The sequence below is a fragment of the Schistocerca gregaria genome, chromosome X, assembly GCF_023897955.1.
Source record: "Schistocerca gregaria isolate iqSchGreg1 chromosome X, iqSchGreg1.2, whole genome shotgun sequence".
NCBI classification, from domain to species: Eukaryota; Metazoa; Arthropoda; class Insecta; order Orthoptera; family Acrididae; genus Schistocerca; species Schistocerca gregaria.
In genome coordinates, this window is record NC_064931.1 from 465,803,316 (window position 1) to 465,875,404 (window position 72,089).

A 72,089-nucleotide genomic window follows, 5' to 3' on the forward strand; every position below is an offset into this window, starting at 1 on the left:
CATCACGCTATCTGGACATTCTTCGTGAATTTGTGGCGGTACAAACTTAGACGACACTGCGAACACCTCGTGGTTTATGCAAGATGGTGCCTGGCCACATCGCACGGCCGACGTCTTTAATTTCCTGAATGAATATTTCGATGATCGTGTGAATGCTTTGGGCTATCCGAAACATACAGGAGGCGGCGTGGATTGGCCTCCCTATTCGCCAGACATGAACCCCTGTGACTTCTTTCTGTGGGGACACTTGAAAGACCAGGTGTACCGCCAGAATCCAGAAACAATTGAACAGCTGAAGCAGTACATCTCATCTGCATGTGAAGCCATTCCGCCAGACACGTTGTCAAAGGTTTCGGGTAATTTCATTCAGAGACTACGCCATATTATTGCTACGCATGGTGGATATGTGGAAAATATCGTACTATAGAGTTTACCAGACCGCAGCGCCATCTGTTGTTGAGAATTATAACTACTGTAATTTCGAAAGTTTGTCTGCCTGAAAATGTACTGTTGTCCCAAGCATGTTGCAACAAACGGTGTATTTCTATAGCTGCTCGTTTAGTTTGTATTGCCGTTTCAAATATACCGGTCATTTTTGAAACACCCTGTAAAAACTGTGGGTCTTGACTTATTCAAGTTCCATCTCCTTAATTTGCTACCATTTACTGTCTCTTTAGTTGTAAACTGCAGATCATAACCAATAAATTATTGTAGGTTTGCGGCTGCACCGGGAAATGTCTTATAATTTAAAATCTGGTTTCGAAAACTCTGTTCCAAGTATATATTATTCTTTCGTGATTCTTAAGCAAGGTGCTGGCGATGATTACATTATGCTCTGTGGGAAATTCTATCGGGTGGCTTCCACTTTCACCCCTTTCCCCTAGCCTTTGTGTTCTGAGTGTTTTCGTGTACCTGTTACCATATCACATTTTAAATTTTTGTCTCGCTTAACTATCTGAATAATATCTTTCATCGTGCAGCACTCGTAAGTAAGGAAATGAAATGAGTCACATGTAAGCGCAAGCAGTGACATGAGTCAATATTACCTTTAGTGAAATAGAATACGAACATTGGCGAGGAACTCATAAATTACAGCTCAACCAGCCACAGCTGTAAAGAGATGTAGAAAATGAGTTGTAGCATGGTAATAAAGCGTTTCCAGACCCATGTCCGTATATTAATTTGTATCATATTAAAGTGTCTCAAATTCCAGAATGAGATTTTCACTCTGCAGCGGAGTGTGCGCTGATATGAAACTTCCTGGCAGATTAAAACTGTGTCCCGGACCGAGACTCGAACTCGGGACCTTTGCCTTCAGTTGGTAGAGCACTTTCCCTCGAAAGGCAAAGGTCCCGAGTTCGAGTTCGCTCCGACACACAGTTTTAATCTGCCAGGAAATGTCTCAAACTATCAAAGGGCAACAGTGTGAAACATTGTCGACTCTTTACTTGTTTATAAGTGTAAAATTGACAGGAAGATTGACGTTAATTCAAATAAAACCTGCAATATGCAAAATTGCACATGTAAATTATTCCTGCATTGTACACCAAGAAAAAAAAAACAGCCAAAAACTCACTTCTGCAACATAATATGTACCAACCTTCCTGTCACTGTAATCAGAGGAATAACAGGAGTGCTTTACTTAGTTATAACACAGGACTACCTTCTGATGTTGCATACTTGGAGTCCAGCCAAACATATTTGACCAGTTAACCTACATGCCACTACATGTGATGCTGCTGCTCTTAAGCTGCACTCCCATACATGTAACACCATTGAATTTGCTTGAATGTAACAAAATACTCCGGAAGCAGTCGGTGCACCATTAAAGAAAGAAGAAACTAGCTTGCTAATATCGAACATCCTATGATGGCCCTTTGTCTACGAATTAAGTTTGTATGCATGCGTTACACATTCTTGCTAAGCTGACCATAGCAGTCATCAGAATTCAGAGAGCTTGCGCTACTGGAACTAATTCCTAGCTTCAAGAATATTCCAACCTACGGAATTAGCTATTCGCGAGTAACATCACAATCGAACTTTCGGCTCCGCTACATGGTATTTAGACAAGAACCGCCAGAATAGCTTTGGATCTGTTGACAATAGATCACACAATTCTACAAGCCACAAAATAGGCTAATGCCACAGTCGCTAATAGATGACCGACAGCGACAATCTATCGTAAAATTATGCCAGTAAGCAACTATTAAATTTATTCGCAATCACCAGTAAACAGCTACATAATCATCTTCGTCCACTTTAATAACATTTGCTTCGATAACGATGTTTTACATGCCATAAGGTTTGTTCAAGTAACCTCTCTTCGTCTAAATCTGCAAGAATTATCAACATAAAAAATATACTCTTCGCACCAATCAAAAGCACTGCCTTCGCGTATGTATGTATTGAGACTTAAAGAACGTCAAATGAAAAATAAAAAAGCTTCTGATATATAGCTAAGGTGGTCTTCCATCCGCCGGCCGGTGTGGCCGAGCGGTTCTGGAACCGTGCGACAGCTACGGTCGCAGTTCGAATCCTGCCTCGGGCATTGATGTGAGTGATGTCGTTAGGTTAGTTAGGTTTAGTCGTTCTAAGTTCTAGGGGACTGATGACCTCAGATGTTAAGTCCCTTAGTGCTGAGAGCCATTTTTTTCTTCCATCCAATATAGGTCCGACCCCAGCCAAACGCTAACGCGTTCTCCTCTGCAGAATGGCCTGTCACTCTTACTATTGTGACAGTAGACAAACCACTTTCCTCATAATTTTGGCTGTTTTTGGCTGTTTTTCCTGTTTGACAAGAAGTACTTTCTTATTTGCAAGGCGTTAGACGATTAAGTGATACATTGAGGGAAGATTTATTATTTTATTCGCTACTGTCGCGTTTTCCCTGGTAAATTGCAAAGTACAGTACAACAAAAATCTACCGTACTGCATCACAAATAAACAAGTATAGGCTTCCGAAATGCATCAGTAGCAGAAAATTACCTACGTGTTCTTTAATAAATAAAGTCTGTAAACAAAACAAAGAAGGGTAAAGAGGAAGGAAACCTATAACTAGGACAACTGTGGCTTCGTTACAGGGAAGACAATTATTTTATAACTTCCAAGTTTACAATAGATTACACTTTAAAAAGGTGTTCGAAAACAGAGTACCCTAGCGGAGCGATGTATTAAGATTTAAGTTAGTGTGAGCGTGGTGTTATAGTCGGCGCACAAACGATGGGACACAGCATCTCCGAGGTAGCGACGAAGTGGGGATTTTCCCATACGACCATATCACGAGTGTACCTTGAATATTAGGAATCCAGTAAAACATCAAATCTCCGACATCGCTGCGGCCGGAAAAAGATCCAGCAAGAACGGGACCAACAGCGACTGCAGAGAATCGTTCAGCGTGACGGAAGTGTAACCCTTGCGCAAATTGCTGCATATTTTAATGCTGGGGCATCAACAAATGTCAGCGTGGGAATCATTGAACGAAACATCTTCGATATTGGCTTTCTGAGTCGAAGGCCCACTCGTGTACCATTGATGAGTGCACGACAGAAAGCTTTACGCCTCTCCTGGGCCCGTCAACGCTAACATTGGACTGTTAGTGACTGGAAACATGTTGCCTGGTCGGACGAGTCTCGTTTTAAATTGTATCGAGTGAATGGACTTGTACTCGTATGGAGACAACCGCATTAATCCATGCACCTGCATGTCGGCAGGGGCTGTTCAAGCTGATGGAGGGCTCTGTAATGGTGTGAGGCGTGTGCAGTTGGAGTGATATGTGGCCCTTAATACGTCTAGATACGGCTCTGAGTGGTGACACGTACGTAGGCATCCTGTTTGGTCACCTGCATCCATTCATGTCCATTGTGATTTATGACAGACTGAGGAAATTCCATCAGGACAACCCCACACGTCCAGAATTGCTACGAAGTGGCTCCAAGTTTAAGTTTAAAGGCTACCGCTGACCACCAAAGTCCCGAGACTTTAACATTACTAACCATGTCTGGGATTCCTTGCAACATGCTGTTCAGAAGAGATCGTCAACCCCTCGTACTCTTACGGATTTATATACAGCCCTGATGATTCATAGTGTCAGTTCCCCCCAACACTACTTCAGACATTAGTCGAGTCCATGCCACGTCATGTTGCGGCACTTCTGCGTGTTCGCGGGGAACCTACACGATATTAGGCAGGCGTGCAAGTTTCCTTGGCTCTTCAGTATATTTATGTCAAAAATGTTCAGATGTGTGTGATTTACTAAGAGACCAAACTGCTGAGATCATCAGTCCCTAAACTTACACACTACTTACAGTAACTTATGCTAAGAACAACGCACACACACATGCCCGAGGGAGGACTGGAACCTCCGGCGAGAGGGGCCGCGCAATCGTGACATATATTTATGTCACATGTTCAATATTTGTCACCCACTTTTGGGGTATTTCCCCACATTTGCGGCCCTACCAAATTACTTGCCTCAGTGGCATCTATGTCGCTCCGGGATTTTTTAAACGTTAATAAAAATCACCTTGTACTGTACACTGTCTGCCCGCTCCTACAAAAAGTTTCACATATGTGTTTATCAGATTTCGTATGTTCCCTGTTGTCACGTATTATTCAAGCGACTGTGTCACCCGTACAAGAGAACACTAGACTCCAATGTATTATCGCTTGTCTAAGACAATATTTTCCTCTCTTAAACGATTTTTGATAACAGAAGTGTCCACACTAGGTAGGTTCAAATGGCTCTAAGTACTATGGGACTTAACATCTGAAGTCATCAGTCCCCTAGACTTAGAACTACTTAAACCTAACTAACCTAAGGACATCACACAAAGCCGAACCCGAGGCTGGATTCGACCCTGCGACCGCAGCAGCAGCGCGGTTCCGGACTGAAGCTCCTAGAAGCACTCGGTCACAGCGGCCGCTCACGCTAGGTAGTGACAACCTAAATATTTTGCGAAGCCTCTATTAAGATCAGGCGCTTCAGTGTTGAAATAGTGCAGATCGCTAGAGTAATATTGGATGGTGCATTCTGTTTTGAATTCATTCATTGTGACTGTCAGTGGTTGACTTTATTCGGGTGACACTCATAATTCTCGTTATGTGTCCACTGTGTATACAGGAAGGTTTAATGCTCTAATGACATCTCCCGTTATACGCCGGAACTTCAGAAACAAAGTTACACATTATTATGGTATGCCAAGAAACTTTTGTCGAATGCTACACTACAATTCAAAGTGATTCAGATACATTTATTTACTAGAGACAGAATCATATACAGGAAATATGTATAAAAACGACTTCATTCATTGTTTTTTCGTGTTCTATTGAAGTACACGATTCTATGGGCCCTTTGTGTCCATCGTTGGGTGCAAATCATCTTAATACATAATTTACTTCTGCTCTTGAGTGAGGTGAGGTGTATGATCCAATGGGGAGAAGATTAAATGTTAGGTTTTGTATTTCGTGAATCAGCTGCCCGTATTATGTTGAGGAACATTGGAAAAAGCGGTGAAAAACTTGCCACAAAATCAGGGAAATATATTTCAGCCTTTTAATAGCACCAGACTTTGATTTATCCTTCCTGTCATCGCACATCACGTCACTCAAGGCGCACATTTATTTATACTCTTCAAAAATATTTGACGGGTGTAGTTTCATATTTTATGATTAAAATGATTATAATGTAGTGTCATATAACAGAGTAACTAAATTTTTAAAAAATGTGTTAAAATAACTATGGCTAGCGAAATCTGTATGTTCATTTAGCATGGAATAAGGCTTTTTGATTTTATGGACGTATATTTCCAGTTGGATTCATTTTGTAGTACTACCAAATTCTTTTCTATATTGTTGATAATGTGTATCGTTTCCAGCATATGATGCACAATAGCTGATTTTTTAAAGTGGTGAAACCTGCAAGCATTTATGAATTCTTGGAAACGGGACTTCAAATTTTTGCCTGATTTCCCTATATAGTCAGCAGGATAACTGGAGTATGATATTTTACGCGCTCCACTGCTGTCGAATTATGGGTATCTGTTTTTATGTTGTGGACAAGCATGTGCACTACCTTATTATTAGTGGAGAATGCAATTATCACATTGTTTTTTTTTAACAGATCAGCAATTTTTCTGATATGGGGTCTACATATGGGATGATGACAAACATGTTCTCTTCCTTCTTACTGAGGTAATTTCTTGCCCTCTTCTTGTGTATTCGTGTGTCTAAATTATCAGTTGTTTTAGCTGTTTAGCTTTTGTTTACGGAAATAGTTTTTAATGTTTCCAATTCTGTCCTAATGCTGTTTTCTTTAAAGTCAAGTATGTGTGATCTGTATAACATGACCTAAATGCAGCATACATGTGTGTGGTGGGATAGCATGATTAGTTGTCTGTTGTTATGTCTGTTTATGTGTGTTTCCTGTGTACGCTAAACTTATGTTTTTGTTGGAGGTTAGTGATTCTAAGATCCAGGAAATGTATGCTTTTGATGTCCTCATGTTCGACATTTTCTATTTTTATGGAAAGAACTGAATAATGCAGGAAGTTTTTCAATTACCTCTTTTGCGCTACCATATAGCAGCAATGTATCATCAACACATCTCCAGTAATACAGCATTTTACTTTTGAGTCTGTTGTTTTCTTTAATAAACTATATTTCAGGTGACTGAAAAACATATGTGACAAGGGACTTGATGTACCACTGCATTTGGCCAGAGCCTAATTCTTTTGGTAAACTTTCCCATTTCCCATTAAAGATAAAGTAATTATGTGACAGGACTAGTTGTAACATGTCAATGTGTGGTGCCGGGCGAAAAACACTTGAGACTTTCGCGTCAGTCTGTAGTGGGTCCTAGCAATCCTAGTTTTACTTCTGGAGGAGATCGAGTGGATACTACTGCCCACACAAAATATTAGATCACTTTATTAAAACCTGAGCTATCTGAAATATTTAACCTGGAAACAATTCATATCCGCATAAACGACATGTACATTTGCTACTGTTGCTGGATATTATAATTTATCACTTTATACAGAACAAAATGAGAGTCTCATCTCAATGTTCAGTTTTTTGTCTGTAAACTTCGAAATACAGTACATGCTTCTCATACAACTCGCGCTTCTGGATATGAAGTAAGACGATGCTGTCATCGTAGGCAATGGCTAGAGAGTGGGACTTGCGGCGTTGCGCTCTGACGTAAATAATCTTCTGTGTCGTGAGGTACCAACTTTCACATTGGACCTCGTTCTCCGGACGACAACTCACAGGGTCTTCTGATATTTCTGAAATTGACTACTTTTCATGTTTTACTAAGGTTTTCAGGATTATAAATAAATGACTGCTGGCTTTAAAAGGTTAAAAATGTTATTCTTTGATTGTTCGGTAAGTCTTTCACTATTTTTTCTACTGTTTCTCGCCATATTTTCCGCAATTGGTGCACGAAGTACAAATCAAAACATGTAACCTTCTCATAGCGGGAACACACATTTCTTCCATCAAGAGAAGAAGTAAATTATGTATTAAGACGATCTGCAACTGATGATGAACGCATCGACTCAGAAATGCATCGCGTAATTCAATAAAACACCAGTCGTTCTATTCCTTGACGATATAAATCCTCTGCTTGGTCACAGAGCCTTCCTTTCAGCTTACTAAAAATGGAAATCGCTTGCTGCAGGATCTGGAATGTGAATAGGATACTTCCAAACCTGCCACCGAAAACTCTGAAACCATGATTGTGTTACGCGCGCTGTGTGAGGTGTTGCAGTGTTGTGCAGAAGAACGTCTTCGCGTAACCTTTGACGCCTCTTGTTCTTTATGGCGTTGCACATCGATCTCATTGTTGCACAACACGAATCTGCATGAATGACAGTTCCCCTTTGCCATCAACTCTTTGTACACAATTCTGTCATAGCCGCGGAAAATGGTGGCCATGACGTTCCCTGTTGATGGGGCAACTTTGCATTTCTTCTTTGGAGACGAGGAGATGTGTCTTCAAAAAATGTGATCAAATGTGTGTGAAATCTTATGGGATTTAACTGGTAAGGTCATCAGTTCCTAACCTTACACACTACTTAACCTAAATTATCCTAAGGACAAACACACACACACACACACGCACCCATGCCCGAGGGAGGACTCGAACCTCCGTCGGGACCAGCCGCACAGTCCATGACTGCAGCGCCTCAGACCGCACGGCTAATCCGGCGCGGCGATGTGTCTTCATTCCATAGACGCTCTCGATGTTGTGGGTGTGAAATAACTGATCCATATCTCGTCGTCCGTAATACGGCTTAGGAAATCATTGCCCTCCACAAAGTAACACTGAAGGAAGACCAGAAACGACGCCATTAACTTTGCGTCTTTGTGAACAGTTGACAGTGGTCGCGGAACCCATGATGAGCAAAACGTGCGATACAGCAGACGATCTCGGACGGTGGAATGAGCCCTACATATTGAGATGCGCATCAGCTGAGCAATGTCTGCGATAGTCACTATGCGATTGCTGCGAATCAGTTATCGATTGTCTGTCTGGACGTCGTCATTTGTGGTGGTTGTGAATGACCTTCCTCTCCGATCAGCATTACCACGCCTGTACGGCCTTGGTTGAATTGTTGGTACCAACTCGACATTGCATTTGGCCCAAACACCTCCAGAATTTCACGGTAAGTCAATGTGTAATTTAGACGTTTTGCCCACAAGAATCGTACTGTCCAGTGTACTTCAACTTCTGAGTACGTTTGCAGTTGCCGCGTCATATGAGTGGCACGCTGTAATCCACTTGTTGTCCCTGCCGTGGGACAACTCCCAGTGCAAAAAATCCGGAACGTGCACTGTGTTCTGACAACACACTCTCTTGTTGCACAATGGCCTTAGTATGGGACGACATGAAGTCCCTATGTAAATAATGTGGGCGCCTGTGACAGAAACATCTGTGGAAATGCAGAACATACGTATCAGCTGCAATCACTCTATCCAGCAGTTCTCGTTCTGAAGGAAGCTACGTCCACAACACTGTATGTTTCACATATTCTCGAAATTGTGAATACTAAACTACGCACCTTCAAGTTTGAACTCAAAGTATTTAATTCTTTGTGACATACATATTCAATCCTACAAGCTTCCATACGTGACCGTCCGCCCTGAGCTAGATACGTAAGTTGCAAACGTTCGTCGTAAGTGGGAAGGAGAGGAAAGGCTAGACAAGTAGCACTGATGGTTGCGCGGACGTCCACCCCTAGCGCCACAGTGCGGAAGAAACTGCAACTGTTGATTACAGCCACTGAGTCAGTCCGCTGGAGGCTGTCAAGCAGGCAAGACGTTCGCTACTGCGCTCCGTCCTCCACGCCATCATGAAGTTCTTGTTCGCTCTTCTGGTTCTGCTGCTTATTGTTGGTGAGTGTCGTGATAGAAAATACTAAAAAGCAAATTTTTGTTTTCTTGTACATTAATTATTTCGTTCATCTGTGATATAACTACGCCTGTTGGAATACTGTACGAAGATTCTTGTATATCGTTCATTTCTCTTAATGTAATTGGGAGATTCGGCAAACATATGAAACACCTGCAGGGGACATAGAAACCGATGTAATTCATTTACAAAACACAGTCACATGATACATATTATTTGATTTATTTTTCCTGGTTTCGCTTGTCAGAGACTAACATCTTCTGACATTCGTTGCCCAAGTAGCAGAACGTAAGTAGTTAAAAGCACCATTTGGCACTGTTATAAACACAAAGACTTTTTGTTGACTTTGTGTTGACCATGGCGCCACTATGGCAATGACCATCGGAGAGTACTGGATCCTGATGAGGGAACCCAATCAAAACAAATTAAATAATACACGACTGCTGTCTGTATTCGATATAGTAATTGGAAAAGTTACTTAATATATTCATCTTCTTGTTTGGCGATTTACGATCCAATGGTCCCGCAGAGTTGAAGATATCTTTTACAGACATAATGTTATCAAATTTAGATGGCCGCCGTAGAAGTTCAGTGGTTTTTATTGTGATGGATTAATTTCGGCTAGATTCCCATCTTACGACCATCTCCGAAAGTTACATTACATACAGGGTGGTCCATTGATCCTGACCGGGCCAAGTATCTCACGAAATAAGAGTCAAACGAAAAAACTACAAAGAACGAAACTTGTCTATGTTGAAGGGGGAAACAAGATAGCGCTATGGTTGTTCCGCTAGATGGCGCTGCCATAGGTCAAACGGATATCAACTGCGGTTTTTAAAAAATAGAAACCCCCACTTTTTATTACATATTCGTGTAGTACGTAAAGAAATCCAAATGTTTTAGTTGGACCACTTTTTTCGCATTGTGATAGATGGCATTGTAATTGTCTCAAACATATGGCTCACAATTTTAGACGAACAGTTTGTAACAGGTAGGTTTTTCAATTAAAATACAGAACGTAGGTACGTTTGAACATTTCAATTCGGTTGTTCAAATGTGATACATGCACCTTTGTAAACTTATCATTACTCACAACGGATTCTGTTATAGCGTGATTACCTGTAAATACCTCATTAATGCAATAAATGCTCAAAATGATGTCAGCCAACCTCAATGCATTTGGCAATACGTGTAACGACATTCCTCTCAACAGCGAGTAGTTCGCCTTCCGTTATGTTCGCACATGCATTGACACTGCGCTGATGCATGTTGTCAGGCGTTGTCGGTGGATCACGATAGCAAATATCCTTCAACTTTCCCCACAGAAAGAAATCCGGGGACGTCAGATCCGGTGAAGGAGCTTCGACGACCAATCCACCTCTCATGAAATATGCTATTCAATCCCACTCCAACCGCACGCGAGCTATGTGCCGGATATCCATCATGTTGGAACTACATCGCCATTCTGTCATGCAGTGAAACATCTTGTAGTAACATCGGTAGAACATTACGTAGGAAATCAGCATACATTGCACCATTTAGATTGCCATCGATAAAATGGGGGCCAATTATCCTTCCTCCCATAATGCCGCACCATACATTAACCCGCCAAGATCGATGATGTTCCACTTGTCGCAGCCATCGTGGATTTTCCGTTGCCCAATAGTGCATATTATGCCGGTTTACGTTACCGCTGTTGGTGAATGACGCTTCGTCGCTAAATAGAACGCGTGCAAAAAATCTGTCATCGGTCCGTAATTTAGCTTGTGCCCAGTGGCAGATCTGTACACAACGTTCAAAGTCGTCACCATGCAATTCCTGGTGCATAGAAATATGGTACGGGTGAAATCGATGTTGATGTAGCATTCTTAACACCGACGCAATGAGATTCGCGATTCTCGCGCAATTTGCCTGCTACTGGTGTGCGCATTAGCCGCGACAGCAGTTAAAACACCTACTTGGGCATCTTGCAGGTCGTGGTTGACGTTTCACATGTGGCTGAACACTTCCTGTTTCCTTAAATAATTTAACTATCCGGCGAACGATCCGGACACTTGGATGATGCCATCCAGGATACCGAGCAGCATACATAGCACACGCCCGTTGGGCATTTTGATCACATCAGCACGATATCGACCTTTTTCGCAATTGGTAAACGGTCCTTCTTAACACGGGTAATGTATCACGAAGCAAATACCGTCCACACTGGCGGAATATTACGTGATATCACTTACTTATACGTTTGTGACTATTACAGCGCCATCTATCACAAAGCGAAAAAAGTGGTATACATTCATATTTCTGTACGTACTCCACGAATATGTATTAAAAATGGGGTTTCCTATTACGACCTCTAGCGGGTCAACCATAGCGCCATCTGATTTCCCCCTTCAAGCTACACAAGTTTCGTTCTTTGTAGTTTTTTCGTTTGATGCTTATTTCGTGATATATTTGGCCCGGTCACTATCAATGGATCACCCGGTATATATATATGTTACAATGTTGGTTATCGTATCTTCATACATACAAATTTTGTAATCCCGTCAACATATCATTAGTGGTCGCTGCCACTCTGCACGCTGTTACAACGCATTGTAGAGTTATGTCTCTTACGTTATAAGCTGTTCTGTGGTTTGCTGCTGTTGTTAATCATTCTTTCTAGTATTGTTTTATAATTTGAAGTTTTATCGATAGATTGACAGTAGTGACATTTGGCCAAAGATGCTATATGGTTACATTTTCTTTGGTGTGTTGATGTTATCCTCTTGGGCAGCATCGATCGATGCTGAAGAGATACACACGCTTACAATACAACGCCACTATAAAATTTTAAATGAACAAAGCGATTTTGAACACAAACATTTGAAATAAAATTTTATTTACATTCTAACCAATGATAACCAATGACAACTAACCACAGACACATCTATTTCAATGATCTATGCCCAAATCATAACATCAACACTCAATAGCAGCTGTAACCATATACCATATTAGGCCAACTGTCATAACTGTCAATCTGTCAGATGTGACGATAAAACGTCAAATTGTAAAAATTACGAGAAAAAAACGATTAACAACAGCAGCAAACCACAAAACAGCTTACAATGTAAGAGCCTTAAATCTACACCATGTTGAAGATACGATAACCAACATCAAAAGAAAAAAAAGAAAGATATTATCTAATTTTCGCAGATGATCTGAAGGTGACAATCCAGCCGAAATGGATCCATCACAATAAAAACCACTAAACGTCTATAGCAGCAATTTATATTTCATTATATAATTTCTTGTTTACCTTTTCCCGTTTCTCCCAAGTGGTCTGCATTGTTACTCCGCTGCTCCCTGGAAAGAATTTGTGTATCCCATTTATCGGCGTCTACGGTAAGTCTCATTTCCAAGAGTGAGAACGTTTTCTAAGTGTTTTCGTAGTATGTGTATGAGGCGTGGAGGGGGAGGGGGAGAGAGGAGGAACTCAGTATTTATTTAGTTGATGTAGGATACCGCCTAAACACCACATGAAGTGTGGCAGCCGCACCAGTCCTAATATGTTATACGGGTTCAATCTGGGGTCTTCGCCTCCCCGCAACAGCGGAAGCGACGTGATAACACAACGGACTAACTGAATCGCTGAAAATTATTCTGGATTGATGACTGTAAGTACACTACTGACACCAATGACTTCTCTCACCAACAAAGTGTAGTGTTGCACTAGATTTTAGTAGCTCATACTATTGTTCAGAAAAAAGTTTCTGCACCATTTAAACTTTTAGTTCATTATGGCAGTTTAGGCTGATGGATAAACTCTAGCAGCCATAGATGGGATCATTAATACCGTTCTAATACGTGAACGTGACAGTGTGTTTGTGTAGGAAGTGGAGGGATTACATATGACAACTGCGGTTTTTTTCTTCTTAATAGGTTCTTAAAAACTACTTTTATGGTCTGTCCTCTGTAGCTGAGTGGTCAGAGCGGCTGATTGCTATACGGAGGGCCCTGGTTCGATTTCCGATACTGCCAGGGATTTTTCCTTTGTAAGAGCCCTGGAACTGGGTGTACACATCCTCGTGAGGCCAATTGAGGAGCTACTTAACCTAGCATTAGTGGCTCCAGGTTATGAAAACTGCTAACGTTTGGGAGAGCAGTGTAGCGACTGCACGCCCCTCCATACCCCATCCACTGACGTCTTCGGCAGAGGATGACATGGCGTCGGGCGGTAACAACGGGTCCGCCAAAGAACTGTGGACGGATTTTACGTCTGTGGCCTCCTGCACTAGCTATGGGACAAAGTTAGCTTGCATAAATAGGAAATGGGCATAGACATTGCAGAAACTGCACTGACAGCTACCCTGGGAATAACATCATAAAAGCCTAATTAAAACAATCTGACAGAAGTCTTCCAGAGCGGGGTCTACAAATATTCTAAGGCCGCCTATACACAGCACCTGAACATAGCGGCGATACGATATTACGCTGATTCATCCAGATATGCATCCATGAACAGAATGGCAAGAAACTTTAATATACTTTTTTTGCAACATGCTCCAAACAATATTTGTAATACTACACGTATGTGGTGTGTGTGTGTGTGTGTGTGTGTGTGTGTGTGTGTGTGTGTGTGTGTGTGTATGTGTGTGTGTGTGTGTGTGTGTGTGTGTGTGTGTGGATGTGTGGATATGTTTGTAGTGTAGTGCAATGTTTGTATTTTATGATGATGACGATGATGTGGATGATGATGATGATGATGATGATGATGATGATAGAAGATGGCACCCCATGCCGGCACGTGGTCTACTCCTCCTGTACAGCACGAAGTGGCCGCCAAGCTTAACATCCCCATCCGACGGACGGATAACCAACAACATTGTCGTATGCCCACACTTCGTGAGAGAGGAACCGTAAGCCTCCAAGTTGATATATTCTAAAATAAAGTTCCTCTCTGCCACACACTTTACAATGCTCGATAGACTTTGTAAATGGAGGTTTAGGCAAGTGCGACTTGAGGGTACTCTTGTGAATTGGGCATATCGAAGTTACTCTGCAGGATGTTTGTCTTATCTTGAGACTACTAAATATCTCGAAAACTACTCATCGTACGAAAAAAATATTTCACATAAAATGCTGATATTAGCAAAGGAGATATCGGTCTATGCTACAGCTGGCTACCTCCTTCAGCCGGCTGCTGTGGCCGAGCGGTTCTAGGGGCATTAGTAGGGAGCCGCGATTCTGCTACGGTCGCAGGTTCGAATCCTGCCTCGGGCATGGAAGTGTGTGTGATGTACTTACGTTGTTTAGGTTTAAGTAGTTCTAAGTCTAGGGGACTGATGACCTCAGATGTTAAGTCCCATAGTGCTTAGATCCATTTGAACCATTTGAATTTAGCCACCTAACCATACATCCTGTATGGGCAAATGGTTCAAATGGCTGTGAGCACTATGGGACTTAACATCTATGGTCATCAATCCCCTAGAACTTAGACCTACTTAAATCTAACTACCCTAAGGACATCACACAACACCCAGTCATCACGAGGCAGAGAAAATCCCTGACCCCGCCGGGAATCGAACCAGGGATCCCGGGCGCGGGAAAGCTAGCTTACGACCACGAGCTGCGGACTGTATGGGCAAGGTCAGCTTTATGTTTTCATTTGGAAACCCCCCATTTTTACTGCATATTTGTATTCTACCCCAAAAAAATACATACGCTTCACTTACACCATTTTTTCCCATTCATGGCAGATGGCGCTGTAATCAAAAATGGTTCAAATGGATCTGAGCACTATGGGACTTAACATCTTAGGTCATCAGTCCCCTAGAACTTAGAACTATTTAAACCTAACTAACCTACGGACACCACACAACACCCAGCCATCACGAGGCAGAGAAAATCACTGACCCCGCCGTGAATCGAACCCGGGAACCCGGGCGTGAGAAGTGAGAACGCTACCGCACTACCACGAGATGCGGGCTGGCGCTGTAATCCACAAATATCAGTTGTGGCTGTTTTTGCAATTAAGGACCGAGACATTTGATTCTATGTTTCATTTAAGATGTAAATGTAAACCTTTGTGTTCTAACGGATGATATTGAGTGTTGAAAATGTGATTGTACACAACAAAAAATTAGGGCAGACAGTGACACTTCTTGCAAATAAGCTACTTGTTTGCTAACGTAGTTTTCTGTTCCGTACGGGTTGATTGTGATGAATCCCCAAACCATTGGAATGCTTGATTTATATGGCCGCCCTCGAACCCTGCCTTCAGGGTGACATTCGACGTGACTCTCGAGCTACCTGCAGAACAAAAACCACAGCTACACAGGTAAAATGTCCATGAAGTGGTTGTGACAGGTGCACCTGCCATTGATACCATCCGAAATCAAGCACCCCTATCTTGAGAGGCTAGGGGACTCACCGAAATCAAGCACCCCAATGATGACAGGCACAGAGACTCATGGATATCGAGCATCCCGATGAGAACAGAAAACTATTACATCCACAAAGTTGTTTCTGGATCACACTAAACGTAGCTTCTGACCAGACATTGAAACAGCTAACCATATGGTACTGTAAAATGAAATTTGTAATACTGAAGTAAAGTTTGAACATAAGTATCAACCGTCAGAACACAAATGTTTACATTTATAAAAATGGTTCAAATGGCTCTGAGCACTATGCGACTTAACTTCTGAGGTCATCAGTCGCCTAGAACTTAGAACTAATTAAATATAACTAACCTAAGGACATCACACACATCAATGCCCGAGGCAGGATTCGAACCTGCGACCGTAGCGGTCACTCGGCTCCAGAATGCAGCGCCTAGAACCGCACGGCCACTCCGGCCGGCTTACATTTATATTGTAAATGAAATATAGAATCAAATGCATCAGTTCTTGCTGATTTGTTGATTACAACGCCATCTGCCACGAAAGGGAAACGATGGTTCGAGTAAATCGTACGTACATTTCGGCGTACAATCCGAATATGCAATAAATATGGTGGGTTCTCATTTGAAAATACAAAACTGACCCCGCCCGTGCTGGAGGGCTGCTAAGGTTGTGACCAGTTGGATCACAGACAGATGTCTCCTTCATTAATATTAACTTTCACACAGAATTTTTTTTTTCGAACAATGTGTCGTTTTCGAGATGTTTAGATATCTCGAGTTGCACAACAGCCTGTATAAAGACAACTAGTTCTTTTTCGTAGAGGGAACTACTCGTAAATTGATCTCGTACCATTAGATTTCAGTTCGAAGTAGGCAGCTCACACTACAATTAGGGAATTGAAAAGAAAATGTGTACGTGGGCAGGTGTGACAAGTTGAAATAGGTAAACACAGCGGCTCGGAGAATATGACGAAAAATGCCAGAAAAATTCCTGATTGCGCATACGGTGCACAACTTTCGAAAGGATGGAAACTGCCAATTTGAGCGGAATTCGAGTATCTGTTCCAAGAAAGAAAAAGCAACATGTTCACAATAAGTATTCCACTGACGACAAGCATAAAGGCAATACTACGAAGAATATTAGGTGGTACGAACTGCTTGGAAATTTCTCAGGTTTTGTCGCTCACTTCTCGATTTGTGGGCACGGAGAGAACTTCTGATTGTGAGGAAAATTATTCAGTCCAAAGGACTCCAGCTTATCTTGTCAGATAATACGTGAGCATTTAAAAATATGGTTTAATTGTTTACGTGTGTGTGATTATCTGCATATATATATATATATATATATATATATATATATATATATATATATATATATATATATATATATACTCTGCAAGTTAGCGTACACTGCATGGCGGAGGGTACATTAACCGTAATCGTCCAGAGTGCGCTGTGCGCTCGGCGTGTGACTCTCTTCAATTCGTTGTCGTCATACTCATTGTTTTTATCGGTGGTGTCCGACGATATATTAACAAATATATGATATTGCAGTGACATATGATGTTTTATCTGCCGGCGCTAAATTTGAACAATGATTTAAAGGCCCTGCTATGTTCCGAGCTTGTAAGCTTGATTTTACTTTTGGTGCTGTGAAAGTAATGGCGGACAAAACTGGGTGACTGTTGCCTTATTTCGTGTTGAGAAATACAATACGGACAGGATAGCTGCATTGAAGCGCATACCACGTCGTAATGTTTTGACATACATGAGTTTGATGTCCTCTAAATCCACATACATGCGCTCAGGAAAATCATGTGCAACTATTTCTATACACCGCTATATGTACGATAACGTCGTATGTACAAATTGAGTCCTGATATATGAGAGTAACCTGCGTCAAAACACGGGGCGATATTCGTCAATTTTCTATTATGAGTTTTTTTTGTTTTTTTTGTTTTTATGAAGAGTCAGGAACTTCCTGGTATATTAAAACAGTTTGCCGGACCGGGTCTCTAACATGGTGGGACCTTTGCCTTTCGCTGGAAAGTGCTCTGCCGATGCAGCTGGAAATTCCTTCTGGATATGAAGAGTCTGTTCTATAATACGACTGGTGTGTGTGTGAAAATATGTGACGGTTAATTCTAGCTTAACAGACCACACTATAAGGAAAGGAAAAGTAAAGTTTCCTTTCTGCTGTAATGCAACAGCCAAAAGTTTCGTTTTATATGCTGTACGACGAACTTGTAAACTGGATAATATTTCGAAACAAGTTTTTTCGTGTTCCTGTGTATTCTAGTTCGATCATTACCGTAATCTGAAAGTGAATCATGTGTCCTGCTGCATAATTCTCATTCACATACATGTCACCCATAAGTATGACTATCGTGCCAAACGGGTATATGGCTTAGTGATAAGGTTAGCAGCAGTACTGATGTCTCTCACCAAGGTCCTCATCTATAGCCAAACATCTCCCCTGGCAGCAGCTTCGCTTCGCTTATGCACGAAGAGACCACCGGTAGGCCGAATGAGGTGTGTCAGTGGTAAAGCTACTGGTCTTTTGTTCAGAGGAGCAAGACGCAAATCGCTGGTCAGTTACCAATATTTTAATTGCTGTGGTTTCTCCATACCCCTTAAGGTGAATGCCGCGGTAGTTCTTCCAAACGGAAATAACCGGTTTATTTCTAGCCCCCTCACATGCTGCCTAGTGCTATGTCTCTTACAACCTCTTCGACTACACGACATAGAGCTACGTCTTACTCTTCTAACTTAGGGAAACAGACAATGAATTGCCAGTTTATCTACGCTCAGCACGCAACATGTATCACTCACTGCTTCGAACACGCTTCGACCGCACGTTATCACATTCTTTCCAACTGGACTAGGCTACTCAGGTCAATATCGACTGAAACTGATAATGATAATACTACTACTAATAATAATGATAATAATAATAATAATAATAATAATAATAATAATCACTGTGATAAGTCATATCTGCTGTAGTTGTTTTTCATCTTTCCTTCAGGCGAAACTAGGCAGATTATCTGTCAATTGACTACATGGAGAGTGGTACGCGGTTGCACAGTATCTGAAATGAGGCAGTAAATTGTTACTTTTAGGTACAGCCGCGTTAGGTTCCCATTGGTTCATACCTAGAGAACATGAATTACTTAGCTGTGGGAACGGAACATGCTCAATAGTCAAGTGTGTAACGGTAGTTCCCCACTTATGGTCACCACATCGACCACAAAACACATCTACATCTACATCTACATTTTTACTCTGCAAGCCATGCAACGGTGTGTGGCGGAGGGCACTTTACGTGCCACTGTCATTACCTCTCTTTTCTGTTCCAGTCGCGTATGGTTCGCGGGAAGAACGACTGTCTGAAAGCCTCCGTGCGCGCTCGAATCTCTCTCATTTTACATTCGTGATCTCCTCGGGAGGTATAAATAGGGGAAAGCAATATATTCGATACCTCATCCAGAAACGCACCCTCTCGAAACCAGGCGAGCAAGCTACACCGCGATGCAGAGCGCCTCTCTTGCAGAGTCTGCCACTTGAGTTTGCTAAACATCTCCGTAACGCTATCACGGTTATCAAATAACCCTGTGGCGGAACGCGCCGCTCTTCTTTGGATCTTCTCTATCCTCTCATTCAACCCGAACTGGTACGGATCCCACACTGACGAGCAATACTTAAGTATAGATCGAACGAGTGTTTTGTAAGCCACCTACTTTGTTGATGGACTACATTTTCTAAGGTCACTCCCAATGAATCTCAACCTGGCACCCGCCTTACCAACAATTAATTGTATATGATCATTCCACTTCAAATCGTTCCGCACGCATACTCCCAGATATTTTACAGAAGTAACTGCTACCAGTGTTTGTTCCGCTTTCCTATAATCATACAATAAAGGACATGGGTCGGATGCCAGTAACCGGCCGATGTGGCCTAGCGGATCTAGGTGCTTTAGCCTGGAACTGCGCCTCCGCTACGGTCGCAGGTTCGAATACTGCCTCTGACATGGATTTGTGTAATGTCCTTAGGTTAGTTGGGTTTAAGTAGTTCTAAATGCTAGGGGACTGATGACCTCAGATGTTAAGTCCCATTCAGTGCTATACTGAATACCATTTGAACCATTTTCGGATGCCAGCACGGTTCCTTTGAAAGAAATATCCTTTAACCATCCTGTCAGATCCTATTTTATCATCGGCTATATTAACATACACATCCGGTGGGACCATTCACCATTCCTTCCCAGTACGACTACAGAATCTTGATCACTGCGCCACTTTAGCCGTGTTCTCCCAGTCTGCCAAATGTCCAACTTTCAGCGATGAAATGTCGCCTTTGTATGCAGATTAGTACGTGGGACGTCTTTTCACAGTGTCTATTACTACATTACGTCATTAAGTTCATCAATACTCAAAGTCATTTTATCTGCATTTTATGTGTCCCCTAACCGTAATGATCTTCATATCACAGAAAGAATTTTCTGTCTCTGCTTCCATCTTTTTAACTTTGCTCAGAGGACTGACATGACCAACACGTATTAATAGACGATAGACGGACGTCAGGCCATTGTGACTTTTTGACGGGTGCACTCTCGGCGATGATAATGAAATACGTTGTGATGTCGCTGATATCCTCACACATCCTGCAGACCCTCGCAGTAACTTGAGCTGACCTGTAGCCGTTACGGATATCCCTCGACGCTATGTTGGCTAATCATCAAGTTTAGTATACTTTTATGAACACTGTCACCAATTATACACTCCTGGAAATTGAAATAAGAACACCGTGAATTCATTGTCCAGGGAAGGGGAAACTTTATTGACACATTCCTGGGGTCAGATACATCACATGATCACACTGACAGAACCACAGGCACATAGACACAGGCAACAGAGCATGCACAATATCGGCACTAGTACAGTGTATATCCACCTTTCGCAGCAATGAAGGCTGCTATTCTCCCATGGAGACGATCGTAGAGATGCTGGATGTAGTCCTGTGGAACGGCTTGCCATGCCATTTCCACCTGGCGCCTCAGTTGGACCAGCGTTCGTGCTGGACGTGCAGACCGCGTGAGACGACGCTTCATCCAGTCCCAAACATGCTCAATGGGGGACAGATCCGGAGATCTTGCTGGCCACAGTAGTTGACTTACAACTTCTAGAGCACGTTGGGTGGCACGGGATACATGCGGACGTGCATTGTCCTATTGGAACAGCAAGTTCCCTTGCCGGTCTAGGAATGGTAGAACAATGGGTTCGATGACGGTTTGGATGTACCGTGCACTATTCAGTGTCCCCTCGACGATCACCAGAGGTGTACGGCCAGTGTAGGAGATCGCTCCCCACACCATGATGCCGGGTGTTGGCCCTGTGTGCCTCGGTCGTATGCAGTCCTGATTGTGGCGCTCACCTGCACGGCACCAAACACGCATACGACCATCATTGGCACCAAGGCAGAAGCGACTCTCATCGCTGAAGACGACACGTCTCCATTCGTCCCTCCATTCACGCCTGTCGCGACACCACTGGAGGCGGGCTGCACGATGTTGGGGCGTGAGCGGAAGACGGCCTAACGGTGTGCGGGACCGTAGCCCAGCTTCATGGAGACGGTTGCGAATGGTCCTCGCCGATACCCCAGTAGCAACAGTGTCCCTAATTTGCTGGGAAGTGGCGGTGCGGTCCCCTACGGCACTGCGTAGGATCCTACGGTCTTGGCGTGCATCCGTGCGTCGCTGCGGTCCGGTCCCAGGTCGACGGGCACGTGCACCGTCCGCCGACCACTGGCGACAACATCGATGTACTGTGGAGACCTCACGCCCCACGTGTTGAGCAATTCGGCGGTACGTCCACCCGGCCTCCCGCATGCCCACTATACGCCCTCGCTCAAAGTCCGTCAACTGCACATACGGTTCACGTCCACGCTCTCGCGGCATGCTACCAGTGTTAAAGACTGCGATGGAGCTCCGTATGCCACGGCAAACTGGCTGACACTGACGGCGGCGGTGCACAAATGCTGCGCAGCTAGCGCCATTCGACGGCCAACACCACGGTTCCTGGTGTGTCCGCTGTGCCGTGCGTGTGATCATTGCTTGTACAGCCCTCTCGCAGTGTCCGGAGCAAGTATGGTGGGTCTGACACACCGGTGGCAATGTGTTCTTTTTTCCATTTCCAGGTGTGTATTCCTCACGTCTGCATCACTTATTTATAGGTGACATAGAATGTCATACATATGGGATGTACGGTACATTTGTCTTTTTCTTCAGATCTGGAAGACTATCTAATGGATTTTCTACATTTTACAGTTTTCCCTTTGTTCCTAATGATTCTGAAAGTGTGTGGAAATCCTCCCATTGTAGACGATATCATTAAAGATATGCAACACTAGATATGTCACTCTGTCCTCTGAGTAGTAAACTGTTATTATTAAACTGTAAACCGACTGAATCCTTTCTAAACGACGACTGTTTATTACTTGAAGACCTACATTTCCAATATGTCGTTCGAGTGATTAAGGAGATGGAGAGAGTATGTGCATTTATGCCAGAAACACTGTCTCTTGTGCAAACAAAATCTCAACCTTAAGCCAAGCTGTCAACGAAAAACCATTAGACGAATCTGACTGGTGAAATCAAGTGCCACTTGACTTCAAAGGGTGCAACATCAGATTTTAGGGAGTTACAAGTTTGCCATACAGTGATATTCCGGCTGTAAAGGAGAGCACAGTGTTGGCTATACTACAAGCTTGATGTTTGAGCACAGCAACGGGTGTGCCCCTTGTTACGTCGACGGTTCGATGCCGTTTGCTGCGGGCTCATGTTGTACCACTCACGCCTTTGGGTTGACTTTCTTCATCCACAAACTACGTATACATTCGACTGCAACGGCCACTTGAACGCCCTCACAGCCGTGCTGAGTTGCAAGATGTACTGTTATCGAGCGAGTCCCGTTTCAGGCCGTCCTGCAGTGAGAGTCACAGTAAAACTGACTTTCGTTTCTGTATCATCATCATTCTTTTACCGTGAACGCTTTTAATCCCTAATTTCAGCTATTTTATTGAAAATGCACGCTCGTCAGTGGAAATACACTGCCCTACAAAACCTTAGGATGAAACAGATAAAGTAATATAACATATTAGCAACTCCCAATCGTACACAGAAATCTGGACGTCATACGGCGTGATGTCAACGTTGATGAGGTTGATGAGGTTGGTCACACAACACGAGGTGGCTGAAGGAATGGGAAAAGACAATGTGTGCGATCATCGAGCAATTACGGTGTACTCTGGAGGTTCTTTTTCTCACATGATGGTCCAGAGACAACGTCTGGATGATTTCAAAAACGGCAAGAATCATCGGGAAACTAGAAGAAGGACGGTATGCGACGAGTGTTGGATGTTTCAAATGCTTGGGGAGAACTGCTGCTCCAAAGTACAACAGGCAAACAGCGACCCACCTCAATAAACGGGTGGAGCTGCGACCACATTTAACAGGGCTGCGAGGCACGCAGTCTTATGCTCAAAAGTGGCACGGCAACTGCATGGGGTGGTCTTTTTCTCGATGACAAGTACATTGTGGTCTGTTGAAACCCGCATATAGGCGACACCGTTTGTGATGGTGCCAAGAGCATAGTGACTGGCCCAATGAGTAGAGAGATCGTATGCTCTACACAGATGAGCTGATTCCGTTGAGTAGCAGTTCTGGACGTACCCTCATATGGAGAGAGGTAGTAAAACGTAATTCACCAAGAAACATTGTCGGAAATTATTTTTTTGTTGTTCCACGTATTATGGTGTAGAAGGGCATAATGTTGTATGACCGTAATGACACCCACGTGTCTGAACATGATGCATTCATCGGTCAACCTTATTGTGACACTGCACTCCTTGCTTGTGCGCGTCTTTTCAGTGGTACATTCCGCCATGACTTCATTTTTATGGACGACAATACGCGAACACATCGAGCAGTGCAAATGGAGAAACTCTGGAACCGAGATTATAACCGGCGAATGGACTGACTTGCACGTTCCCGCGACTTAAATCCCATCGAGCACAAGTAGGGTGCGTTAGGGAGAACTATTGCAGCACGTACACATGCCCCAACGGATATCTAGCAGTTGCGACCGCTCTGGTGAAGATGCTGTGCGTTTCTTTCAGTAACCTTCTGTACAATACAGTAGCAGCTCTTTCTGTGTATGGCCAAGGTTCTCTCGACCCACGTTACTTGGCAGCTATCCATCATACGAAATTTACATTTGTCCTTAGGTTTTGTACAGGAGTGAATTACGACCAGATGTTTAACAGCGTGTTGTTCCTTCTTTGGAGCGCAGTACAGTAGCGATTCTGCATGGCCTGGATTCAACAAGTTCTTGGTAGGTTTCTCGAGGTTTGTGGCCCCACGAGTCTACGCCCAGATCACGTAATTTCCAGAAATTACGCGTCGATTGTTTTTGGGTTCGGAACTAGTGTCCCATGGCGCCCTAGATGAATTCCATCGAGTTCAGACCAGTTCAGTTTGGTGACCATGACATCAACGTGATCCCACTTTCATCCCATCCCCTAAAAAAAACTATAGCACGTTTTTGGCCTTAAAACACGGACAGTTATATTGCTGGAAGATGCCTACACCGCTGCGGACGACATCAAGCACGAAGGGATCCAGATGGTCCGCAATAATATTCATGTAGTCAACAGCTGTTATGATGTTTTCGATTACTATCATAGCTCTCATAGAAGGCCAGGTAAATGTCCTCCATACCACAATGCTAACCCCACCAACCTGCTTCCGTGGGGCGGTGTATGTTTTGAAAAGCCGTTCGCCTTGCTGACGGCTTAGTCCATCACGACCATCGACCTGAAGTAACAAGAAACGTGATTCATCCGACCTGGTGACACGTTTCCGTTGACGTACAGTCCAATAAATTTCAACCACCAACATTCTTCTCCGAACACGAAAATATTTTTTTGATGCCGACCTGCATTTCGAGAAACGCTCATCATAGTAAAAGAAGAGAGATCAGAGATCGCACGGAAAGCTGTATGTGTTCGTTTTTGCCGCGCACTGTTCGACGGTGGAATAATACAGATTATTGTGAAGGTGGTTCGATGAACCATCTGCCAGGCACTAAAGCGTGATTTAGAAAGTAGCCATATACATGCAGAATCTCGTTGACCCTGTGCCCCCTGTAATCGAAATTCATGATGTCGTTGAGTCAACATGGGAACGCGTAGGAATCGTCTGCTGCAGAACCCCATGTTGAACAAAGTGCGCTGAATGATGTGCTCTGATAAACTTGTACCCGTACTATTACTGTACTATGTCGACAGATCTGCCACAGATCGTTGCATATCCTACTTTACAGAGCAGGCAAGATTCCGACATCCGCCTTCTGTGATGAGGGGTAGAGGTCCAAAACTTTGTTGCCTAAAAGTGATTTTCCCGACCGTCAATAATGTTTCGTGTGTTCAAGACGATATCACGCGAACAGACCACCTCATTCGCCGTTTCCGAGATGCTCGTTCCTGGACACCAGGTCATAAGGATTGTTTCCTTCGCCTAAGTCGCTTATGTCAGTGGACCCCCCCTCCCCCCTCCATTTGCGACAAGTACCACAGTTAGAATTGTCTCTACTCCGCTTAGTTAATTATTCAGTTTGATCTTACATCGATCATTTGAACGATTATTTCATCAAAAGGATGTGGAACGAGTCAGTTTATGGGATATATATAACATTAATGAACATATTAGCATTTTTATTCCTACTCAAGAAACTACAATTAAAATTTATTTATTAACTTTTTTAATTTCTAACAGTATTAATCAATCGAATAAAAGGAGCTGTCCATTAGAAACTGTTTCAAATAAGTTTTAAAACTTGCTTCGGTACCTGTCTGACTTTTTATATTATTGAGCAAAGATCAAAAATATTTGTTGGTGCATATTGAACTTCTTTCTGAGAAACTGGCAGCTTTAAAAATGGGAAATAAAGGTCATTTGTCCCTCTAGTGTTGTAGGTATGTACGTCGCTGATCTTCTCAAATTATGACTGATTATTTATGACGAATTTCGTTAGGGAACTACCTTACTGGGGGGAAGTGTGGAAAATATGTCAGGAGGTTGATACGTTTGTTTCCAAGATTAGTAATAGTAGCTGAACTTAATTGTTTGGGAAGCTCTGTAATACGTTTTTCCAGTTAAAATTTTCTTCAGTACGTATACCCATTTGTAGACTTGGAGAAAGCTTCTGACAATGTTGACTGGAATACTCTCTTTCAAATTCTGAAGGTGGCAGGGGTAAAATACAGGGAGCGAAAGGCTATTTGCAATTTGTACAGAAACCAGATGGCAGTCATAAGAGTCGAGGGGCATGAAAGGGAAGCAGTGGTTGGGAAAGGAGTGAGACAGGGTTGTAGCCTCTCCCCGATGTTATTCAATCTGTATATTGAACAAGCAGTAAAGGAAACAAAAGAAAAATTCGGAGTAGCTATTAAAATTCATGGAGAAGAAGTAAAAACTTTGAGGTTCGCCGATGACATTGTAATTCTGTTAGAGACAGCAAAGGACATGGAAGAGCAGTTGAACGGAATGGACAGTGTCTTGAAAGGAGGATATAAGATGAACATCAACAAAAGCAAAACGAGGATAATCGAATGTAGTCAAATTAAATCGGGTGATGCTGAGGGAATTAGATTAGGAAATGAGACACTTAAAGTAGTAAAGGAGTTTTGCTATTTGGGGAGCAAAATAACTGATGTTGGTCGAAGTAGAGAGGATATAAAATGTAGACTGGCAATGGCAAGGAAAGAGTTTCTGATAAGAGAATTTTCTTAACATCGAATATAGATTTATGTATCAGGTAGTCATTTCTGAAAGTATTTGTATGGAGTGTACCCATGTATGGAAGTGAAACATGGACTATAACTAGTATGGACAAGAAGAGAATAGAAGCTTTCGAAATGTGGTGTTACAGAAGAATGCTGAAGATAAGGTGGATAGATCACTTAACTAATGAGGAGGTATTGAATAGGATTGGGGAGAAGAGAAGTTTGTGGCACAACTTGACTAGAAGAAGGGATCGGTTGATAGTACATGTTTTAAGGCATCAAGGGATCATAAATTTAGCATTGGAGGGCAGCGTGGAGGGTCAAAATCGTAGAGGGAGACCAAGAGATGAATACACTAAGCAGATTCAGAAGGATGTAGGTTGCAGTAGGTACTTGGAGATGAAGAAGCTTGCACAGGACAGAGTAGCACGGAGAGCTGCATCAAACCTGTCTCAGGACTGAAGACCACAACAACAAACGTATACCCAAAAATTGGAAGCATTCTACCCTATTCATTCTACCCTATTTACAGACTCCTGCTCATGGGCTACATTAGTTGTTAGTATGTCTCAATTTGTTATACAGAACTGAATGTGATGCGCTCTTTAACAAAAATTATGGTGAGTGCATTTTCAGAGGAACACTTAATAATTTTTTGGAAAACATAATTTACCAGATTTTCTGTTGCTTGCTTTCTAATGAGAATTATTGTAACATTATCATCGTCTGTAAAAGTACTAAATTTTCTTGTTGAGTATTTTGTGGAAGGACATTCACGTATATAAGGAATAGGAGTAGATCCAAAATTTAACTCTGTCTCTACGTTCTCTTGTATTGTCATCGTGGTTCTTGCGCGAAATGTACCTTGAGGATAGCAGAATCGTTCTGCAATCAGCTGCAAATGCCCCTTACGTAAATTTTCTCAATAGTCTTTCGCGAAAAGAACGTAGTTTTCCCTCCAGTGATTACTATCTGAGTTTACGAAGTATCTCCACAATCATTACGTGTTGATCGAACCTACAATTAACAAATCTAGCAGCACGCCACTGAATTCCTGCGATGTCTGTCTTTAATTTGGCCTGCTTGTTATCCCTTATACTCGAGCAGTAATCAAGAATGCTTCGTACCAGTCTTCTACGTGCACTCTCTTCTATAGATGAGCTATATTTTCCTAGAATTGTCCCAAAAACCGAAGTCGACCATTCACCTTCTCTACAACCGACTTTGCGTACTCCATCCATTTCGTATCACTGTCCAACGTTACGCCTGGATGTTTAATCGAGCAGACTGTGTGAAGCAACACAACGATAATAATAATGCATTCGAATATCATAGGATTGTTTTTCCTACTTTCCTTCATTAAATACATTTTTTTTACATTTAGAGCTAACTGCCGTTCATCAGACCAAATAGAAATTCTAAGTCATCCTGTATCTTTGTACAATCAGTCAACGGCAGCACTTTCCCGTTCGCTATAGCGGTATCAGCAAACAGTCGCAGATTGCAGCGCACCCCATTAGTCAGATCGTTTATGGATATGAAGAACAAGAGCTGTCTTATCACACTTCCCTATGGCACTCCTGTCTATACCCTTGTCTCTGATGAACACTCGGCGTGTAGGACAACGTACTAGATTCTGTTACTTAAGAAGTCTTCGAGCCACTCACACGGAACTTATTCCGTATGCTCGGATCTGAGACTCTGTGTCGAACACGCTCCGGAAATCTAGGAATATTGAATCTACCTGTTCCCCTTCATGTATGGTTCGCAGGATATTGTGCGAGAGAACGGCAAGCTGAATTTCGCACGAGCGATGCTTTCTAAATCCGTGCTGTTTTGTGGACAGAAACTAGCCCTCCCCAGTCCGAGCCCGTGTTCCGTCTTTGATGACCTCCTCGTAGATAGAACGTGAAACTCTAATACTTCTTCCTTCTTCCTTCCAGCGAGGCAGTAGTCTGTAATTCATCTACTCGTCCCTGTACATTCCAATGTCCTCACGTACTCGATTGTGCACCAGATTTCTCGCTCTCTTACCTGTACATGGTACTGATATTCAAACGTACTTGGTCGACTTACCAAGACGTTTATTGCAATATATCACTGGATTTCTAGGTAAGGCATCCACTTAGCCACTTTGTTACGGCCGCAGAATCTCTCAAGTTGTTCACGTAGAAATAAGTAATCAACACAGTTAAGGAACAAAGGCATGAGGAATTCCTGATAGGTTTTACATTGAGTACGTTATGGAACTACCTCCCTTCTAACTTTTCAGTTATCTCTAGCAGCACGAAGGGGTCCAGAGAAGGAAAGAAGAGCCAGTTGATAGCATTTATCAAAACCAAAGCTCAAAGGCGCAAAATTATGGATAAGTGCGATTAACATCAGCGCGTCACAGGTTTCAAAACAACAATCATCACGAATGTAGTAATGTTCCTAAAGAAACAAACTTTTCTCTAACAGAAGGCAGTTGAGGCTGTTGTACATTGACGATAGTGTAACTAGGAACTCATGCTGTTTCCTGGTCTGTGTTTCAGTCTAGTGACCTTTTTTTGAATTATCTGAAAAATGCCGTAGTTTTTCGTATGTTCTGTTATTTTGTTATTGTAAAACATGAGACTGTGTTTTGTGCAACATTTGTAAATAGTTTTCGTTCTACATGACATACTACTCAGACGAATTATTTATAGAAGAATAGAATAACTGATAGATGCCGATCTCGTGGAAAATAAATTCGGGTTCTGAACGATTGTGTGAACACACATGACAGTATTGACCCTACGACTTATCTTGGAAGATAGGTTGAAGAAAGACAAACCAACACTTATAGCATTCTCGGATTTAGAGAAATATTTTGGCAATGTTGAATGGAATACACTCTTCGATACTTTGAAGATAGCAGGAATGAAATACAGGTAGCGAAAGATTGAAACTTCCTGGCAGTTTAAAACTGTGTGTCGGACCGAGAGTCGAAATCGGGACCTTTGCCTTTCGCTGACAACTGCTCTACCATCTGAGGTACCCAAGCACGACTCACGGCCTGCCCTCACTGGTTTACTTCTGCCAATACCTCGTCTCCTACCTTCCAAACTTCACAGAAACACTCCCGCGAACCTTGCGGAACTAGCGCTCCTTGAAGATAGGATATTGCGTAGACATGGCTTAGACACAGCCTGGGGGATGTTTCCAGAAGGAGATTTTCAGTCTCCAGTGGAGTGTGCGCTGATAAGGAACTTCCTGGCAGATTAAAACTGTGTGCCAGACCGTGACTCGAACTCGGAACCTGGCAGAATAAAGCTATGAGGAAGGGCCGTGAGTCGTGCTTGGGTAGCTCAGATGTTAGAGCACTTGCCCGCGAAAGGCAAAAGTCCCGAGTTCGTGTCTCGGTCTAGTTATAACGATATGTAAAGATATGGAGTCGAACAGATACATAAAATCAGAGGAAGGAGGTAGGTAGTAATACGCCGTTGACTTTTAGATTATTAAGGGTGAGGTACTAGCTAGGAGCGGAGTAGGATGGGGTAGGAAATAGGCTTTAACTTCTTTACAGTTAATTCGAAGAAAACTTAATCCAAGGTAGCTGGACGCAGTTTTGAATATACAATGGTCACCTGAGTCGATAAGCTCTGATGTAGCGTTGGCAACCGGGAGACTCCGATTTACTGGGAGAAATGTGAGGAAATGTGGATTGCGGATAGAGCTCGTACGAGACAGATTCTGCAGTAGTGCCCTACTGTCTGGAATTCTCATTCTGTTAACATCAAAGAGGAGACCGGAGGATTTCTAAAGGATGCTACTAGATCTGTAACACTGTAATTAACCCGTATTGAGGATTAAAGAGAAGCTCATAAATACTTTGGCAGAAACACTGCGTTCTTTTCGTGAAACGTTGTTGACTATGTTCAGAGAAGAAGTATTGTAGTAAAACTGTAAGCGAGTCTACTGTCTACATCTACAATCCGCAAGCCACCTGATGGTGTGTGGAGGAGGGTACCTTGAGTACCTCTATCGGTTCTCCCTTCTATTCCAGTCTCGTATTGTTCGTGGAAAGAAAGATTGTCGGTATGCCTCTGGGTGGGCTATAATCTCTCTGATTTTCATGATCTCTTCGCGAGATATACGTATGAGGGAGCAATATACTGCTTGACTCCTCGGTGAAGGTATGTTCTCGAAACTTCAACAAAATCCTTACCGAGCTACTGTACGTCTCTCCTGCAGAGTCATCCACTGGAGTTTATGTATCTTCTCCGTAACGCTTTCGGGATTACTAAATGATCCTGTAACGAAGAGTGCTGCTGTCCGTTGGATCTTCTCTATCTCTTCTATCAACCCTCTCTGGTAGGGATCCCACACTGCTGAGCAGTATTCAAGGAGTGGGCGAACAAGCATACTGTAACCTACTTCCTTTGTTTTCGGATTGCATTTCCTTAGGATTCTTACAATGAATCTGAGTCTGACATCTACTTTACTGACGATCAACTTTATGTGATGATTCCATTTTAAATCACTCCTAATGCGTACTCCCAGATAATTTATGGAATTAACTGCTTCCAGTTGCTGACGTGCTATATTGTATCTAAATGATGAGGAATCTTTCTTTCTATGTATTCGTACCACATTACACTTACATACACCCTGTCTGCTTCCTATACATCACGGAACGCCCATATAGAAAGATAAGACAGATTAGAAGGCATTTTGAAGATTTTTTTGTGCTCTGTGGAGTAAAAAACGAGGAACTAAGTACCCCACGCCCTGTACTTTATAGTTGTCTTCAGGGTGTATGTAAATCAAAGAAACAAAAATGTCGTTGTAGTTATTTAATGCATTACTTGTGATGTTTGTTTAGCTTTGACGTCTGGAAATAACAAACCAAAAACACATAATTCAACCCAAACGGATGAGCAAAACATAACTTGTAAAGTAGCAAATTATATTTTGCACATCTGCGGGGTACCCTTAAAAATATTATACGGTGTAATTATAAATAAGGAATCCTGTATTCTGTTTCAGATTGTCAAGGAATGGTGTTACATATTACTTCCAACCACCAGGACATCAGTGAGGATGCAACTGTCGAAGACAACATTGATCGTATAGAAAGGTAAGCTGTACTGCATTTACGCAACATCTCTTTACGCCAAATAGAACAGAAGGCAGAGTGGAAGTAAATACTATCTGTATTCCCTGCTACTCTCAATATGTCAGATGAGAGTAATACAGACTGACAATAATCAGAAGACTACTAAAACTATCAGTGGCCGCGCGTTTTGAGGCACCATGTCGCGGATTGCGCGGCCCCTCCCGCCGGAGGTTCGAGTCCTCCCTCGGGCATGGCTGTGCGTGTTATTATTAGCATAAGTTAGCTTAAGTAGTGTGTAAGTCTAGGGACCGATGGCCTCAGCAGTTTGGTGCCTTAGGATATCACACACATTTGAACATTAGGATTTTCAGTGAAACAGGATGCGATCTAATTCGTTGCGATGCAATAAGTAGAAAGCGTTACTGAGACCATAGTGTTCCATCGTTGACCTTCAAGAAACGATATAGTTATTTGTGGTGTACTTCATGGTCGTCTTTCGTTTGTTTACCATTGTTCCTGCTTCATTCAGTTTGGGCCTACTACAATACGTAACATGTTTTCAGGGAAATCGAAATTGACCCTGAAAAAGAGGTATATACAGGGTCAGTTCTGAAACCTTCAAGAATATTTTTAAAGAATTTATTGCTTTTTAACGCAATCTTCAAAGTATATTCCTTATACACCTATGCATCGCTGCCACAGCTTTCTACAATCCGCAAAGGGTACCTGGAAGGGGTCATTGGGAACCTCCAGGAAACACTTCGAAACCTATTTTATCCCCTCCAACGACCCTTGATTCAGGACTGCACTCAAAAATCCATCTCTCGACACCTGTCACTAATCTGTCAAAAAAATTAGCATCACTTTCTCTCTGTTCCAACAACTTGCTTCTCTTCAGCCCATAGGTTTCCTCCTGTTCGTCACCGTTTTTGCGACCACGTTTGGGGTCACGTTTCTCATCTGAAATTCGTCTCTCAGTTCTCGAGCTTCCCGGAAAATCTTATGCCACACGTAAGTTCTTGTCTGGGACATAACACACCGTGAAGGCTTACCGATTCACAAAAATGGCTCTGAGCACTATGGGACTTAACTTCTGAGGTCATCAGTCCTCTAGAACTTAGAACTACTTATACATAACTAACCTAAGGACATCACACACATCCATGCCCGAGGCAGGATTTGAACCTGCGACCGTAGCGGTCTCGCGGTTCCAGACTGAAGCTCTTAGAACCACTAGGCCACTCCGGCCGGCTCCCGATTAACAGTCACCCTCTTTGACAACGATTTTTTTGAGTTTAATGCGAAATTTTATTGCGTTTCGCTGCTCGCCATCATTTCCGCTAAAGCCTCATCGCTGTATCCCTTTTGATTCGCTGGAGAATTTTATTCTCGAAATTTTTGGAACGAGCTCTGTGAATTCTCGTTCTGAAGTTCTTGTGTGTTAGTACGAGTACTTTCAACTATTCGTCAAACTCTCTAAAGTCGACAAGGAGCAAAGGAGGAACTATAGGGGTCAATGTCCTTCCAACGATGAGGTCATTACCAACTGAGCACAAGCAGGGTTTATACAAGGATGAATGAGGAGGCACGGCGCATAGGTGGATGCCGGAGTGGCTTCTTTCAATAGAACTTTCTTCATCCTTGTCCACTCCGAGCTTGTACTCCGGCTTAGAGACTTGGCATAGATGGAACGATCACCTCTAATTTCCCTTCTTTCGTTCCTTTGTTTGTATTGGACAAGGGTGGTGACGTACAAGGCTGCGGCAATTTGAAAGAAACCAAATCGGGATAGATTTAAGTTACACAGGTACACCACGAAGAATATAAATATACAGCGTGTTTCACAACTCCTATTACAGGTTTGGATCGGTTGTAGAGGGGACTTAGTAAAAAACGTTTTTACAGGAAACCACGTCCGAAAATGTAACGTTTGGATGTAAAAAAACGGAGACAATAAACTCTGGTCTGTGTAGTCTACTGGAGCCCATGCCATGGGCAATGTTTCGAGTACTTGTCGTGGGGTTCTCTTCTACGTGACGGACGTCCTCTTTAGAGTTAAGAGAACGGAACCTCCGAGGACCAATACAGGCAACTCTTCCAGTTGCGAACGTACCAGTTCCTCGCAGTCGTTGTAGTCGGATCAAAACGGTATATAATTATAACAGAGACTACTCAGTTTGTCGGCATCCCGTGAAGAGGGAGACTTGAAAGTTACCCGACCTTAAAACTTATTTTATATCCAGTCGGTATATTTCCGCAAATGGGTTCAAAATGGTTCTAATGGCTCTGAGCACTATGGGACTCAACTGCTGAGATCATAAGTCCCCTAGAACTTAGAACTATTTAAACCTAACTAACCTAAGGACGACACACACATCCATGCCCGAGGCAGGATTCGAACCTGCGACCGTAGCGCCCGCAAATGGGGATCCTTATCTAAGCTTCATCTACTAAGTCTCTTCTTTAACTCTTAAATAAAACTACCGAGCGAGGTGGCGCAGTGGTTAGACACTGGACGACGGTTCAATCCCGCGTCCGGCCACCCTGATTTAGGTTTTCCGTGATTTCCCTAAATCGCTCCAGGCAAATGCCGGGATGGTTCCTTTCAAAGGGCACGGCCGACTTCCTTCCCCGTCCTTCCCTAATCCGATGAGACCGTTGACCTCGCTGTCTGGTCTCCTTCCACAAAACAACCAACCTATCTTAAATAGGAATCTGAGACATTCTGTATATGATGGATCAACATTTGAACGCTGAATCCGTCATCAAAACTGCACCAACTCCATCAGTGTAACTTCGAGCTCTGTCACAAAACAACATTTCTTCGTTAGGTTTGCCACGTACATCGACATTATCTGCTGGCATGCCAGCACACTACCACTTCGCTGATCTATGTTTCCATTTCACTGGCTGGGCATACCTCGTCTTTTAAATATTTCTTCATCTATTTCAGAACATTTAGATAGTCGTGTTAGATGAAATTATAACAAAGATGTTTCCTTAACTGATGCGGTAGTCGTGCATTAGTGACATATGCTACGGAGGGCCGGCCGTTGTGGCCGAGCTATTCTAGGCGCTTCAGTCTGGAACCGCTACGGTCGCAGGTTCGAATCCTGCCTCGGGCATGGCTGTGTATGATGTCCTTAGGTTAGTTAGGTTTAAGTAGTTATAGGTTCTAGGGGACGCATGACCTCAGATGTTAAGTCCCATAGTGCTCAGAGCCATTTGAACCATTTTGCAGCGGAGGCGGGAAACAAATAGTAATTCCAGCAAAACAAGCATAAAGAGGAAAGAAATCCAGTTCTTGTCCGAAACACTTGGTCACCATTACGTCTATTGTATACAATCTGGAAATTGACGTAACCTACGATCAAATCTAGAAATAATTCTAAGGGCTATTTTTTTTTTCGCCTTAGGCAGGACCTCCTACAAGGCCCAGATGACAGGCGGAACGCTTCGACTACGCTGCCAGAGGTGTTGGTGCCGTCTACGGACTTGGATGACAAACTGGAGGCCACAACATTGCAGTCACCAGACAGAGCTCAGGATGCCGTCGGAGGAAGCGACGAAGACGCGTCCTTGTCAACCATTACAGTCACACGTACTCCTTTAGACTATCGTTTAACGCGTACTATGTATGAATACCTCTTTGAAGCGTGTGGTTGCATTCTCGCAATCGGCGCGTGCGTGTATTTACTGATGGTGGTCAGAAAAGCAGTAAAATATTTGAGGTACTATGAACAACACAACCATGCTCGATGGGTTCCTGGACCACAGCAGGCACCATTGAGCTTCCAAGAAATGCTCGAAAGAGAGAACCACTACCCGTACGCCATTCTTCCATGAGTTCGGAGAACAGTGAAAAACTTTCAGAGATTTTGGACTAAATGACATTTTGTCCATGGAATGAGTGATTGATTATTTTATAATTTTTTTTTGTTTCTTTATAGACGCAGTCACATTCTTATTTATAGACGCAGTCACAGTCATAACCGGTTTCAGCCATACAATTACCATCTTCAGATTCTAAAACAATACAAAAGAAAATTTATATTAAAAAAGTGCGATATTTAACCAGGCTTACTAGTAATCTAACTGAATTTATGCGAAATTGTTTTAGAGTCTGAAGATGGTCATTGTATGGCCGAAACCGGTTATGACTGCGTCATAAGAACGTGATTGCGTCTATAAACAAGCAAAAATTTTTTTTTACATTCAAAGATTTATTATATTAATCGCTATACCACAAGATGCTTCAACACATTGTTGCAGCTTTGACTGTAAAACTAGTTTTTATAAAACAGATTTAATAAAAAAATTACAACCTTATAATGATCTCATAAGTGCAGACCTAACCGAATTACATTGTAAATTCTTATTCACATCATTCTGAAAAATCTTATTCTTGAAGGTTAAAATTCCTTCCCTTGTGAGTAACAAAATGAGCCTGCACAGTGGATTTAGCAAAATACTCTTTAACAGACGACCCCAGTATGGAACATAAAACAAATAAATATACAACGGATAATTCTGTTGAATGTGAGGAGCCCCTTTCGGCTTTAGAAGAGAGTAGGACGCTCCAGTCATTCAATAACAATTTAAAAATTTAAAAAGAAAGGTATTGCTGCAGGGCAGTAATCATGAGAGAGATGTAGGCCAACAGCTGTATGAAAAGCTATGATCAGGGTACTATGTCATCAGCATTGCAAGAGATAGGGCGACTCGTGGCCAGATAACAGAGGATATAGAGACACTGACTGGGGATTTGGATAAATATGACCAGGTATTGATAACTGAAGGATCAGGCAACATCCTGAAAATATCAAGATGTGAATGTGCTAGATGCAACAACGGCACACACAAATGTCGGTATTGTCAGTACTACAGTGGCATGATCAAACCGGGATGAACAAAGTCGTCAGGGTACTTAAACAGAAACAAGAACCAAGAGGGTTGCAGCTGACTTCATGGGGGGGGGGGGGGGAGGCTGACATCGGTGTTGCGCCAGTTGCAGCTATTGGGAAGCGGGGATACATAGTATACCGTCTGCACCTTAAGATGTTGGGGAAAAATACGTCAGCTGAACTGATAGATGAACTTAGAATCCGGGTGGGGGGGGGGGGGGGGGGAGTAAAGGTCCAATGATCACAGGTTTGGGAGATAATCCTATGCAGAATAAATCTTTCATTCAGTTAGGATGCTTTAGGAAAACTCCATACAAACGAAGTGTCAAACACAAAAGAAATTTGTTTAAATAAGCTTACCGTAATACATTAGACTGTTAGATTTCTCAGTAAAAGTCAATAAACCCCATATTTTTAAACGCTCTAGAATGTGAGAAGGAATTTGAAATGCTACGTCTGTCTGGGTACCATGTAAATACAGAAACTCGTATATTTATCATAGATGACTACAAATTAGAGGCGTACAAATATGGCGGAAAGAGGAGATGACATGTTTGTTGCAAAGAGCATCAACTTTAAATCGTTTGAAAATATTAATTTCTGCTTCAACCAACATATTCAAGCCTGTGCATCTAAACTGCTGCTACCAGAAAAGTCATTCATAATTTCTATGATTTGTAAATCCCTAAAATATTATCAAAGATTTAAAAAAAATGAATCATTAGTAAGCCACTTAGGTGACACGAGAAAACAAATGATATTCTGTTAAGATTTTAACAATAATTTTCTGAAAGATTCCGATAAATGAAACAATTTGGAAATATTAATTAACATTTACAACTTGAATTCTATAGTAAATATTCTCAGCAGAATTACATCGGAAAGCAGTACAGTAACATACAACACTTTTGTTGGTGAACACTTAATCAGGGTCATAAAGTTTTATCCAGCAGCGAATAGCCTCTGTGATTATGATGCAAAACCAGCCTCACTTAATAACTTAACTAATTACAGTGAAATGATTTTGTGGAAAACAGTTACCACACTTAATGCACAAACAAAATATAATTGGTTCCACTCGTGGCGTTTTTGTAGGTAAAGAACTTGTCTTCACATATCCAAGAATCCGTAGTAGTGTTCCTTATTTATGGTGAAAATATTAGAGGACCTGTAATAGAGTAACATTTAACTGGTTCTCTGCAAACGGCTTGTTACTTATATAAAACGTATTATATATAATTCCACAGCTCACAAGGCCTGATCATAACATTATAAATAATGCAAGGTAGTAACACAATGAATTAAACCGAAAATTTTAAATTCTTGATAAAAAGCTGAACTGGAAGTCGCCTGTTACAGTTCTTCTTAAATCTCTGAACTCTGCAACATTCCATTTTAAAAAACATCAGATTTTTTAGTTGAAAACGTTAAAAAGTTAAATTGATTTTCCTATTTTTTTACTAATATCTTATGGTGTCATATTCTGAGGTAACTCAACGTTGAAGAAGAAAGTTTTTGCAGTGCACAAGCATGTAATAAGAGTAATATTTGAAGGCCATAATGAAACCTCTTGTAGACACTTAGCCATGCTGACAAACGGTCTCTCAGTATATTTACTCCCTAATGAAGTTTGCTCTCAACATCGGCACTGTTCTAAAACTAACATTCATAAATATGACATTATAAGGGTAAATGACATACTCCATCCTTCACTCGGCCCCAGTATGGCGCAGAAAGGAGTAACATACTCAGTCATAAAGGTCTTTGACCACCTACAAAGTGATAGAAGGAATGTAATACATAAGAAAGTGAACTTCAAACACAAACTGATATTAATATTTGCGTGACAACTCGTTCTTAATGTGCTGATGGAGAGAGAGAGAGAGAAAGAGAGAGAGAGAGAGAGAGAAATACTGAACATAGTCAAACATGAACCACTGCATGTAAAAAAGGAGAAAGGAAAAAAAGAAAACTATAATATTATACATTCATATAAATGGTCAAAATGTAGAAATTTTCACTGAGAAAGTGTGCCATAATTGCAAAACTGACTCATTCCAGATCAGAGTAAGAAGCAGCAATTACGATCCAAGAAACATTCAGATAACTAAAATAAGCTAAAACTGTACAGTAAGAACTTTGAGAGTCTTTGTGAGGTGCTTAAATGACCACTTTTGCTGTCGGCAAGCTTTCTAGCAGATAATTAAGAAGTCTATGTATGTATAAGAATTTACGCTGCGCCACGAATCATCAATGTGAAAATCAATTAGCAGTTTACAGTTTCACGAGCAATCATGTTTACAAAATATTTAAAGAAATGGAAGCTTTACAAAGTTATTTTCACAAACAAAGTACTAGGTCGAGAGACCAGCTGATGTGTCTAGTCTATTCCTTTCGTTGGCACTGTGCTCTTCAGGTAAACGAGCACTTCTTTTGAATTCTAGGAACCACTAATGACGTTAGAGACAAAGCAATAGGTCTGTTTTAAAAATATTGGATAAACGACTCGGCCTGTTTAACGTAAGATCTCGACACTGGCCTCATGCACCTAAATCAAAATGGCCTAACGGTGATTTGAAAGTCATCGCTTCGCCCTTCCCGAAATCAAAAGTCCTATGCGTTTACCACTGAGAGTCTCGCGAAGTATAAGTGTTCGATTAAAGATCCAAAGCGCATTTCGAATTTCACAAGTAAGTTCATTTCAACAAATACGCCGCTTTAAAGATTTCGATATCTCATGCAGCGCACTTGAGATACATACAAGAAAACTAGGTTTACTTTCAAAGATTCTTTTGTTGAGAGAAAAATTTTAAAAGGACCTCACCACAATAAAAAATTATTTTTTTCCACCCAAATACACCAAAATATTAAACAAAAAACTACAGACAATGAAAGTGTTCAAAGCACATTGAAACTACAGGATTTCAGCATCAACCTTTAGCAAGGAAAGAAAAAAAATCGTGTTATTGCTGTGTTTACAATACCCAGTATGATCAAGTCAGCGGGAACAGCATATACATGTAAAAATCAGATCACAATAATCATCATACAATGCAAAAAAATGAAAAATAAAATAACATAAAACAGTGAAAGCTCTAAAGAACAAAGCATTAATAGTCACAGATGAAGATGATGCAATTCTTCCCTCTGTCCTTCGTGCCTTGTTGGTCCCCTCCACGAGTTACATTTGACCTCAGCGTCCTTGGCCGTGGAAATTTCAACTATCGGTATTTTTGTAAAGTAAAAGAAACATGTTACAATACTTATCATAGTGACAAGCCATACTCCACTGTCGTATATTACATGCACATTTCTCCGTAATGCATTGTAGAATGAAGACGCTGTAGAAGATAAAGAGACAGTTAGACGGGGTGGGCAATTTTCGCTTCCCCGTTGGTAATTTTCCAGTGAATCAAACTAATCTTCGACATTATGACGTCGTTAGTACACTGCCTGACAAAAGATATGTTGCACCCTTAAGACATGGTCGAACGTCTGCGGAACTTCATATACCTAAACACCATTGACTGGCATGTATACTATGTGATCAAAAGTATCCTGACACCTGGCTGAAAATTATTTACAAGTTCGTGGCACCCTCCATCGATAGTGCTGGAATTCAATTCGCCGCCCTCGAATTGCTCTTCAACAGTGAGAAGCCAGAAGGTGCTTAAAACATCAGTATAGGCCTGTGCTGCGATAGTGCCACGCAAAACAACAAGGGGTTCAGGCCCCTCCACGTAAAACACGACCACACCATAACACCACCGCCTCCGAATTTTACTGTTGACACTACACACGCTGGCAGATGACGTTCACCGGGAATTCGCCATTCCCACACCCTGCCATCGGATCACCACATTGTGTACCGTGATTTGTCACTCCACACGACGTTTTTCAACTGTTCAATCGTCCAATGTTTGCGCTCCTTACACCAAGCGAGGCGTCGTTTGGCATTTACCGGCATGATGTGTGCCTTGTGAGCAGCCGCTCGACCATGAAATCCAAGTTTTCTCACCTCCAGCCTGACGTACATAGTACTTGCAGCGGATACTGATGCAATCTGAAATTCCTTTGTGATGGTCTGGATGGATGCCTGCCTATTACACATTACGACCCTCTTCAACTGTCCCTTCACGTTTCCACTTCACTGTCACATCGGAAACAGTGGACCTAGGGATATTTAGGAGGGTGGAAATCTCGTGTACAGACGTGTGACACAAGTGACACCCAATCACCTGACCACGTTCGAAGTCCGTGAGTTCCGCGGAGTGCCTCATTCTGCTCTCTCATGACGTCTAATGACTACTGAGGTCGCTGATATGGTGTACCTGGCAGTAGGTGGCAGCACAATGTACTTAATGTGAAAAACAGGCGTTTTAGGGGATCCTCGGATGCTTTTGATAACATAGTGTAAGTTTAATAGTGCTGCAATTCTCTGTTGCGGAGAAAATGAAAACCAGAGTGTGTTAGTTTTGTTGTGTTTAGTGTTGCTACCAGGTCTGGTGGGGTGTGAGGGAACGTTATCACACCTGACAGATTTTTTAAGAAGCTCTGTTGTGGGTCTCTATTTGAATGGCTAGTCGAACCGTGCAAGATCCAGATTTGCGGGTTATCTGGACATGACAGAGGCCATGCCTTGGACGACATGGGAACGTGGAGGCAGGCATACTCATCCTCAAGGTTCCGTTCGACAACATATGACCAGCACAAGGGTGGTACGTCGTATTGTGCACCAATTACATCGTAAACCTTTCACATCTGCGCCTGCCGCCCGATAACAGGTAACATTCTGTATCATCCCGCATCATTGGTCGGAGACTAGTGGTATCGTGACCGGGAATCGTGGACTGCTGATTAATGGCGGCGTATTGTGCTCAGCGTTGAAACCCAGTTTTTCATTATTCCGGATGACCAACATCGGCGATTATGAGGCGACCTGGGTAGAGTTCCCTGTGTTTGAATGTTTTGGAGAGGCACAGCGGTGTTACGTCTGTCGTCGTGGTGTGAGGAGCCAACGGGTATGACTCCACGTCACGGCCGGTAATGACTGAGGGAACTCTAACGGCACGGCGGTACGTTACGGACATTCTGAATCCTCATGTTTTACGTCGCATATGACTGTATCGCGGTGCCACTTTCCAATAGGTTAAAGCTCGTCCACAAAGTGCACGTGTCTCTATGCACAGTCTGCAGTATGCTGGGGTACTCACTTGGCCAGTAAAATTTCTAGATATGGCCCCGATAGAACGTATTTTGTGAGACTAGCTGGGGTTTCAACTCTGCCCCAATGTTAGTGTTCGGAATATGCAAGACCATTACAAAAGTTGTGGCCACCTCGCCTCAGGAGAGGATACAACGACTTTATGACGCCCCAACCAATTCAGTGCATATATCCAGGCGGTGCAATGTAATACTAATCATCAGGCTCATACTGTGAAGTTCTTTGTAAATTTAACTCGATATTATAAGCACTGAAATAACATCACATACGCTCTCAACCTGAGCGGTTTCATTTCGTTGCCTCTTCTCCTTCAGAGTGCTTCACTTTTCGAGCCAGGCTGTGTATTTTCAATGAATATTTACTGATGAAAAGAAACATATAACCTTAAATATCAAATGCACTCATGCCAGTTATCCCCTAGATGCCTTCTTATATCCGTCACAACACCCATAGTTCGGTGAAAGGCTATGGTAAACCGAGAAGGAAGAATGGAATGCAACGCCTCATTGACGACGAGATCATCAGAGACGGAACAATAGTTTAGCAGGGAGATCAGAAAGGGTAGGGAATCTTCACACTCCTTTATATATAAAAAAACACGTCCCAGGATTCTTCTCAAACGATTTAATGAAATCATGGAAACACACACGTGTACGGGCGGACGGAGGTTTGAACGCAGTTCCTCTGAAATGCGAGCCTAGTACCTTAAACACTGCGACGTTTCCCTCACCGCCTCCATAAGACAACGAGAAAGGAATGTTTGATTCCTCATTGCCTATCAAGCTCGTTACTGAATATGATTTTTTTAAAGCATTCTCGTTAGAGAGCATACGCGAATTAGCTTCTGCCATTTGTAATAACTGTGCCTCATCAGCACAAACACGCCTCTGTGGCCGAAATCCTTATATTTTTCTAACATAGAGGTGCTGTATCGGGAAATGGTCGAATCTGATCCAGGTCATCAAGGATTTACCTCACCAACATATGAATGTCAAGGCGAGGAAAAGCAGCAAGGTACAACTCCTAATCCTGAAACTGTTCACCAAACCTGTATGTTGACGCAAAAGACTCTACACATAGTCATGTTGTATGTTAGCTTGAAACGGACTTGGTTGAGACCCTTCGATCGAATAGATATGTTGAGCCTGAGGCCTCATGTACAAGTCTTACGGAGGTGAACTCTGAGCTCTATAGTTTCCTCAATATCACACCTCAGTCATAAATGTAAAACTACCTTTTGCATGCATCTGTCATAGGCGTCTACTCTGGAAACTTGCATATAAAGTACGTCTCTCACAGTTCACGAAAGAATGATGCCACAGGAAGTTACAACTCAAAATTACAATGGCGCTCTTAAACCACATATGGGTCCTTATGACTTTTACATGTATTCATACAACCTAGCTTTCTACACTGGTGGTGGAAACGCATCACCGTATATACTGACACTGCGCACAGGTTGTCCCACGAACACAGTAATAGATTTAATAGATTTATAGTGATTTTAACAGGAACTTGGTGAATAAACTTTTATAGAAGAACGTATATTATGTCTGTAAATTGTTCGTTTACATCTTACTAGGACTACAAAATAGTTCCACTGGGATAATTCTCGCACTAATACTGATGTTTCTTACGTAGTTTCATAGTGCGATAGGCAATTCATATTGGGAGCTTACAAAATACGGCAATCTGAGTTAAAAGGTCCGCTTTCTACAAGCTGCTTCACCCATTTCGTTGTCATTTACCACTCATTCGTCAACAAGGCTTGTTTAGTACTGGAGATAGTATGCTCAAAGTGCCAGACATGTTAATTTTCGTCGAAGCGCGACGTGATGTATGAACAGCTCAACGCCTGTTCAGACAGTGTTTTCCACACTGCATGATGTCTTATACGCTATACAATAGTAAAAAATCGACTGCAGGAAAATAATGTTCACGCTGAAAACGGCAAGGTGTGGCTCTTCAAGGATTTAGCGCCGTGTTAACTTTTAAGTGGACAGCACATTATCTGATCAGAATTATCCGAACGCATATTAGTGGACATTAATGTGGAATGTGTCCATCCATTGCCGTTATGACGGTTTGAACTCTGCTGGGGAGGTGTTTGAAGGTATGTAGAGGAATGGCAGCCTGCTCTTGCTCGAAAGCCAAAACCAGAGAAGGTAGTGATGTTGGACGATGGGTTGTCAAGCGAAGTTTACGTTATAACTCATTCCAGTGGCGCTCCACTGGATTCAAGTCAGGGCTCTGGGCAGGTTAATCCTCTTCAGGAATGTTTCTCTGCTGTTCAGCTGTTACTGCTTCACTACTGACAATACTCCCTGCCCACTTTTACTCTGATGGGTCCGTATACCGTGATACCTAGTAATTAATTCCGGATTACATAGGGGTTCCGGATAGGTTTGTCAGGTAAAGTAGTTTATCAAGTGGAAGACAACCTGAATACGACAACTCAAGCCATTGTCCATGACATAAATAAGCCCCAAAATGGTATCAGCATGTTCTACAAGAGTAGAAACGTATGGTTTTCAGCATCATACGTTGAAAACCACAGTGAACCCCGGAAATAAGTTATGCTACAATAGCCTCAGGACGATTTCATCATCAAGATGACAAATCTGCTGTGCCCAAACAGTCTTTATAAAGTCATCGCCATCAGGACCACAACTATTTCCACGGCTCTGAAGAGAATTTATTATTCTGCATCTGTTGCATCGATGATTTAAAGTGTACTGGAAAAAATTTTCATATAAATGTGTATATCCGCACTAGATATGAACCACCATCTTGACAACACTCGTCTACAGACAGAAAGAAAGGTCTTCAAAGTGTTCTAGAAAAGCAATGATAACTATGGCTAGAATTTTTATGACAACGCATATATTTTTCGGTAATACTGACGAGTTTCTTAAGTACATGTAAATGCTTGTCAACAAAGAACTAAATGAGTTTGGTCGTATTTATGCATATATCGCCATTCCTCTCCGATATACCCACATCAAAAAAGTTTTGCATCACCTCGGTTCCGAGAGTTCCGGAAGCTGTATACAAAATTGGAGTAGAGATCAACATAGACATCATTTCCGCCCTTTTTATTGCTCATAAAAACCACACATTGCATGTTGTACCACCACACAGCGAGACCTTCAGAGGAGGTGGTCTAGATTGCTGTACATACCGGTACCACTAATACCCAGTAGCACGTCCTCTTGCATTGATGCATGCCTGTATTCGTGGCATACTATCCACAAGTTCATTAAGGTACTGTTGGTCCAGATTGTCTCACACCTCAACGGCGATTCGGCGTAGTTCTCTCAGAGTAGTAGGTGGGTCACGTCGTCCATCAACAGCCCTTTTCAATAATTCCCAGGCATGTTCGATAGGGTTCATGTCTGGAGAACATGCTGACCGCTCTAGTCCAACGATGTCATTATCCTGAAGGAAGTCGTTGACAAGATGTGCACGATAGGGGTGCGAACTGTCGCCTATGAAGACGAATACCTCGCCAATATTCTGCCGATATGGCTGAACTATCGGTCGGAGGATGGCATTCACGTATTGTGCAGCCGTTACGGCGCCTTCCATGACCACTAGCGGCTTACGTCGGCCCCACATAATGCCAACACAAAACAGCAGGCAACCTCCACCTTGCTGCACTCGCTGGACAGTGTGTCTAAGGCGTTCAGCATGACCGGGTTGCCTCCAAACATGTCTCCGACGATTGTCTGGTTGAAGGCATGTACGATACTCTTCGGTGAAGATAACGTGATGCTAATCCTGAGCGGTCCATTCGGCATGTTGTTGGACCCATCTGTACCGCGCTGCACGGTGTCTTGGTTGCAAAGACGGACTTCGCCACTGGCGCCAGGAGTGAAGTTGCGTATCATGCACCCTATTGACCACAGTTTGAGTTGTAAGACGACGTCCTGTGGCTGCACGAAAAGCTTTATTCAACATGGAGGCGTTGCTGTCAGGGTCCCTCCGAGCCATAATGCGTAGGTAGCGGGCGTCCACTGCAGTAGAAGCCCTTGGGCGGCCTCAGCGAGGCATGTCATCGACAGTTCCTGTCTCTCTGTATCTCCTCCATGTCAGAAAGGCATCGCTTTGGTTCACTCCGAGACGCCTGGACATGCCCCTTGTTGAGAGACCTTCCTGGCACAAAGTAACAATGTGGACGCTATCGAACCGCTGTATTGATCGTCTAGGCATGTTTGAACTACAGGCAACACGAGCCGTGTACCTCCTTCCTGGTGGAATGACTGTAACTGATCGGCTGTCGAATCCCCTCCGTCTAATAGGCGCTGCTCATGCATGGTTGTTTACATCTTTGGGCAGGTTTAGTGACATCTCTCAACAGTCAAAGGGACTGTGTCTGAGATACAATATACACAGTCAACGTCCATCTTCAGGAGTTCTGGGAACCGGAGTGATGAAAACCTGTTTTGGTGTGTGTAGCATACTTTAGTATGTAAATTGTCATTTTCATTTCAGTTTCTTTCTTCCCTGTTACATTTCTCATTTTTCACATCTCATTTAGTTTACTGGAAAACTGCAAATATAACTTTCCTCCCCGACTTCGTTTGCATTCACGACATCTACTTCACTCTAACGCAGCGGTGACTTTCCGTAACCTACTATTACTCTATGGGCCATTCTGTGTCTCCTTGTGTTATTCAGCCTTGTTGAAGTCGGAAGTGCGCGCGGATAAGTCCCCAAAGGGAAATTAAGTATTAAAATAAAATTAGAACGTTCTATACCTCAATCTGGTGAAAAATTACAGTATTTTCGACTGGCGGTAAAATACGGTATTGCAAACTGGGCGACGCAAAGCCGGGTTTTCGTAGAAGCAACATTTTACCCCGAACGAACAGGACGAGGCGTTTTCCGTCGGCAGGGACGCAAAACTTAAATACACTGCTTGACAAGGAACAACCGCCAATTACAAAAAAACAACTGGCAACTGCTATGAATCACCCGACCAATGATAGTAAAAGAAAACGTAGAGGGCGAAGCTGTGCACGAATTTTGTGTATTCATTAGATAGTTCATGCAATACGGAGTTTGATGAAGGTTGTTGTTCGACATTCATTGTGGTACGGCAACATGTCTGCAAGTCATCATTTGAGTGCTTAAGAACGTGGACGAGCAGTTGGACGGCTCTAAGCCGGTCAAAGTGTCCAAAAGTGTCATCTTTGAAAAAGACCGCTAAGGCTATGTACACAGGATAGCGTTGCAACGCGCGTCAGAGAAAGTGGCGTGTACACGTACGGCGTTGACGCCGCGTTGAACTCCAGTTTAGCCATGGAAGTTGAAGAGGCAGCATGTCTTTGGATTGTGCACCGTACGCTTAAAGAACGGAGACTAAGGCAAAGACAGTACTGGGTACATCTGATTTTAAGTGACATATTAACTCACGGATCTTTCGTAACTTTGTACCCAATTCTAAGAAAACATGGGCCAAAATTTTTTAATTACTTAAGAATGTCGATTGCGTCCTTTGACGAGTTATTGAACATATTTCATGATGACCTGGCACCTAGTGGGAACTACGTTATGGATAGCATTTCACCAGAAGAGAAACTCGTAATCACATTGAGGTAAGTTTATTTATAAACTGATATTACTTGTACGGTATAAATTATTGTATATAAAATAACGAATTGACAAGATATCAATTTAAATTTTTTATTCTTTCTTAAAGTAAAGAAAATCCTTCAGTTTCAGTACAAATCCAATATTTCAGAACTTTGTAGAGAAGTGCAACTACCTGCTGGTGAGGCGGCCTCTTATGGTCGTCGTGGCGGTCTGAGTTGCATGTGTTGGAAAAGCTCCTGAGTATACCTGGCCGTATTCTATATTCTGCAGTTGTTGATGTTCAGACCCTGCTTGTGAGGTGACCGGTACTTGTGGAGACTGAGTACCTTGTGCTGGAAAAGCACTTGGGTACACTTGGCCATGTTGCATACTGGAGAATGGTTGGCAGTGCACAGGTCCACGTGTCTCATTAACCGCACTTGCGTTGTAGAAATCTAGGGCTCTTTGTATTGTTTCAAGTAACTGAATTTTCGTTCTAATTTTACCATGTTCAGGCACTTTCTTTAGTTCCTTGTGCAGAGAGAGGCAAAAGAGTTTGTCCTCATCTTCGTTTTTTTTTTCCTTTTCTCTTTGTTCTCTTAGCAAAATACTTTTGTTTAAAATGTCCGCAAAATGTTTATCAACTGTATTTAACTTAATTTTTTCTTACTTACTGGGTTTTCGGTACTTTGTTCAGGCCTGTTTAAATCGTCAGTAGCTGCTTCCTCCTCCTCCTCCTCCAAGATGACTGTGTCCTGGCCATGGTCATCAAGATTACTGGTAGTCTCCTTATTACTTACTATATTTTCTAAAAATTGAAGCCGTGAGAAATATATATAAGGAGTAGAGCTACTTGCTCCAGATCCTGATATCTTGGCCTTCCTTCTTTTTAATTCTCTGGCAAAATTCTCACGCAGACTCTTCCATCTCTTTTGCCAAGTTGTTCCTAAAAAAAAGGTTGTAAACTTTGTAGTCAATTAACACAGTAAAAAATTAACATGTTTTTCCAGGTATCTGGCAACAGGATGTTCTTTTGCTGAACTTCATTACAATTACAGAGTAGGAAAATCAACCATAGGGAACATAAGCCGTCAAGTTTGTGCAGTAATATGGAACAAATTGAAAACAATTTGTATACCGCCTATGACAGAAGACAAGTGAGAACAAGTTAGTAACGACTTTCTAAAGTATGCCAACTTTTTTAACTACCTTGGAGCACTGGACTGTAAACATGTTCGTATTGTGCAACCCAATGATTCAGGGTCCCTTTTTTACAACTACAAACATTTTCATTCAATTGTACTACTAGCTGTTTGTGATGCTAACTACCGTTTTTTGTTTGTGGATGTTGGTTCCTATGGCAAAAGTAATAATTCATCAGTTTTCCAGGAATCAACATTTTACAAAAAACTCATAGAAGGTACATTGAATATTCCACTGGCAAAACCATTTTCAAATGTTGACATTACACCATTGCCTCATGTTTTTCTATCAGGTCTGTCGAAACACATCATGTGTCCTTCCGTTGGAAAATTATTGTCTCATATTAAAAGAGTTTTAAACTACCGATTGTCAAGATCTCGCAGGTATATTGAATGTACCTTCGGTATTATGGCAAACAAATGGAGAATATTTCATAGGCCTCTAAATGTCAGTTTAGAACTTGCAGAAAGTATAGTTTTGGCATGTTGTGTGCTGCATAACTACACTCCTGGAAATTGAAATAAGAACACCGAGAATTCATTGTCCCAGGAAGGGGAAACTTTATTGACACATTCCTGGGGTCAAATACATCACATGATCACACTGACAGAAGCACAGGCACATAGACACAGGCAACACAGCATGCACAATGTCGGCACTAGTACAGTGTATATCCACCTTTCGCAGCAATGCAGGCTGCTATTCTCCCATGGAGACGATCGTAGAGATGCTGGATGTAGTCCTGTGGGACGGCTTGCCATGCCATTTCCACCTGGCGCCTCAGTTGGACCAGCGTTCGTGCTGGACGTGCAGACCGCGTGAGACGACGCTTCATCCAGTCCCAAACATGCTCAATGGGGGACAGATCCGTAGATCTTGCTGGCCAGGGTAGTTGACTTACACCTTCTAGAGCACGTTGGGTGGCACGGGATACATGCGGACGTGCATTGTCCTGTTGGAACAGCAAGTTCCCTTGCCGGTCTAGGAATGGTAGAACGATGGGTTCGATGACGGTTTGGATGTACCGTGCACTATTCAGTGTCCCCTCGACGATCACCAGAGGTGTACGGCCAGTGTAGGAGATCGCTCCCCACACCATGATGCCGGGTGTTGGCCCTGTGTGCCTCGGTCGTATGCAGTCCTGATTGTGGCGCTCACCTGCACAGCGCCAAACACGCATACGACCATCATTGGCACCAAGGCAGAAGCAACTCTCATCGCTGAAGACGACACGTCTCCATTCGTCCCTCCATTCACGCCTGTCGCGACACCATTGGAGGCGGGCTGCACGATGTTGGGGCGTAAGCGGAAGACGGCCTAACGGTGTGCGGGACCGTAGCCCAGCTTCATGGAGACGGTTGCGAATGGTCCTCGCCGATACCCCAGGAGCAGCAGTGTCCCTAATTTGCTGGGAAGTGGCGGTGCGGTCCCCTACGGCACTGCGTAGGATCCTACGGTCTTGGCGTGCATCCGTGCGTCGCTGCAGTCCGGTCCCAGGTCGACGGGCACGTGCACCTTCCGCCGACCACTGGCGACAACATCGATGTACTGTGGAGACCTCACGCCCAACGTTTTGAGCAATTCGGCGGTACGTCCACCCGGCCTCCCGCATGCCCACTATACACCCTCGCTCAAAGTCTGTCAACTGCACATACGGTTCACGTCCACGCTGTCGCGGCATGCTACCAGGGTTAAAGACTGCGATGGAGCTCGGTATGCCACGGCAAACTGGCTGACACTGACGGCGGCGGTGCACAAATGCTGCGCAGCTAGCGCCATTCGACGGCCAACACCGCGGTTCCTGGTGTGTCCGCTGTGCCGTGCGTGTGATCATTGCTTGTACAGCCCTCTCGCAGTGTCCGGAGCAAGTATGGTGAGTCTGACACACCGGTGTCAATGTGTTCTTTTTTCCATTTGCAGGAGTGTAACTGTTCCCAAACGTTTATGTTACGGTTTAACTGCCAACTGCTGCAGATATCATAGACCCTTTGCAAAATTTCCGGCATTCTGTAATAGGTTCCTCAAGTTGTAGCTTTACTATTTGCAATAGTACCTTCCAAGGGAAGATTCGTGGGGCTTCCGACATTATCCACAAGGTCATTTACTCACAGTGTGATTCAGCTAAATACGCTATTCCAACGCTGCTTGATAGCGCATGGGCACTAGGATGTTACCGTAAGATCGCTCGTGGGCAGTCGGAGCTAGTATCGGCTGTCCACCAAGTTATCTACAGAATGCGTTCTGTTCATGCGCGAAATGCGCGAGCTACTTGGTCACCCCCGACTGCGAGCACGAGGCCAGGGCACTATGGTCGCTACTCTACAGGCCAGCTGCCTGACTTTAGTTTTTCAATTGGAAATATAGAAAGTTCTGCTGCTTTTATCATAGATCTTAAAGAGACATATTCAACCGCATTTCTCTCTCCGCAATCCAAAAAATAGTTTCGGATAAAGTAAAGCATTCGGAATTTATATGTTTTGAACTCCAAACCGACTGCTGTCCTATGTGAAATTTCATGTAATCACACAGAACAGTTGCATCCAGTACGCGGGGCACTCCACTTTGACGCAGCTAGGATAGTTTAATTAGCTATTCATCTACATCTGCATCTACAGGTACATACTGCACAAGCAACCGTGCCTTACACTGAGGAAAATACCACATACCACTACTACTCAATTTCTCCGTACGAACACTAAACGGTCCTTAGGCGAAATGTACGATAGCGGTACTAGAATCGTAATGCAGTAAGCCTCAAATGCCGGTTCTCCGAATTTCCACAATAGTGCCCCTCGAATGCCCGTCGTCTACCCTCGAAAGATTCCCATTTCAGTTTACAAAGAATTTTCGTAATATTTTCGTTCTGATAAAACCCGTAGGGTGTCAGGCAAATCCAACACCTTCCATGAAAACCCTGACATGATAAGCAAACCCAGTTGTATGTCACATAGCTCCGAATAAATCGTGACATTAAATTAACCAAAGTAATACGAGTAACGAGTGAGCAAATGGAATACCACAGACTTACAGAAGAATGCCTAAATGCATGTCATACCTTCCCACCGTGAGACAGACGCAGTTCCGGGGGGAGAAACGAGAACAGAAGCCGAGCGCAGAACCGTGTTAAGCTAGAAGGCCCTACGATAAGGGACGGACTGGACACCCACGTCGCCAGCTAACCACTAGGGCCACACCACCCGCAAGTTTATGCGTGAGACTTTTTCGTGTCTCTGTTACATCAAGGGCAACCCCCCAGCCCGTGTGAAAAGCTAGAGCCCACCAGAAAAACAGTATAGATCATACGATAAGACAAGAAAGGGCCACACCACCCACAAGATTTAGCGTGAGACTTTTTCGCGTCTCTGTTACGTTAGGACCACCCCCCAGCCCATGTTAAAAGATAGAGCCCTCCAGAAGAACAGTAAAGGTCTTACGATAACACTAAAAGGACCACACCAGCTGCAAGTTTTAGTGTGAGACTTTTTCACGTCTCTGTTACGTTGCAAACTTTAAAAACATTGCCCCACCACGAAAAGTATAACGTTTCTCATTGGATAGACAGAATTTTTGTAGGCAGAGCTTATGGTTAACATTGAGGACCTGATTGGTCAGATGGAAACACAGCCAGATAGTTTTTTTTTTTTAAACCAACTTCGGTAAATGGTTGTAAGGAGAAGTTAGAAGAAGAGTTACTTCGGAGACGGCGAGGTGAGCGGATCTGTGCTGCGCGCCGCCCCCTGACGAACACCAACAAGGTAATGAACGCACGCGATGCCGCATAACAGCGCATAAAGCTTCACTCAGAACTGCGGAAGTCTCATCTGTTACACCCCCTTTTTGCGTAATACTAGTGTCGATCGTCAATTAAAGTTCATGGTATTAACATTTGCCGCTTGAAATAAAAATCTGAAAAGCGACGATTTTTCTGTTATATAGTTATTGAGAAGCCACATCAGCCACTGTAATTTACGACAAGTTAGATAAGTAATTAAAGATAATTGAGGGTCACTGTAGACAATTTGGATTGTTTTCTCTTTTGCGAAACTTAATTCAAACCTAGATTATAGATGTGATATGTCATAGGTCATCCTTCGATCCATTGTAGAACTTGGAAACCCATTCAGGGACTATTCGTTCACCTTTTTGTTGAACGCAGTTGGTTTGTCCATCCTGTATTAAAACACTTCCTTTTATCAATAGTGCAATTTATAAACAATGTTTTGTGAGTAGAATAAAATTTCCAGTGGTAAACTTAACTGCTTTTTCGACGTTATTTTAGCAGCTAACTAAAAACAGGAAAGCCTTGAACCCCTTCCACTACATTTAGTTAGTATTAAGATTCTTTTACAGGGAGTGCAGTGGAGCTGACGCTGAGATCATACGTGAAATCAGACAGCCTGCACAGCAACAAACACGTTTCGAAATTCTTGATGAACAAACGTTATCACAAACACATGCGGAACCACAAATGTGTGTTTCAAGACAGTTTGGATCGAGCAATGATGCGGCAAGGTTAGCCAGACAAGATACCCAACCAATACGTGACAATGGAAAGCCAGGTCACGAAAAGTACAGTGCAATGCATTTAGCTACACGTTCACAACCGATGGAAGAAAATTATAGCGTACCACTCGAACGATACTACGCAATGGTAGGCGAAAGTTACAGAAATTGATCCAATGGACCTACCACAACCGGAAAAAACTACGAGAGAAATGATCCGAAGGAAAAGTGGCGAAGAATCGCGAATTTCATATGCAACTATGACGAAGTACGACAACGATCATTTCCTCACAGTCAGAAAATTTCACCACTTTCGAGAAGGAAACTCGTTACATCCACGAACTTTTATTGATCAATTCCGAGTAGGATTACCAGAACACTGGACGCTAGCACACATATTAAACTTTATATGTGCACACATGTCAGGAACAGTCGCAGAAACCATGCAGAATGTTGCAGCGACATGCCGATCGTACGAAGATTTCAGAGAGAAGTTTCTCTCACGATATTGGTCCAGCGAAGCACAGAACAGAGTGAAGTACGAATAATTAAAGAAACTATATTTTGAAAATTCAGGAGAGAAGAGTCCCGTGAAATTTTTCGAATTAATGGCAAAGAAAAATCAATGCTTAGATGTACCATACAGTGACGGAGAGTTGACTAAATTATGCGCGATGAAGCTACCATTGAAATACCAGCAATCATTAGTAGGTCGCGGAGGCAATGACGTCGAAGCATTTAAATGTATTCTAAGGGAACTAGAGTTCATGTTTTCGGAAGATGACGCAAGGAGAAGACGAATCGCACGTGAAAACGAAAGCAAAAAACAGTGGAATCCACAAGACACAGTACAAAGAAACAATAATTACGAACCACGTGATAACTTCGCACCAAGAAACGACAATAGATTTCAACAAAGAACCGGTTATGGATTTAGAAGAGAATATGGCAATAACTATAATTCAGCCAGGAACGGCAACAACTATTACAGAGGGAATAAGGACAACCGGAACGGGTACTGGAGAACCAATAGACCGACAAATTATCAAGAAAGAAACCACTATCAACAAGCTGAACAAGAAAAGCGAATACAGAGAGAAGACGTGGAGGTAAGACCACCAAACTCCAATAAACGTTCGAATTGACAGCTAAGCGCCCATGCCAAAGAGAATGACGCACCGACCCAGGACAATTGCAGCATCTTGAACAGAGAAGTAAAACTCTTATCACGAGAAGAGAAGAAGGAAGAAACAAATCCGCAGGGGCCAGATGAAAACGAAGACAAGAAAATAACATTATCGTGTTGGGACGAAATTAATTGGGAGAATACTGACGAGGAAGATGAATTACCAGAGGCATGCACAACGAATGTAGGAGGAAAGGACGAAGTAATGAGTATTGCAGAGCTATTTGAGATGGAAACCAGGGAAAGCGAATTCAATAAGGGTAATGCGCAGTCGACAGAGGTTGAAAATAAGTTACGAGTGGGCACACAACCCAACGTATATAATTGAAGGAAGCTATGAAGCCATAATTAGAGCATTTAGATGCGATTATGTGGAAATAGCGACGAAGAAGGTGAAGATAGACGAGGATGAGGAAAAAGTCGAGGATGTAGAAGAAAGCGTAAATGATGGAAGAAATAGAGAAGAGGAAATAAAAGAGAAAGAAGTAGCAGTCGAAGCTTGTCCTACAGAAAGTTCGAATTCTCAAGGGAAATCCCTAAAAAGACTCGTGTATGATTCAGTGGAGGATTCGCTGATGCAAGAAGAAGAACAGAACCAACCCTTTCAAATTAAACCAATTGTAAAGGCCATGGTAAAGCATATCCCAGTCAATATTGTAATTGATAGCGGAAGTGAACTGACTGCGATCTAAGAAAATTTATTCATGCAGTGTAATTCCAATGAGGAATTGCCAGTTCTGAAAACACGTAAGATTAAAGTAAGAGGTCCTATTAGAAACAATGCTGCGGAACTAACGAGACAAACAAGGTTAACTCTTTCGTCCCAAGGTCAAAAGATCGAAGCCAACTTCGTGATTATATCTAAACTAACTGTAAATTTGATTATAGGTGCAGATTTTTTAATTGAGAGACGAGCGATAATAGGTATAGGGAAAGGTAGCGTAACATTCGGGAATGTCACACTTCTCTTTGAGCAAAAGCTAAAATTAGAAGAAATACCAGTTATAAACAAACAATTAAGAATGACGCGAGATAAAGAGGATAAAGAAGTAGAATGGTATGCACAAAAGAAGAAATCGCCTCAACTCATGTTATAAGTTCAGAAAGAAATCGACGAAAAATTACAAGAAGTTCAAGATATTTCGGAACACAGTAAAAGAGAATTAGAGGATATTTTACGAGATAAAGCAGAGATATTTTTACCTAAGACTGGCAGTATTAAACACTTTCAGTACAAGTTTGAAGTAAAACAGCACAAACCATTTAGAGTGCCACCCTATACAATCCCATTAAGCTACAGGAATAAAGCATTCCAGGAGATATCGAAAATGTTAGATTACGATATTATTGAACCAGCTACCTCCACGTGTAACAGCCCGCTCCATATTGTACAAAAACGAGATGGGAACATCAGGTTAGTGCTTGATTCTAGACAGATCAACACAATCATAATCACTGAGACAGATCGCCCAGAAAACTTAGAGGAATTGATAAAAAACTTAGACGGTGCTAAGATATTTTCATCAATTGATTTACGGAGTAGATTCTGGCAAATAGAAATGGCCCCAGAATGTAGAAAATTTGCTGCATTTATCGTATTCGGTAGAGGTTAACAGTTTAAACGATTGCCATTTGGTTTAAAAATATCATCAGCAGCGTTTATTAGGGGATTTAATACTATACTCAGTCCTGAAATTTTACTAAAAATTACTTGTTATGTTGATGATGTGATTATAGCAGAACCCTCTTGGGAACATCATAACGACACATTAAATCAGTTTTTACAGATCATGAAAGAGCATGGGGTCACAGTAAATATAACAAAATCCAAATTTGGAAGGCGAGATGTCAAATTTCTAGGACACATAATTTCCGAGAAAGGGGTAATTCCCGACCCAGAAAAACTAACGGCAATCAAAGATTTCTGTACTCCATTTAATAAGAAAACTCTCAGAGGATTTCTAGATCTCACCGGATCCTATAAAAAATTTATTTGGATCGACTCTCTCGGAACACCACGCCTATGTGCATTGACTGGAAATCCAGAGGAAAACCTTAGATCTTCTCAAGATGAGTTCCATTCCTTCTAAAGTGACCAAAAGTCTACGCCAACAGGCTGCAGTCCACCCAAGACTCTACGGCCTACCCAAGATACACAAGGATGGAACACCACTTAGGCCAATTGTGAGCAACATTGGAGCTCCCACTTATTTTCTGGCCAAACATCTTGCTACACTGTTGGGTCCTCTCGTAGGCAAGTGTAATCACCACATCCGGAATTCAGAGGACTTCATAGGACGCCTGAAGACACTTAAGCTACAAGCGTCGGATATTTTAGTTAGTTTTGACGTTATATCTTTGTTTACGAAAGTGCCTCTGCAGGATTCGTTAGAGCTTATCAGCAACCTGTTTGAGAGAGACATCGTGGCATTATTTAAACATGTGCTTACTTCAACTTATTTCTTATTCAATGACCAGTATTTTGAACAAGTGGACGGTGTTGCCATGGGAAGTCCTCTGTCTCCCATGGTGGCCAACTATTTTATGGAAGACTTTGAGGAAAAAGCACTGCAGTCGGCAAGTCTCAAACCTTCTTGTTTCTGGCGGTATGTAGACGATACCTTTGTGGTGTGGCCCCACGGAATGGAGACATTACCTGTGTTTCTCCGGCTTCTGAACTCGCTCCATCCCAACATTCATTTAACCATGGAAGTGGAAAGGGATGGCACCTTACCATTCCTCGATGTTTTAGTCAGGAGAAAAGCGGATGGTACACTGGGACACAGCGTCTACCGCAAATCAACTCATACGGAGCTATATTTGCAGGCGACAAGTTGCCATCACCCTGCGCAACGCGGTAGTGTCCTACGCTCTTTGGTGCATAGAGCACATGTAGTCTCAGATGCCGACAGTCTACCTGGTGAGCTACAACACCTGAGAACGGTATTCCAACAGAATGGCTATTCCAATAGGCAGGTACGCCATGCATTCCGTTCCAAGCAAATTCGAAGCAGGGATGTAAATGAAGATGAGGAGGCACCCACTGCAACAGCGGTCTTGCCCTATTTTGGCGGCATGTCTTCGAGAATAGAAAGAATCCTCAAAAAGCACGATATCAAGTGTGTATTTCGGCCACCAGCAAAATTGAGGAATTTACTGTGCTCGGTCAAAGACGATCTTGGCCTTAGGAAACGTGGTGTGTATAAAATACCATGCCAATGTGGAAAATCTTACATTGGACAGACATGCCGAACCGTGCAAGAACGTTGCGTCGAACACCATCGTCACACACGCCTGGGGCAACCTGATAAATCAGCGGTAGCGGAGCATTGCCTGGACACGGGACATCGTATGCTGTACGAACAGACGGAAATTTTATCCCCAGCGTCATCTTTCTGGGACTGTGTTGTTAAGGAGGCCATACATATCCGTACAGCGGACAATCTTATCAACAGGGATGCAGGGTTTCAACTAAACGCCGCCTGGAATCCAGCACTGGCTGCCATTAAATCGAAAAAAAAAGGGAAACAAGAACTTCTGATCCGTCAAGTGACGAAACGCGCAACTGAGGTTTAGTTCGGACTTTAACCACAGGAGCGTCCGGCAGCACAGTCATTGCCCGCAGCGCACGAGCGGATTGCCTTTCTGCGGCCCCCAGCAGTGGGCACCAGGAGCGCCGCTTTCCTCCAACTACGAGCGTCTTCCCGCGCACGCGTATTGCCTGCTCCCGGCATGATAAATTCCGTCGGCGCCGTGCGATTATCATCAGTAGCACCTTGCAGCAGTGATAACAGCAACTACCACCACCTGATGATGTCGAGCAGTTGCATCGACGAAATATTGTGCGAGTTACACAATACAATCCGGCGGCAAACCCGAGAAGAGTATTTGCAAAAGAATAACTATATTTTACTTATTTTCACGTTATAAAACCAAAGAATAAAAAATTATTTTGTTGGATGTTTTCCCTTTTTTTAACATTTGTACCATTTGTTAGGATCATATCTCAATACTTGTGTATGTATATTTCTTTGTCAAACCAATTCTTGGAAATAATTCGTATTTGTTAGTGTAACAATGTTGAAATGAGTGTCTAGAAACAAAAACATTTTACTTGTACATGATATTCAGAAAATGTGTTATAAATAGATTTTCTTAATTACTACATTTATAAAAACTATATTTCTAATAAAATCGATGTGAAAGACTCCTCACTTTCGATAACAAACTTCTTAAAAAACTAACTTCACACTTAAATAAAGAAAGAAAATAATTAAAAATTAATAATAGCATAAAAATATTCTTCTCTTGTCATTTTTAATAACAGTGTGGAAGAATATAAAAATATAAATTAGTAGTACAAACTAGCATAGAACAGAATAACGTGACTGAACAGTAGGCAACAAAATTTAGACACCGGAATAATTTTTTACTGACTTAGACAACGATTCAATCATTGCCTAACTTCAGTGCAAAAATTAAGTTCGAAGGGTGGTGATATGTAAGGTGTCAGGCAAATCCAACACCTTCCATGAAAACCCTGACATGATAAGCAAATCCAGTAGTATGTCACATAGCTCCGAATAAATCGTGACATTAAATTAACCAAAGTAATACGAGTAACGAGTGTGCAAATGGAACACCACAGACTAACACAAGAATGCCTAAATGCATGCCATACCTTCCCACCGTGAGACAGACGCAGTTCCGGGGGGAGAAACTTGAACAGAAGCTGATAGCAGAACCATGTTAAGCTAGAAGGCCCTACGATAAGGGACGGACTGGACACCCACGTCGCCAGCTAACCACTAGGGCCACAGCACCCACAAGTTTTAGCATGACAGTTTTTCGCGTCTCTCTTACGTCAAGGACCACCCCCCAGCCCATGTTAAAAGCTAGAGCCCTCCAGAAAAACAGTATAGATCTTACGATAACACAAAAAAGGGCCACATCACCCGCAAGTTTTAGTGTGAGACTTTTTCGCGTCTCTGTTACGTCAGGAACACCCCCCAGCCCATGTTAAAAGATAGAGCCCTCCAGAAGAACAGTATAGATCTTACGATAACGCTAAAAGGACCACACCAGCTGCACGTTTTAGCGTGAAACTTTTTCGCGTCTCTGTTACGTTGCAAACTTTAAAAACATTGCCCCACCACGAAAAGTATAACGTTTCTCATTGGATTGACAGAATTTTTGTAGGCGGAGATTAAAGTTAACATTGAGACCCTGATTCGTTAGATGAAAACACAGCCAGATAGTTCTTTAAACCAACTTCGGTAAATGGTAGTAAGGAGAAGTTAGAAGAAGAGTTACTTCGGAGACGGCGAGGTGAGCGGATCTGTGCTGCGCGCCGCCCCCTGACGAACACCAACAAGGTAATGAACGCACGCGATGCCGCATAACAGCGCATAAAGTTACACTCAGAACTGCGGAAGTCTCATCTGTTACACCCCCTTTGTCCGTAATACTAGTGTCGATAGTCAATAAAAGCTCACGGTGTTCACATTTGCCACTTGAAATAAAAATCTGAAACGCGACGGTTTTTCTGTTCTATAGTTATTGAGAAGCCACATCAGCCACTGTAATTTACGACAAGTTAGATAAGTAATTAAAGATAATTGAGGGTCACTGTAGACAATTTGGATAGTTTTCTCTTTTGCGAAACTTAATTTAAACCTAGATTATAGATGTTATATGGCATAGGTCATCCTTCGATCCATTGTAGAACTTAGAAACCAATTCAGGGAATATTCGTTCACCTTTTTGTTGAACGCAGTTGGTTTTTACCATCCTGTATTAAAACACTTCCTTTTATCAATAGTGCAATTTATAAACAATGTTTTGTGAGTATAATAAAGTTTTCAATGGTAAACTTATCTGCTTTTTCGACGTTATTTTGGCAGCTAACTAAAAATTGGAAAGCCTTGAACCCCTTCCACTACATTTAGTTAGTATTAAGATTCTTTTACAGGGAGTGCAGTGGAGCTGACGCTGAGATCATTAAGTATTTGGTTATATCATCGCTAGTCTCACTGAACTCTTCTGAATTCTACAAGTCATGTGTGGTCTGGCGTCTCGTTACCAGCAACAGGTCCCAGGTTCAAACTAGTCAATTCCCTAAAAAAAACGCTCAGAGCGTCGTTGCGCAAAAGTGGTAGGGAGACACGATATAGAACAAACAGACACCACCATGAATGTTAGAAACCTACTGGCAAAAAATATAGCAGCACGCCCCTCAATAGCTTCAGTGTCTTTCTTTAATGCGACCTGTTTGGGACCCGGTATTCAAGAGTGGGTCGCGTTAATGTTCTATATGCCGTCAGATGAGCTAAATTTTTCCAAATTCTTCCAGTAAAACGAAATCGAGCGCTCGCTTTCCCGTGTACCTACTTAATGTACTCATTCCGTTTCATATCACATTGCAGCGTTACGACTGAATATTTAACCGATGTGACTGTGTCAAGAACTACATTACTAATGCTGTATTCGAACGCTACAGGTCTGTTCTTCCTGCTCATCCGCATTAACATTCATAGCAAGCTGCCTTTCATCACACGAACAAAATATTTGATAACATTTTAATTTTAACGCTGATATTAATCACACTTGGCTACATGCGCATGGGCTGCTACACCACCTGGAAGCAAATGACGTAGTATCTAAGAATGATTCAAACCAGTCAACCACGTCCTCCTATTGGTTCTGCCAAAACCTTGAAAGAAAGACGAATATCACAAACTGAACAGATTTGTAAAACAGAAAACTCGAATATACAGTTTGTTAAATAATAACTTCGAATAAAAAAAGATTAACACGAGCCTCATTTCAAGATTTCTACTTAAATTTTAATTTTAAAACAACAGTAGCAGCCATAATAAGGAAATCACAAGTGAGAGTGGTCAGAAATTCTTTCACTTATGTCATCAAATGCTCGTAATGTCTACTGTCTACTGAAATACACATTTACAGTCACACGTGGAACGACTTCTGGACGGAATTATGAGATTTCTTCAACATCGTTGAACATGCTGCAACAGAAAAACGTTTTAAATCATGTCTGCTAGTAGTAAACTGCGCATAAACTTAATCTTTGTGTTTATCTCAGAGAAAGAAAAGTCCTGACGAACTAATAGGTTAACTGACACCGCTTCCATGTCCTCAACACCGAATCGAAAATAACTGAGTGAGCGCTTTCCTAATCACTAGTGAGTAGTGAAAGCTCATACCACACACATCTATGTAACTCAAATGGTACTTCCTCTTGGAGTGCCGGTTGCACTTCGTTAAGAAACTGCCCGTATCAGCTACCCCTAATGATGTCTTCAATGAAGTGACGACCGGTTACAAAGTCTCCAAAAATCCCACACCAAAGGTTTACACACCATCGCCTCTTATGTTCAATCTTCCTCAGCTAGCGCGGATACTGAGTGGCCCAATAATTGATGTGTCTTACATTCAACTTTCCATTATTTTTAAAAGTTACTTCATTAGTGAATAGATTTCTTTGAAGAAAAAACTTATTTTCTTGAAGTGGCCTCGGAACCGAGAGAAAGAATTCTATGCGTTTTCTGCAGTCCTGCCGGTTAATCTGCTGGTGAAGTAACACATGACACGAATGAACGTTGTTAGCAAGCAAAACACGAACAACGCTTGTGTGGCTTATTCCAGAGAAACTCACAATTTACCTGAAGCTAAAATGTGTATTATCAGCAAGAACGTCCAGAACACGGCACCAGATGTCTACGGACAAGTCATTCAGTACTCGTTAATGGCTGGCCTGTGGTTTGTGGTCGCGAAGGTGGCGTTCGATAGCGTCCCAGATGTATTCCATTGGGTTCCGACCAGTCCAGTTCGGTGGCCAAAGACATCATGAGATGAACATTTATCCTGCTGGAAGATGTCATCGCCACCGGGGATGTCATCAATCATTAGGGATGTAGATGGTCCACAATAATGTTCACGTTGTCCACAGTGGTTAATTACTATCATAGGTCCCATGGAAGCCCAGGTGATAATCCTTCATTTCACAATAGTGAATCCAAAAAGCTGCGTTCTTTGAGTGGTGCATGTTTCGAGCAGCCGTTCGCCTGCGTGACGGCTTATTTCATCACGATCATCGACCTGAAGTGACAAGAAAGTGATTAATCCCACCAAGACAAACGCTTTTATCGATCTACAGTCAACTCTTGATGATCCGGTTAGCACTCCAACGTCATAGGGACCCACAGGAGTTGGCTACTGCGGTCTTCCTTGTTCAACAACGTGCGGTGTACGATGTGTTCCGAAACAGTTGTGCCTTCGGTGGCACTGTATTCTGTTGCCAGATCTGCCACAGATTGCCGCCTATTTTGCCTTCCAAAGCGGAAAAGCCTCCAGCCTCCACGATCTGTGACGACGCGTGGATGTCCAACGGTTTGTCGTCTACTCGTGGTTTCACAGCAGTTCGACCGCTTTTCATAAGCGCTCACGACGCTATCACACTAACAGCCATCCAACTTCACCGTTTCCGAGGCGTTTGTTGCCACGTGCCGGTTCAAATGGCTCTGAGCACTATGGGACTTAACTTCTGAGGTAATCAGTCGCCTAGAAATTAGAACTACTTAAACCTATCTAACATAAGGACATCACACACATCCATGCTCGAGGCAGGATTCGAACCTGCGACCGTAGCGGTCGCGTGGTTCCAGACTGTAGCGCCTAGAGCCGCTCGGCTACCCCGGCCAGCCCACGTGCCGGACCACAACAACTTGTGTTTTATCAGAGTCACTAAGGTCACATAAATTCCACAGCTGAGATCCATATCGTCACTAGAATTATTTTCCATTCTTCTTTGCTCCGCTGGTATATTTTCCCTATTGCGTCAAGTGCCCGGGACGCGACCAGTAGGCATTCAGTCATGCGGTGGGCAGCGATCATCATGTACTAGCTCATTAGTGTATGCGTCGTTTAGCAGGGACTTCTTGCAACTCATGTGACAGGATTATGATAATTCAAACGGCTGCGGAAGTATTTGAGGTGAAGAGCTTAGCTGGGTTGCTCTGTGTATCATGAACGCTAAAGGTCTTGTAACAATTCTCAAATCTGCAATGTGAACAAATCTTTGTTGAAAACTTTGGCCAGCTCTCTATGGCTTCGAAGACCAATTTTCTCGTAAATTTCTGTCCACAGTGATAAGTTTCTTCCAATTAGGAAGATATATATTACAAAATATTTTCCCTGTACATTTATTTTCATTTCCGAGCAGTACTTACTGCTGCACCCTACAATTACATATACACTGATAAGCGACAACATTGACCACTGCCCATCGCGATGTTGAATGCCGCCTGGTGGCGTAGCGGGCACGTCACACGGTAACAGGCGTATGTAAGCGGAGGGTACACGGAAGGGGAATCACCCTATCGAAGACATGGGCTGCAAATGGGGAAATCCATTGAGATAAGCGACATTGACAATAGGCAGATTATTATTGCGTATAGCCTGCGAACGAGTATCTCTAAAACGGCGCAGCTGGCAAAATGTTCACCTGCTACTGTCTATCTACGAAAAGAGGTAGAGGGACAGTGAAACTACAACTAGGCGCCATATGTTTGGATGTCGACGACTCTTCACAGACCGTGCGGCTCGGAGGCTTGTCTGCTCTGTACAGTAGGGTAGATGGTGATCTGTGGCATCTGTGCCGAAAGAGCGGGAAGTTGGCGAACGCACAAATGTTACAGAGCACACCGTTCATGTCCATTGTTGAACATGGAGCTCCGCAGCAGACTACCCCTACCTGTCCGTACGTAGACCCAACGACATCATAAGTTACGACTGCAGTGGGTACTGGACCATCGGGATTCGAGAGTCGATCGATGGAGACGTGTCGGCTCTCCGGGTGAATCACATTTTTGCTAGAATAAGTCGCTAGTCGTCTCCACAAACATCGTCATCGAAGTGAACAGCTGCCCGATATTCGCAGCGCGCCGAGGACGCTGACTGGTGGGGGCAGTATTACGCTATTAGAGGTATTTCCCTGCGCTTGCATGGGACCGTTAGTAACAATCGAAGACACGCTGACAGCTGCGTACCACTTGCATCCCTTCATGCTTCGTGTCTTTCCCGACGGCGATGTCATATTTCAGCAGTATAATAGTCCGTGTCTCGGAGCCAGGACCGTGCTACAGTGGTTTGGGAAGCATTATAGTGAACTCAGGTTGATTTGTCGGCGACCAAATTCGCCTGGTGTAAATTCTATGGAACCCATCTGGGGCGCTATCGGGCGCCACCACCACGTACGCAAACCAGTAGCCCGTTATTTACGCGAATTACATGAACTGTGCGTAGATATACCAACAAACTGTCGGATCCCTAATACGCAGAATCAGTAATCTATTTCATTCCAAATACTAACAAACAAGGTATTAAACAGGTGGTCATAATGATTCTTCTCATCAGTGTACGTCCGAGAATTCCCGTAAAGAGTAATGCTCCATCTCTGGCAACTTCTCATTAAGTGTAGGCAGTAGTAAATCCCCGTCGATGCAACACATACGATTGCATAATGTTTTTCAATGCAGTGCCACCAACATGAATGCTGCAGACAGTTGATTATCAAGAAAGGTAAGCAATTTACAAGCACGTCCCTCACTCGCGTTGTCCGTTTGATATCATTGGTTCCCTAACTCAGAATACCCAGGTTAGGATCCTCTGCAGTCTGTATTACTTTGGCTCTAATATTTGGAGAAACAGCTACGTGAATAAACTGGCAGGTAAGGGCAACATCACTTTTATACCTTTCGCTAACGACGCAGTAACACATAGGAATTCACATTGATAGAAAACTGCTATGAGAAACCATAGAAATCCAGATGGTCAGCACGTGTTTGAATGACTGGCAGTTGAATTTCAACATAAATTAACGTAGCATAATGCGCGTAAATAGACGAAAAGAGAGGGCATCTTTTGATTATTCAATCAACGATCAGTCACGGTTTACCGCTACGTCTATACTATACGATGAAAATCATCCGGATCGTATTAGTGGACACTAATGTAGGACACGTCCACCCTTGATCCCTTACGGCTCGAATCTGCACACTTTCAATTAGATGTTTCAATGTCTGTGGAAGAATGAAAGCTCGACGGCCCCTGTTTGTCAATAGATCTATAAACATGGTACTGCCCTCTATTGATTTAATTGCAAATACTAATTACACCTTACAAGTCCCAGTCTTACATTTTCGTATTTTCAGCTTTTTAATCATTTTTGTTATTGCTCCAGAGAGGAGGAAAAGAAATCTGAAAGATATTACGCTCTGTCTGCAGTTTTCATTACACAGTTTTCTGACAGTAATCTACCTCTGTCAGAGACGTTTAACGTTATAGCAGTAAAAAAATACATTGTTAGTTTACCTCTCCTGTCACATATCCGATCGTCATGCGCTTTTCTTTTCTGCTTTCCCTGAAATTTAAAATCCATGAAAAGCTACACCGTCCATCCGTGAAGGCATTTCCGGTGATTGCTTTGTACGGTTACGCAGACAGTAAGCACAAAATGTCACTTTGGACGTGAACTTTGCTGTACATTGCTGCTCCACAGCCTTTAAGTATTTGTTAAAAGGCATCTTGCTGTACAACCTGAGCTGCATGTAAAGTATTTTATCACAGTTTTGTTTAGAAAGTTAGTAACGTCATTAGTGATGCGGTTGGGTGAGTTAGGGTTAGAAACGGTGGCTTGCATAGCTCCCGGCATCAGGTGAACAGTCTGGGCTCACTGGCGGCAAAGAGCTCCCCCATGTCACCGCGCATTAGCCGAACTGGGTTGTCAGCTCTCCCGTAGCCGGAGGCGTATAGCGGCAACTTGTTGCGCACCAGATAGCCTTCGCGTATGTAGCGCTCCGTTCTTCGAGTTGGGGGCTGATTCATCCGGTAGCCGAAGTGCGCTACAAGCATGGAGGACTGACGTCGATATTTTGCAGTAGCTCACAGTAGGTCCGCGTTTACTTTCCTATTATCTAATAACGTTTCATGATTGGCGTTTGAAGACTAAATAACAAAATATGAAATATGTTAGCCACTTAAAAATGCAAATAGCTGTCGCCTATCCGTTCGATTTTTTGAACTCCTTTCTCCAGAAGTTCTCGACTAGATTAAATGCTTAGTGTTAATAGGACGTGGTAGTGAAATTGCCAGTAACAGTCTCACTATGGAGAAGAAACACTGTATACTAGGGGTCTTAATCAAGAACACATCGACCCTAACTTCAGCATTATACTGATCGTCAGCTAACAGATTTGCGATCTGCACTATCCATTCTTCTGCATATTATTTTGGTCAATATCTTGGGTGTACGAGCTTTCAAGCTCACTGCTTGATAGTTCTCGCATTTATCTGCCCTTTCTATCTTCGGCAATGTGTTAATTATATTTCCCAAAATGTCCGATCGCTGCTTCCTTTCTCATACAAGGGTCACTCCAAAAGAAATGCACACTATTTTTTTTTAAAATCCATCTTTTATTCTTCATGTTTGAAAGTTTTACAGTGTGTAGACACATCCTTTAGGAACAATATTTTCATTTCTCCACATAATTTTCATCCCTCTCCACTGCCTTACGCCATCTTGGAACCAGCGCCTGTATACCCGCACAGTAAAATTCTGGGCCAACCTGTTGGAGCCACTGTTTGGCAGAGTGCACAAGAGAGTCATCATCTCCAAACCTTGTTCCACGAAGGGAGTCTTTCAGTTTCCCAAAGAGATGATAGTCACCTGGAGCCAGGGCAGGACTGTAAGGCGGGTGTTTCAGTGTTGTCCATCCGAGTTTTGCGATCGCTTCCATGGTTTTTGACTGACATGTGGCCGTGCATTGTTAAAAATGGTTCAAATGGCTCTGAGCACTATGATACTTAACATCTGAGGTTATCAGTCCTCTAGAACTTAGAACTACTTAAACCTAACTAACCTAAGGACATCACACACATCCATGCCCGAGGCAGGATTCGAACCTGCGACCGAAGCGGTCGCTCGGTTCTAAATTGAAGCGCCTAGAACCGCTCGGCCACAAGCGGCCGACCGTGCATTGTCGTGCAACAGCAAAACATCTTGCTTTTGCCGATGTGGTCGAACACGACTCAGTCTAGCTTGAAGTTTCTTCAGTGTCGTCACATATGCATCAGAATTTATGGTGGTTCCAAGCAATAGTCCTTAGGAATCAAAAAACACCGTAGCCATAACTTTTCCAGCAGAAGGTGTGGTTTAGAATTATTTTTTTCCTTGGGTGAATTTGCATGATGGCACTCCATTGGTTTCCTCTTCGTCTCTGTTGAAAAATGATGGAGGCATGTTTCATCACCTATCACAATTCTTCCAAGAAATTCATCTCCACTATTCTCGCACTGTTCCAAAAGTTCGCTGCATACCGTTTTTCTTGTTTCTTTGTGAGCCACTGTCAACATCCTGGGAACCCACCTGACACAAACCTTTTTTAACGGAAAACACTTTCAGTATTCTGCAAACACTTCCTTCCCGTATCCCAACGTAGCGTGACAATTCGTTCAGGGTGATGCGTCTGTCAGCAGTCAACAATTCGTTAACTCCTTGCCCGCTTTCATCACGTAACCTACTTGACCACCGACTAACTGTACTGCGATTGACAGCAGCATCTCCGTACACCTTTTTCAAACTCTTGTGGATGTTTCCCATTGTCTCGTTTTCACAGCACAGGAATTCTATGACAGCACGTTGCTTCTAACGAACGTGAAGTGTAGCAGCCATCTTGAAGACATGCTGTGACGGCACCACTCACGGGAACAGGTTGAACAACGTGTGAAAACAACCAGGAAGTATGTATCTACACAGTGTAAAAACTTTCACACATGCAGAATGAAAACAGTATTTTTACAAAAGTAGTGTACATTTCTTTTGAGGTTTATATTTTATTCTCGAGTCAGAAACATAAAAATTCACAGTAGCCATACACACACACACACATATATATATATATATGCCCAGTACTTTGCAACCTCCAAGGCGCTTGGAGTGGCTTGCAGGAGATCAATCTTCGTGCAGGATGTAGGGCACAAAAGACACTGGAGCATGTGGCTTGTGGTTTGTTCTTGTCCACAATCACAGGATGTATCTTCTGTTGTGAAGCCTCATCTCTTCAGATGGTCTCTGGATCGTCCAACTTCTGATCGTAATCTGTTTAAAGATTTCCACACCAGCCAGCTCTCGTTGTGTCCTGGTTGTAGTTCGTCAGCTTCTGGCGTCTGCAGGTGAGGCGTCGACTTCTTCCATAACTCCAGCCTTGCCTTCTCTGGTGAAATGGTGAGCTCCTTGGATTTTCTCAGGAAGCTCTTTCGCGATCTCAGCCGTTGCTGTGGTCGATTATGTCCTTGCAGTGGATGGGCACTGTCCTCTTCCACTTTCAATCTCTCCTTGTTGGCAGCCACTGTTCTGCGTACCCATGGTGGCGCTATTCCAGCCAGGCAGTAGAGCTTATCAGTTGGGGTAGGTCTTAAGCAACCTGTGATCAACCTCCTGGTTCCGTTGAGAGCAATGTCTACTTCTCTGGCATGAGATGGCCTGTACCAGACTGGAGAAGCATATTCAGCAGCAGAAAAGCACAGTGGCATTGCAGAACAGCGAATAGTTTGTGAATGTGATCCCCACTGTGACCCCGCTAGTTTGCGAATTAGGTTGTTTCGAGCAGAGATTTTCATTTTGGTGTTCTTGTAGTGAGTTTTGAATGTCAGAGCTCTATCGAGAGTGACTCCCAAGTATTTAGGTGCGTGATGATGCTGGAGTTCGATGCCTGACCATGCAATATGTAGCTCACGATTAGCGTCCCTGTTCCTTAAAAGAAAGACAAACACTTGTGTCTTCGAAGGGTTTGATCTGAGTTGGTTCCGATTGTAGTAGCTTGACAGTGTTCTAAGTGCTGTTTTTAGGTTGCTTTCCACTCTTTCAAAGCATGAGCTCTGCGTAGCAAGGGTTAGGTCATCTGCATATAAGAGTCTCCTTGTGCCTGGGGTCAATGGCTGGTCGTTGGTCTTAATGTTGGAGAGAACTGGGGCCAAGACGCTTCCCTGAGGCAGACCATTTTTCAGCACTCTCCAGCGACTGCGTTGTCCATGAAATTCAACAAAAAACCTGCGCTTTTGGAGGAGGGTACTGAGTAGTCTAGCGAGGTGGGCGTTCTTGATTATATTGTATACTTTTGCATGGAGTAACCGATGATGGGCGGTAACATACGCTGCTGTGAGATCCACGAAGACCACGCCCGTTATTTGACGGGTTTCAAAGCTATCTTCTGTAAACTGAGTGAGATTCAAAAGTTGCCCTTTGCAGCTTCTGTTTGGTCGAAATCCTGCTTGTTCGGGTATGAGAAGAGGGTCTATTACTGGTAGGATTCTATTCAGAATCATACGTTCGAACAGTTTATAAAGGTGACTCAAAAGGCTAACTGGTCTGAAATTCTTGGGATGATTTGCTTCCTTTCCAGGCTTCAGAATAGCTATCACCCTGCTCTTTCGCCAGATCTTTGGTATTTGGCACTGGTTCATGCAGTTGTTGAAAAGCTGCAGGATCAACTTTCTTGTTTCGGGGCCGAAATTCTTGATTTGCTCCATACGGATGTCATCTAGACCGGATGCTTTACCAGTTTTGCTCTCCTTAATAGCCTTGTTTAATTCAGATATCTCGAATGGGAGAATCAGATCCCTCGTTTGTTCTTGGGCCTCTTGCTGTACTTTCGGAACTTTGATTCTATGACTTCCTTTCCCATTCATGAGCGGTGCTATCTGATCTGCAGTAATGTTTCAGTGTGCTGTGGATCTGGTTGGGTCATTATTGAGGCGTCTCAATAATCTCCACGCTTTATGACTGTTTCTGATGAGATCAAGTTCTTCCATATTTTTAACCCAAGAATTCCTTTTCGTTTCTTTCAGAGATGCAATAAGTTTATTCCCAGCCGATAGCGTTGTCTCGCCGAATGCATCTTCTTCGAATAGTACCTTATACTCTGTAAATTGAGCACTGAGCTCTGAAGTTAGACCAAGAATGAATGATGTTCAACAACCCCGAGGAATTGCAATTCTGGAGCACCTCTTTACAGCCCTCACAAAAGTATCATACGAGTCAGGTGAAGGTTCAATATTGGGAACTGCAACGTCCAGCGTTCTGTAAACTTCGGCCAGTTGGCTTTCCTGAAGTTAAACCTCCTTCTGAACGGAACTGTCTGTGATCTAACTGCTGCGTAAATTTCGCACATGATAGGTCTGTGCTGTGCATTTAGAATAAGGTTGCAGACAGTTTTTATGCACTGTTGTGAGATGTTCTCGCTGTTGAAATATGCAGGTTCCTTAGGGTCATGTATAAGGTTCAGATGATTGCCTTCCGCCCATTCTTGTAATGCTGTACCATTCTCACATGGTGCTGTGACAGTTGAAGTCACCAGTCACTATTTGTGTGTGTTGCCTATAAAAGTTATCAGGTAGATTGATTTTGAGATCAAAGTCAGTTGGTTTGCATACGGATGTGACAGTATAGCCCTTGATTTCCAAAGTTAAGATTTCAGTACCATTTGTATCAGTAAAGGCTGATGATATTATCTGTATATCTGGTTGAACAAATATAGCACTTCCGTATTTTGGGTCAGGTCTTTCCGTAGCCAGTCGCATTCCGTTTATTTTTGGTCTGCGCATTTCACAGCTTCTGTGGGTTGATGTTTTTGGTGTGAAAGGATAAGTCGCCAGAGAAACCTGACGCCCAGGGTGCGCCCGATTGCAAGTCTGTTGGGGTGATCCTCGTAGATTCTAGCAAGTAACGACTGATCGTTTGGTATCCAGTTACTCATATTATTACAGAATTTCCTAAGGAGTGTTATATCCCCCTTATGCCTTGTTTACTCGTACACCTTCCACGGCGCTTTCAAACACAGTATAAACTGTCGTAATAAAAGTCAGGGGATAAGGAGATTCACATATACAGATGGCAGTACTATCTCGACACAAGGTATAAAAGGGCACTGCTTTGGCAGAGCTGTCATTCGTACTCAGGTGATTCATGTAAAAGGTTTACGACATGATTACGGCCGCAAGACGGGAATTAACAGACTTTGAACGCCGAATGGTAGTTGGAACTAGACGCATGGGACACTCTGTTTCGAAAATCGTTAGGAAATTCAGTATTCCGAGGTCCACCGTGTCAAGATTGTGCTGAAAATATCAAATTTCAGGCATTACCTCTCACTACGGAAAACGCGATGGCCGACGGCCTTCACTTAACGACCGAGATCAACGGCGTTTGCTTACAGTTGTCAGTGCTAACAGACAAGAAACATTGAGTCAACAACGAATATATCCGTTATGACAGTGCGACGAAATTTGTCATTAATGGGCTATGACAGCAGACAACTGACACGCGTGGTTTTGCCAGCAGCACAACATCGCCTGCAACGCCTCTCCTTGGCTCGTGACCGTATCGGTTGGACTCTAGCCGATTGGGTAACTGCGGCCTGGTCAGATAAAACCCAATTTCATATGGTAAAAGCTGATGGTAGGATCCGAGTGTGGCTCACTCCCCACGAAGCCATGTACCCTTTCCCTCTGCCTATAATAGTGTAATTCCTTCTGCACTCTTAATATTGATGTCTTTGTATTTTATTGTTTCGAAAGTCCATTTTGAGTTTTCTGTATGTAGTGTCCAACTTACATTTCCGAATTTTTCACGTTTTTCCTATAAACATTTCACTTTAACTTCCATGCTCCTATTATTCATTCATCTCAAAAA

General features: G+C 42.8%; 1 protein-coding gene across 1 annotated transcript; it reads left to right on the plus strand.

Moving 5' to 3' along the window:
• Positions 1-9,312: 9,312 nt before the first annotated feature.
• Positions 9,313-36,054, plus strand: LOC126299051 (uncharacterized). Its single transcript, XM_049990708.1, has 3 exons — positions 9,313-9,396; positions 31,653-31,743; positions 35,139-36,054. Exons 1-3 carry the CDS (start codon positions 9,354-9,356, stop codon positions 35,566-35,568), a joined length of 564 nt encoding a protein of 187 aa, XP_049846665.1. The 5' UTR covers positions 9,313-9,353; the 3' UTR covers positions 35,569-36,054.
• The last annotated feature ends 36,035 nt before the right edge of the window (positions 36,055-72,089 follow it).

Coding starts and splice junctions, on each gene's coding strand:
- LOC126299051 (XM_049990708.1), top strand. CDS start 9,354: ATGAAGTTCTTGTTCGCTCTTCTGGTTCTGCTGCTTATTGTTG. Junction 9,397..31,652: donor GGTTCTGCTGCTTATTGTTG/GTGAGTGTCGTG, acceptor ATTCTGTTTCAG/ATTGTCAAGGAATGGTGTTA. Junction 31,744..35,138: donor AACATTGATCGTATAGAAAG/GTAAGCTGTACT, acceptor TTTTCGCCTTAG/GCAGGACCTCCTACAAGGCC.